Here is a 66392-nt window from a genome sequence, read left to right as displayed (position 1 = left end):
TTATCAAATGTCAGTGTTCAAATTTCCCAGGTTGTCTTATAAATGTCTTTCCAGTTAGTTTGTTCAAATCAGGAGCCAAACAAGAGCCACGCATTGTGTTTTGTTTATATATCTCTTAAGTCTTTTTTTTTTAATCTATAGGTTTTCCCTCCCCTTTTTTTTTTCCTTGCATTTTATTCGCTGAAGAAACTAGGTTATTGTCCTGTAGTTGCCCACAGTCTGGAGTTTGCTTGCTTAACATGTTCCTCAGTGTGCTGTATTTACTGAAAATGTGTGGTTAGTTTCCAGAAGCTTGATCAGAGTGGAGGGTTTTTTTCTCACAATATCTTAGAAATATCAATGTAGCAATATTGCAACATGTTCTGACCAAAACCTAAATGTAGTCTCTGAACTTTTCTAAAATGTATTCTATGGGAATTCCCTGGCTGTCCAGTGGTTAGGACTCCATGCTTTCACTGACGAGGGCCCGGGTTCAATCCCTGGTCAGGGAACTAAGATCCCCACTAGCCATGTGGCCAAAAAAATAAAATAAAATGTATTCTTCAATAACAGGGCTTCTCCAGCTAGCTCTGAGGTTTTGAAAATGTTAATAGTGAGGTCCCTAGTTTAACTTCCCTATCCTGCTGCACACAGGACTATGAAACAGGACAAACCCTGCAGCTACCTTCAGTGTTCTCCTATGTAGCCCTGGGCTGAATTCTCCCTCCTCCAGCTTGGAAAGAGAGGTAAGCATGTAAACTCAGCTACAACCCTTAAGTTCAACTTCCATTCCTGGAAGAGGCAGCATGGTGTAGCTAAAGGGCATGAACTTTGAAATCGATAAGTCTGGATTTGAACTCTGATTTACCATTTACTAGCTGTGGAATCTTGGGCAAATCACTTAACTTCTCTGCAACCCAGTTTCTAAAAAAATGAAGTTACCACCTTTCATTAACAAAGTTATTTTGATGATTAAAGATAATGCTTATAAACTGTTAAGGGTGTAAGATACATACGGCTGTCATTCAATAAATAAGGGCTACTATTAGTGCTCTAATTGTTAGTGCTCTAATTATTAGTGCAATGGAAGGATTTCTGAACATATGGTCAAAGACTTTGGTACCACATCTGGTTCTGACACACCAGCTGCTTCAATTTAGGCAAGTTACTTAGCCTCTCTCTTCCTCCACCTGTATCCAGCCCAACTCATTCCCTCCATAAACAAATGAGTTTGTGGCCCCTGGTTACATCAGTAATATGTTACTGTTCCTAAAGTATCAATATTTGCAAATGACATTTTATATGTACTAAAGTAAGATCAAAGTTTTCCTGGAATAATATTACTCCCAGCCACTTAGATTTCAATACACTTTTTAAAAAAAGGACTTGAGAGGTGTGGCCAAGATGGAAGAGTAGGAAGATCCTGGGCTCACCTCCTCCCACAGGCACACCAAGATTACAACTGTTTACAGAGCGGCGATCTATGAGAATCACTTGAAGACCAGCAGGAAAGATTTTCTACCACTAAAGACATAAAGGAGAAACCATAATGAGACAGATAGGAGGGGCAGAGACACAGTATAGGTGAGACCCACACCCCCAGGTAGGCAACCCACAAATGGGAGGATAATCACAATTGCTGAGTTTCTCCCCAAAGAGTGAGGGGTCCAAGCCCCACATCAGACTACCCAGCCTGCATTGGGAAGAGAAGCCCCCAGAATGTCTTGCTTTGGAGACCAGTGGGGCTTGAGTATGGGAGAGCCAGAGACCTGTAGGAAACAGAGACTCCACTCTTAAAGGGCACATGAAAAACCTCACACACTCCAACTCCCAGCACAGAGGTGTTAATTTGAAAGGTGCCTGGGTCAGAACCATCTACTGATCTTGGAGGACCTCCAGAGAGGTAGGGGGCAACTGAGGCTCCCCTAGGAATAGAGATACTGGTGGCAGCCATTTGGGGAACTCATTCTACTATGAGGACACTGGTGCTGCAAGGCTGTCATTCAGATTTGAGGAGAGATAAAGAGCTTTACAGACAAGCAAAAGCTGAAAGAGTTCAGCACTACTAAACCAGATTTACAAGAAATGTTAAAGGGACCTCTATAAGTGGAAAAGAAAAGGGTACTACTAGAAATATCAACATTACAAAAGCAAAAGTCTCATTGGTAAAGGCAAACACAGTAAAGGCAGTAGATCAACCAACTATAAAGCAAGTAGGAAGGTTAAAGGCAAAAGAAGTAAATCATCTATATCCACAATAAGTAGTTAAAGAATACACAAAACAAAAAGATGTAAAATGTGATCTCAAAAACATTAAACATGGGGGGGAGGTGTAAAAACATACAGCTATTAGAATATATACAGATAACATTTTATCCAAAAGCGGCAGAATACACATTCCTTTCAAGTCAACATGCAACATTCTGCTCGGTAGATCATGTGCTAGGCCACAAAACAAGGCTCAATAAATTTAAGGAGAATAAAGTTATATGAAGCATTTTTTCCAGCCACAATGTTAGGGGACTAGAAATCAACTACAAGAGAAAAACAGCAAAAGACACAAACACCTGGAGGCTAGACAATATGCTACTAAACAACCAGTGGGTCACTGAAGAAATCAAAGAGACAAATGAAAATGGAAACACAACAATCCAAAATCTATGGGACTCAGCAAAAACAGTTCTAAGAGGGAAGCTTATAGGGATAAAAGACTGTCTCAAGAAACAAGAAAAATCTCAAAACAACAATCCAACCTTACACCTAAGGGAACTAGAGAAAGAAGAACAAACAAACTCAAAGTTAGTAAAAGGAAAGAAATAATAAAGATCAGAGCAGAAATAAATGAAATAGAGACTAAAAAACAATAGGAAAGATCAGTGAAACTAAGAGTTGGTTCTCTGAAAAGATAAATAAAATTGATAAACCAGACTCATAAAAAAAAAGACCCAAATAAATAAAATAAAAAATGAAAGAGGAAGAGTTACAACCAACCCCACAGAAATAAAAAGACTCATAAAAAAGATTACTGTGAATAATTATATGCCAATAAAATAGAATACCTAAAAGAAATGAATAAATTCTTAGAAACATATAATCTCCCAAGACTGAATCAGGAAGAAATAGAAAATATGAACAGGCCGATTACCACTTATGAAATTGAATTGGTAATTTTAAAAACTCCCAAAAAACAAAAGTCAAGGATCAGATGGCTTCATGGGTGAATTCTACAAAACATTTAAAGAAGAGTTAACATCTATCCTTCTCAAACTATTACAAAAAATTAAAAAGGAAGAAATGCTTTCAAACTCATTCTGTGAGGCCAGCACCAGCCTGATACCAAAACGAGACAAAGACACCACAAAAAAAGAAAATCAAAGGCCAGTATCACTGATAAACATAGATGAAGAAATTCTCAACAAAATATTAGCAAACCGAATTTAACAGTAAATTAAAAGGCTCCTATACCATAATCAAGTGGGATTTATCCCAGGGATGCAAGAAGGGTTCAATATCCACAAATTAATGAACATGATAACAGCACATTAACAAATTCAAGAATAAATATCATATGATCATCTCAATAGATGCAGAAAAAGCTTTTGATAAAATTCAACATCCGTTTATGATAAAAACTCTCCAGAAAGTGGGTTTGGAGGGAACATACTTCAACATAATAAAGGCCATATATGACAGACCTACAGCCAATATACCCAGCAGTGAAAAGCTGAAAGCATTTCCTCTAAGGTCAGGAACAAGACCAGGATGCCCATTCTTGCCACTTTTATTCACATAGTATTGGAAGTCCTAGCCACAGCAATCAGACAAAAAAATAAAAGGAATCTGAATTGGAAAGGAAGTAAAACTGTCACTGTTTGCAGACGACATGACACTATATATAGAAAATCCTAAAGACACCACCAAAAAAGTATTAGAACTAATAAGTGAAATCAGTAAAATTGCGTGATACAAAATTAAACACAGAAATCTGTTGCATTTCTACACACCAACAATAAACTATCAGAAAGAGAAATTAAGAAACCAACCCCATTTACAATTGAATCAAAAAAAAAAAAACAAACAAAAACCTAGGATCTAACCAAGGTGAAAGACCTGTACTTGGAAAACTGTAAGACATTGATGAAAGAAACTGAAGATGACACAAACAAATGGAAAAATATACTGTGCTCATGGATTGGAAAAATTAATATTGTTAAAACAAGCATACTACCCTAAGCAATCTGCAGATTTAATGCAATCCCTATCAAAATACCAAAGGCAAAAAAAAAAAAAAAAAAAAAAATACCAAAGGCATTTTTCACAGGATTGGAACAAATAATTCAAAAATTTGTATAGAAACACAAAAGGCCCTGCATAGCCAAAAGAATCTGGAGGATTAATGAAACCCAGAAGAGACACACAAAATTGCGTATCAGATGCTTCTTCTTCCAGAAAAATAGATTTCATCTCATTTGACTTTTTTAAGTCTGTAGATATTTGCTTTTGCTGGGCTTCATTTTTCTGCTGCCTGTGATATTTCAAAATACCAACTTGCCTGCAGCAGATTCCAACTTCAACTGAGACTGACTTGGACAATAATTTCCCATGTGTTCCCCTCCATCATGTTATATTAATTTATATTAGCTTTGGCAACATCGTTTGTTGTTCTTTTATTTATTCTATTCGCTTCCCTCTGAGCATATTTCCCAAGTAAAAGAGGAAAATGAGTGGCACCAGGAAAAACAGGAGCAATGGTTATCACATAGTCTTAATCCCAAATCAGGTGAGCCTTGCACCTCACCCCCTACCAATTGCTGATAAAGAAGTAACACAGGTTTTGATGAGGCACAAATAGGAACAGCAGAGGTAACTTATTAACTGATCCTGAAAAAGAAAAGGTTTGGAAACTCTTCAATCACACACATTCAATTCAAATCAACAAACAATACTACCATGTTCCCAACTCTCAACGAGGAACTGGTAATATAAAGGTGAAAAATATGGTCCCCACCCTGAACGAATGGACTATATAAATGGTGGAAGACAGGCCTGTGATGATGATGATGCTACCAGAAATGAAAGAATTAACTATTCCAGGAACTCAGAGTAAGGAGAGAGTCGTTCTGAATTTAAGGATAAATAAGTAACATTTGAGATAGGCCTTAAGGGATTAGTTAGAATTTTCTGAAGTAGAAAATGTAGGAAAGAGCATCCCAAGATGTATGGATGAGCTTGAATAATATCAAGAAGGTAAGAAAGTAAATGGCTGAGACACATTATAGCTCTAAGGAAGGGCTGGAGTTGCTCATGGGCTACTTCAGGTCCACAGCCAGGGTTCTGCAAGCCATGGCTCGTGTTAGACGTCTGGGAAACAAAAATTTTGACCACGCAACATAGCAACAGCTTATGACCCCACCATGAAGAGGATTATAATTGCCAAGCAGAACAAGAATATTATCATCAAACCTAGCTCTTACACGTATTCCTTTGTGTCAAATTCATTAATTTGCATCAAATTCATTAAATTAGCTGGCAGGCACTCTGCTGAGTATTAGAAACACAGAGCTGACTCCACTGCATTCTCTGTCCTTGACGAGCCTAATAACTGGAGAATTCATTTATGTATGTACTAGGTCTCCTAAAAACCTTGTATTGGTTTATTGACAGCAAAGAAAGAAAAATGATTTTTTATTTTTAAATACTCTTTTATTGTTACAAAAGCAGTCCATGAGCATTTTAGAATGTAGAACCAGCAGAAACAAAACATCTCTGTCACCACCCAGGGATCACCACTGTAACCCTAACCACATCTTCATATACATACTATGTATTAACACATTTTATTTACAAAAATGTTTTCATATTGTTTACAGACATATCCTGTCTTATAACCTTTATTTTTTAGCCAATACTTTCCACTTTTCCATGACAGTAAATGCTTTTCTTTTCAAACACTCAGTATTCATATTTTCCCAATTGAGCCCAGAATGTCCTTTACAGCTAATATCTCCAAATCAGCCCCCAACTCAAGACCTTTCATTTCATCTCCTGGTTATGTCCTTCATATCTCTTTTAACCCAGTACAGACCCCCTTTTTTTTTTTTTTTTTTTGCGGTACGCGGGCCTCTCACTGTTTTGGCCTCTCCCGTTGCGGAGCACAGGCTCCGGACGCGCATGCTCAGCGGCCATGGCTCACTGGCCCAGCCGCTCCGCGGCATGTGGGATCTTCCCGGACCGGGGCACGAACCCGTGTCCCCTGCATCAGCAGGCGGACTCTCAACCACTGCACCACCAGGGAAGCCCAGACCCTTTCTTATTATTCTGACTTGATGAAAAGAACTGGCCAGCTGTTCTAAAGAACAGCCCGTTTCTTTTATTTTTGTCTGGTTGTTTCCTTATGAAGTCATTTTACTTGTTCTTCTCTCCTTTGTATTCCTGTAAACTGGAAGATCTAAATAAAGGTATGAGAAGAGCAAGTTAAACATTTTGGTCTGGCATACTTCATGGGTGATAATAGTTACTTCACGTTGCTTCACATCAGAATACACATGTTCTGATATCTGGTTGATCCACCGTTAGTGATGGCCAAATTGACCCCTGGGCAATAACTGGGAATTTTGGAGGGAAGGGACCAAAGGAGCAACCGAGTAGGAAAAGTGTGAATACAACTTGGCTACCTAAAGGAAGTGGAATGGGGAACCCAGCAGCAGGCGGTGCAACGCCAAGGTCATCCAACTGTGTTTCCCACTAGGGCATCGCTCAGGTTGTGATAGACTGATCTTGTTCTCACAATTAGGGAAACAAAAAGAACTTTGGTGGGTCCTCCATAACTCTTTAGGATATTTTCCTTTATAAAACTGAGCTAAGCGGAGCGGACACGGTACTCCGACCACGGAGAGCCACTACCACAATCTTCTGCGCAACCTGGGGACAAGACCTAGAGGTTCAGAAACCCAGAGATTAGGGAGCTCGCTGTGTTTGCATCCGCCCCTATTCTTTTCAGCAGGAGCCCCTTCCCGGCCTCTGGCCACCAGGGGGAGCTACAGTCAAGCGACCGTTCTTTCGGGAGAGCGGGAACGCGTCTAGATGAATCTTGTCAAGCCCAGGGACCCGTAGTAAGGTGTAGCGACTGGATGAACCTTATTTCTGCTTTCTCGCGAGCACGAATAGGCCTCTCCCCGCCCTCCACTCCAGCCCTGCCTCCCGGGCTCAGACCCCTCCCGGTGGCTCGCGCCAGGTGGCGCTGTCTGCGGCGTCGCAGCGGCCCTGGCTGCCGCGGCGACGATCTCCCAGCGGGCAGTGCGGCCCGGCTCTCCTGAGGCTGCGAGTGCCACGTCCCAAGTGCTACGCGGAGGAGCGGAGAGGGCGGTGCGCGGGGGGGGCGGGGAGCAGCGCGGAGCCCGGCCTGGCCGCCTTGATCGCCCGCCGCCATGGGCTCCTCGCAGAGCGTCGAGATCCCAGGCGGGGGCACGGAAGGCTACCACGTCCTGCGGGTAAGGGCTTCGACGGCGGCCCGGGGGCGGCGGGCTGGAGGCGGGGCCCGGCCGCAGGGAGGCGGAGGCTCCGACGGGCTTCTTCCCGGGGCAGTCAGGCCTCTCCCGAAGGAGAGGCGACCGCGGGCGCTGCTTTGGCCGAGGCCGGCTCAGGAGGCCGCTCACAACCCGCCTCCCCGGAGCGCCCCGGGCCCGGGTCCGCCGCTCCGGGAGGACGGGCTGGGACCAGAGGAGGCAGCCGGCGACTTGGCCAGGAGCGGCCCAGGCGAGAGGGCAACCTTGACTCCTTTCCTCTTCACGGCCTTCTCTGCCCCCACCCCTTCATTCTTAGCTCCCAAAGTTAGGGAAGGCTCAGGCGCAGTCTGCAAAAGAGGTGATGGTGAAGGTAGCATTTGAGTTTTCCGAGAAAAGGAAGCCTGGAACCCGCAAACTAGAGGCGGTGGATGCGACGGCAGGTGTTGATTCTCCTCCGCGCTGTCCGGGTGTCCGAAAAGGCCAATTAAGCAAACAAAACGAAATGGCCTAGAAGTAGGTTTGACGGACTTAAATCTACTTGATTTTGACTGTGGTTTTTTCTCTCCTGTGTCGCTCCTGACCTTCCCAACCCTCCTCTTCCACATTTCCTGGCGGTGGGAACTTCCGTTCTCTTTTTTCTAAGGCTGCTCAGGGTGTGGTGGAGATTAAGGTTTAGATCCACAGTGTAAAAGAGGTAATGGAGAGGAACGTTTTTTTTTAAAAAAAAAAAAAACCCAGGTAAATAAAGGAAAGCAACTTCGGTCACCAGGATGCAGACAAACATAGTATCTCGAAAGGCGTTAGCTAAGCCCCAGTTATGAACAGCCTGGGTTGTACGGAGCGTGTGGTCCTTTCCTCAAGGAACTGGGAGCCTTTAAAAGAGGCAGTGTTGGTTGTGTGTTGTGACACCTGCGTTGAGTGATAACGTGATGGACTGTCAACAGAGTGGCCCCAATCTGTAGCACCATTTCAGGACATAATATAGTGTAAATAGATAGCTCCTCACAGGCAAGAGCATTTTCACTGAAAGTGGGAAAGTGCACTTCCTGGTGTTAGTCATCTTCTTCCTTAGGTCCCATGTTTTAGGTGAGACAGCATTCTTAGGGCCGTTATCAATCACCTTTCTGATCTTCAGGATTATCACGTCTAATTGTCTCTCCACTCTGCTAAAAATCCCTCTTGAAGCCATACGCTTGGTGGGAAAGGATGGTTTTCCCAGAAAATAAAGGGAATCTATAAATAAACCATAATACCTTCCTGTTCTGTTTAGCTAAACCAACCCCCAAGTGCCACTGATAGGGGAAATGGAAGGAGAATTGTCAGATCCCAGATGTGAAGTTAAAGTTAGTGGCGGTACTTTCTCTATTCTCTGGTTTGATTCTGAGTTCTCTGCTTTGCAGTATGTTATCCAGTATTACTAGCTGATTCTCACAGTTGCTGATTGTGGCCATGAATCCTTGGGGATTCGTGATATTTTTATAATTACGCGCTAGGTAAAGCACAGTATTAATGAGTGTTAAAAGTCTGTAAGAAAGGTGTACGTATCAAAAGGATTCCAGTTCAGTGACTTCTGTTGACTTTTGTTAATGACTACGTTCGTCGTTAAACAAGTTGAAGTGTATTTCTTTACATAGGTGCACCTCCGAAAATCAGCACTCATACATATTCAGTAGTGCAGATGCTGTTATTCTATAAATATGATTTTTAGAAGCACTAGGGGCAACCTTAGTTTCCAGTCTGCATCTGGAGCATAAATGTTGCAAAAGATGAAATAATTCTTTTTTCATTTGAATTTTATTAGAGGGAACTTTAAAATAGTAATGATCATCTAGTTTAGGAGAATTTTTAAAAATGTTTCTGAGTTCCTAACCCACTCTGCCCTGATTCTGTAATTGGTTTCTTTATCTTTGTTTTTAGAGGGGAAAAGTACTCTGTTAAATCTCAACATATAAAAATTTTCTTTTCATTTGTTATTGCCTAAATTATGGTTGTATATTTCATCTCTGGATTACTGAGCTTGTAAACCAGAGTAAATATGGCAGGATAATCATGTAATAAAATCACCCATGTTTAACAAGTTCTAGAATGATTTAATTAGAAGTTAGTTTTCTTTAACAATTCCCTGGCCATTTCCTTGCTAGTGATAAAAACTTGTATGATTGTGTTTTGAAATACCAATTTATAGTGACACCCATATACACTGCTGTTCTATTACTGTTATTTTTAAATTGTATTCCTACAATTCAGAGATTGACCTTTATGTTTCCTCTGTTATTTTTTCATATCCATTATTAGATTCTGCTTTAAAAAATATTTAGGGGACAACCTTGAAATGTTTCCAGATTTTCTGCTATGAACAGTGTACTTACCTTTTTATCTATTATGTATTAATGCACATTTTCATTTTGTGATCATATTATATACCCAACTCCCCATACTCACCCTAGAAGTAACCAACATAGTTTATGTATCATAGTTTATGTGTCCTTTCAAAAATGTTTTATGAGTGTAAAAGAATCCACCCCCCCCAACCTTTCACTGTTTCTTTTTGTTTCCTTTTGTAACTGTTAGAATAACATGCTACATATGGTTAAACACCCTGGTGTCTTTTTTGGCAAAGTGTCTTGTCTATCTTTCCATAGCAGCGCAGAGAGATTTGCCTCTTGCCTTCACCTAGCTCCATAGTAAGTCTTTTATACCATAGTTTGGTTAAGTACCACCTCCTGGTGTTAGACATTTAGTTTTTCTAGTCTTTTGCTGTTACAAATACGTATCTACAACCTTAAATCCTACCTTTCGTTTTCACTTGAAATGTATTTTCCCATATTATTGAATTGTAATGTCTTTATATAAACATTGGTCTTCATTTTAGTAAATTACTACATTGTTTTCTGATTATCGGCACGTGTTCATTAGAGAGCATTTGGATAAGTTCAGAAAGTATAACAAAAAACCTAAATTACCTGTAATCCTGCCATCTAAAGGTAAATACTGTTGAAGTATTTTTCCTCGTCTTTTTTTTCCCTGTGCCTACCATTGCCCTTTAGCCATGTTTCACAAAGATTTTGAGTAATATGATATAATCAAGTACAGTATGGCCAAAAGTTATCATAGGATGTTGGCTTTACAACCTAAATATCCAACAAATGAGGAATTGTTAAATAAATCAAGGCCTAACTACAGATTGGAATTCTGTGCATTCAGTGAAAATTATGTTTCAAAACACTCTGTGGTCACAGGTATGCCTCTGTGTGTGTGCATGTACATTTGAGTGCCTAGGGAAATAAAATGGAAAGGTAATAAGCCAGGATATTAAAATGATTATTGGTGGATGGTGACATTTTTATTCCTTTTAAATTTTAATAATTACGCCAAATTTTCACAGTGACTATGAAATATTTGTATATTTACAAAAAATATAGTTATAAAAATTATTTTTTGAAAGTGGATTCCTAGTGAAAGATTTTAAAATTTGTTCAGAAGCTTTCTTTTGAAAATATCATTATAGGGAATTCCCTGGCCGTCCAGTGATTGGGATTCCTTGCTTCCTCTGCAGGGGGCACAGGTTGGATCCATGGTTGGGGAACTAGGATTCCACAAGCCGCAGGGCATGGCCAAAAAAAAAAAAAAAGAAAAGAAAAAGAACGTTGCATTTCTGATTCCCTTATGCATTGGGTCCGGTTCCGCATTCACCATGCATACCACTTTTATTCCCATTCTCTAATCCTAACATAAGGCAGGAGAAATGTTAGCCAGGACTTCTCAGTTTTGTTAGAAGTTACTACAGTTGCAGTATGTTGAATACAGAATTCTTGTCTAGATTTTCTATTAATTATCAAGTAAACCCAACAAGACCATTTTCAAAATTACGTTTTTGGAGTTGCCTCATGGATGCCCATTATAAGATGTTTCTAAATTAAAATATTCAAATTAATTCCACTCCACACTTAATATTCTTTGAAATGGAGGATATCTGAGGACATTCTGGAACCAGTGTTCACACCAGTATGGGGATATGAAAAATGTCATGTTCACTGTTCCTTATAATTTCCTCTGAGAGAGATTTTGAGATGATGGATGTTTTGAAGGAAAGGCCATTGAGATGAATTGTGTCTCCAGTGTAATAACAGGTTTTTATCTTCTGAGCCATTTGCTGCAGACTGGGCAGCATTAGGTACTCTCCTTAGAGGAGAAAGTGAGAGTAAGTGGAATTATTTCTATAGAAAACAGAATACCTAGACCGTATCTACTATTATATAGATGTGCTCTTTTTCTTTTTTTTTAAGAGTTGCCTATACTTTTTAAAAAAATTAATTGATTAATTAGTTAATTTTATTTTTGGCTGTTTTTGGGTCTTTGCTGCTGCGCACAGGCTTTCTCTAGTTGCGGTGAGTGGGGACTACTCTTCGTTGCGGTGTGTGGGCTTCTCATTGCGGTGCTTCTCTTGTTGTGGAGCACAGGCTCTAAGCATGCGGGCTTCAGTAGTTGTGGCACGTGGGCTCAGTAGTTGTGGCTCACGGGCTCTAGAGCACAGGCTCAGTAGTTGTGGCGCACGGGCTTAGTTGCTCTGCGGCATGTGGGATCTTCCCAGACTAGGGCTCGAACCCATGTCCCGTGCATTGGCAGGTGGATTCTTAACCACTGTGCCACCAGGGAAGTCCCTAGATGTGCTCTTTTTTTAATGGAACCTAAGTAATCTACATGAAATCCTGCAAGATTTCAACTGGGTACTTGTTCTGAGAAAGTGAAATCCCATTATTTGATAGTCATAATTTTTTTTTATTCTAACCCAGTGTTTCTCTAACTTTTTAAACTCATGCCCCCATTTGAAAAACATAAAAATCTCACTATTATCCCTTATCTTCTCACTTATTCTGAAACAGTGGGTATAAAAAGAAAACAGTTGGGTTATTTGATGTTTTCCAAATATAAAGTTATAATTGAAAAAGCTTTATAAACACGATTTGAAGATTCTAACCTGCTCCCAAAATTGATCTCTTCTAATAAAAGGCTGTGAAATTGTTTAATACACATTCTTTGATATTGCTTTCAAATGTAGGAATCAGAATACTTCATTTTATTATGAAAGAATGTTTTATTAATGCCATGAAATACAATGTTTGTGAACCTTAGGACACTTTTAGGAATTGTCAGTATAATTAGACATAAACTTTAACTGATATTAATAAGCCTTGAACAAATTAGTAGTGTCATGTTGTTTGTATACCCTTATATATTTTTGTGATGAAGTGTGCTTTGATGTATGGATCTTCAGGATCCTCATTTGGGGAGACCTGCTCTTGGTGGGTAATTATGGTTTCTGTCTCTGGTCAGTAAGTAGTAGAGTGCACAGAACTGGCTTCAGTGCCTTTCTGGGTCAGATACTGACAGGGCTTTTTAATAATTCCCCTGAAATTTTCAGAAGAATTGAACTTAGAATAACCACTAATATCAGTACATTCATTTAATATTCTACCAAAAGGATTATATTGATTGATTTACTAATAAAAAAGCAGTTAACAATCTAAACTAGAAAATATCCATAAAGATTTGATATGTGCTTTAGAATCTGACTGTAGATTGCCTTGGGAGTTGTGATTATCAAGTAAGATGACTTCTTTCCAAACAACATATGCAAAAACAAAGTAGTTACTTTGAGAGACTGTATAGGTCCTCTTGGCATCGCGTATCAATTTACTACAGCATGAAGAGACTAGTGCTGGGGTTTTTTGGGTTTTGCTTGTGTGTTTGTTTTTTTAAGCATCAGTGAGGGATCATGTAAGCACATTATCCGCAGTAAGGAACCTTGTCATCTTGTGGACATGCGTACATTGAGAGACTATCATAGTAGACCACTGGAGACCACCCTTGTGAATCACTAGATTCTAGTGTCACTCCATCACTTCATTGTCTTCCCTTGGGCAAACCTTTGAACTTCTTTGAGCTTCATTCTTTTTATCTGAAAAGTGGGGATAAGAGTAGTGCCTCCTCCACCTTTTGTTTTTGATTTTGTTTTTTTACTAAAAACCACATTAGATAGTATACATGAAAATATTTTGGAAAAAAATTGAGCACATTAAATTTCTTTATTAAAAAATGCTATCTACTTCATTGGTTATTCTGAGGATTAAATGGCATATTCCATGTAAAGCACTTAACATAGCATCTGGAATATGATAAAAACTCAATAAATGTTAGCTGTTACCTTTATTATTAGCATTTACGTTATTGTGTCACCTGTTGAGAACAACTATTATAGTGCCAGTACTGCTTAAAATATACTTCTTGTAAACATTTTAATTAATATTTCCATTTAATTAGTCATTCAGCAGCTACTTTTTGTCCATGTACCTAACCCTGTACGTCACTGCTGTTTAAGTTTTGGATCAAATCTGACCCATTAATTTTATAAATGTCCCTGTTAATTTTTAAAGATCCTCATTTTTGAGGAAATTTTACATCTGTATTTTAAAAGATAGGTGAGTGCCAGTGTCCTTTTCATTGCTTTGCCACAGTGTTACTAAACACCTGAACTAAAATGACCTACAGTCTGTATAATTAAAAATGATCTTGTTGGGTTTGATCTACACTGTAAAATCTATAGATAGCTTAACAACAGACTTCTTTCATGGTGAGTCATTCAATCTTAGAGACTATCTAGTCAGCCTCCTCACTTTACAGCTAAGGAAAAGGAGCACAGAAAGATTATTGCCTGAGATCACACAGCAAGTTTTCTTTCCATAAGAAACAAATACCCGAGTTGGTATTTGAAGAGTATAAAATAAGATGGCATGTTGCCAGAGTTTTAGTTTCTTTTGAAGCAGACCAGTTTCTTTCAGCATCATTTTTCTAACATGCAGATCTTTTCTAGGAAGCTATGATGTAGTGATGGGTTTTTATTTCATTTAATTAGCATTAGAATTTTATTTCAAATTTCTTCATATGTCACAAGTTACAGCATTGGGTCAGAATCAGGAGAACATGCTCTTTGATTTATTTTGATAAAACATGTGAAGAGAATGTTTTAACAGGTGAGCCTTGAACTCCTCCAGTCTAGCTTGGGGCTGTTACAGATAGTGCTGCTGTGAATGTTACATTGTGTATGCCTTTGGAGAACATATGTATTCCCATTCCTACTGGGTATACTAAATAGTGGAATATTTGCAAAGATGTGTGTATTTTAGTATGGATATTGCCAAATAGCTTACTAACGTACATTCCCACTAGCAGCAATTAAGGTTTCTGATTGTTCCATATCCTCATAACACTTAGTATTTTCCCTTTTTCATCTTGGCCATTCTGATAGGTGTGTAGTGGTATCCCATTGTGGTTTTAATTTGCATTTCCTGATGACTGTTGAAGTCGACCACATTTTCATATTTATTGACCACTTCAGCATCCTCTTTTGTTTAGTGTCTGCTACAATCTTTTCTCCATTTCGTTAAGTTGTCTGTCTTCTTTTTTAAACAGCTTTATTGAAATGTAATTTACATACCATTAAATTCAGTCTTTTAAAGTTTACAGTTCATTGGTTGTTTAGTATATTCACCGAGTTGTGCAGCCATCATCAGTATCTAATTCCAGGACCTTTTTGTCACCCTAGAAATAAACTCCCTACCCATTAGCAGTTGCTCCCTTTTCCTCCTTCTCCCAGCCCCTGGTCACCACTAATCTACTTTCTATGGATTTGCCTATTCTGGACATTTCATATAAATGGAATCATACAATATATGGTCTTTGTGACTGGCTTCTTTCACTTAGTGTAATGTTTTCAAGGTTCACTCATGTTGTAGCATATATCAATACTTAATTCCTTTTTATTGCCAAATAATATTCCATTCTGTAAGTGTACCACATTTTGTTTATCCATTCATCAGTTGAAGGACATTTCCACTTTCCAGCAGCTATGAAATTTGTGTATAAGTTTTTACATGGACATGTTTTCATTTCTTCTGGTTATATACCTAGGAGTGGAATTGCTAGGTCATACAGTAACTCTCTGTTTGACATTGTGAGGATCTGCAAAACTGTTTTCCACAGAGGCTGCACCATTTTAGTATGAGGGTTCCAGTTTCTCCACATCCTTGCCAATGCTTGTTGTTGTCTTTTTTACTTTAGCAGGTTTTGTGAATGTGAAGTGGTATCTCATTGTGGTTTCACTCTCCTTAATGATTTGCAGTAATTCTGAATTTGTTCTGAATACAGTTCCTTTGTTGGATATTATGTTGTATCATTTCACTCTCTTAATTGTGTCTTGATGAGCAGAAGTTCATAGTTTTAGTAAAGTTTATCAGTTTTTTAAAAATTTATGGTTAGCTTTTTGTGTTCAGTTTAAGAAGTCTTGGGACTTCCTGGCGGTCCCGTGGTTAAGGCTCTTCCAGTGCAGGAGGCACGGATTTGATCCCTGGTCAGGGAACTAAGATCCCATCCCGCATGCCATGCAGCGTGGCCAAAAACAAAGAAAAGTGTTCATACTTGATGATCTCAAAGATAGTCTATGTTTTTCTCTAAAAGCTTTATTGTTTTACATTTGACCTTTAGATCTGACGTCCATATAGAATTGATTTTTGAGAGACAACATTTTTTAAAATGATTTATCTCCTCTTCCTAGCTGACTGACGTTCTATGTCTTTTTCTCTTTTTTTGTTTAAGAGGTGAGAGATAATTAATACATGGTTAGAAAAATAATGTAGTGTCCAGGAATTAATTGGTTATAAAGATTTGCCCTCAGGTGGTGATTGTGGAGTTAGGAAGAGGAGTTTAAGATTTGTAGGACTCCTATCATATGTCAGAGACTTCACTAGGCATTTTGTGAACTTAAATTCATTCAATCTATACAATATTCTTGTAAAGTAGCTGGCATTTTCTCTTCCTTGCAGATGAGAAGATTGAGGCCCAGGAAGATAAACTTTCCCAAGCTCAAAAAACTAATAAGTAGGCAAACCATGACTCAAAATCAAGTCAGTTTGGCTCTAAAATTCTATTATCTTTTCACTGTACATTTTTTTTTTTTTTGCGATACACGGGCCTCTCACTGCTGTGGCCTCTCCCGTTGCGGAGCACAGGCTCTGGACGCGCAGGCTCAATGGCCATGGCTCACGGGCCCAGCCGCTCTGCGGCATGTGGGATCTTCCCAGACCGTGGCACGAACCCGTGTCCCCTGCATCGGCAGGCAGACTCTCAACCACTGCGCCACCAGGGAAGCCCCATGTAAAATCTTAATTATTAAACTTTCAAAGTTAATCTATTCATCTTAAATTGCTGTGATATTTGGCCCAATAATAAATAGCCCATGGAGCCGGGTATATATGTTTTTTCTTTTCTTTTTTTCTTTTTTTAAATTAAGACGGTTTGAAGGAAACACGAATCAACAATCATGAGACCTCATAGGGGACAAAGTATTGAAGTGGTAATCTGATGCTTGAGAGATTAGGTGCCTAAGAGATTCTTGTCAGTGGGTAGTACTGCCAGAGGAACTTACCTTTGTGGATGTTTAATTTGTGGTGTAGTAGAATTTATTTTCCATGCTATGAAATATAGGAAATTTTCTTTAAATGAATTAGGGTCAAAGAGAGCATTTTCTAGGGCTCCCTCTGCTGGCTTCCTAGTAGTAATTAAGATACCTAGATGCCAGAATTGTGCTGGTACTAATGATGTAAATAAATTTAGGAAAGAAATTAATTTCAGGGTCCATTAGAAACAGAGATATCGATGTTTCTAGCAAATGAAAATAGAGAAAGGATTATTTACATTTATTTATTTATTTATTTTAGAATCCAAATTTAGCTATTAAATCTTTTTAGAGTTATGGGGAAGAACAATTCTAATGGTATTGGAAACTTTCCATTTCAAACAAATAGTGGTAAAACTTGATACTTGGAGGGTGGCATGATAAGAATCAGTGTGTGGGATCTCCTTTCTTGGTTGGTGGTGATATTACAAAAGTATTGCCTTTAGCCCTTTTTAACTAAAAGGTAAAGTGTTGGCAGCCTCAGTGGAGAAGTCTGAAATTGATCAATGGACTAGTTGGTTTCTAGATAAAATGATCATTTGGAAACATTTCCAGTCAGAGAATTAGATGATTAGATGTGGACCCCATTAAATGAGAAGTTCCCTTCTGAGGGGGCTCCTAGGGTCTGTGCTAATTATTCTCTTTTCACACCTCAGGCATTTCGAACCTAATTGATAGGAACCTAATAGGCAGGCATCTTACACCTAGAGTATTATGACTTTTTTTGCCAGCTAGCTGTGACTTGATGTCTCTTTTCTTCTCATAATAGCTCCAGGCAGCCACCATTTTCCTTTCAGAGTTGCCATTTGAGGAGAAATCTATCTGCCATTTTGGAATATAAAATAGCCTCCATTTAAGAAAACTGAGTATAAAGAAAATAAACAGTATATACTGATTATTTTTATTAGAGAGCCAACACCTTTAAATAATAAGTCCCTTTGATATTTAACTCATTTAATTTACAAAAATGATTTAATCCCACATTTGCAGGAAATTTTACATAAAACAAGGTCAAACAGTTTTAGCAAGTTAAACATTGAGCCATCTTTATAATGGACAACTAACTATTCCTTACTGTGACAAATGAAGAAAACCTAGTTTTACTTCTTCAGAGGCAATGATAGTATAATTTGGCTTTAAATGAATAAAAGGTAACATTAATACAAATAGTAATGAATGTATCATTAATCCAAGATCAAGTCTCATTAATCCAAGAAGTCCAGTATAAGAGGGATATATTCTGGGAACAATTTGGGTTCCATTTTGAAAGCATTAAAATGATTTGTTACTGTGTGAATAACTACAGATTGATGTATGGATGGATGTGGATCTGTTACTTGCATTAGCCTCAGAATTGACTATTAGAACTGTTTAGACTATTATATAAGTTCAGCCTACAAATATCAATGCAAACTCTTTTCATGGGATAGTTTTGACAGTATTTAGTAACATCAAGCAGAATAAAAATTCCTTAAAACGTTATGAAAATATTTTAGAGGAAATGCAAAATGTTCTGTATTAACTTTTTGCTCTTTTGTCATATTACTACCATAACTAGCTACCAATATTTATATTACTGCAAATTTAGGAAATTTAATAGTTTATTTTAATCCGTTTCAAATTGGGGATGCTAAACATTTGAGTTGTTGAGAAACTAGGTAATCTTAATCTTCCATGTAAAATCCTCTGTAAGTCTAGCTCCATTCTTTCCTTCCAGCCTTCTTACTGGACTAATAGTTATATACTTTTGAGTTTCACCTCTACCACTACCCAGCTGTAAGACCATAGGCAAGTCATAAGATGGTTTCTTCACCTGTAAAATAAAAGAATTGCACAAAATCCATGGTTTTAACACTTTATTTGGATTGAGGAGAAACCCTTTGAGAATCTGAGGAAAGCCATGGATCGTTACACCCTGAAAACTGCTGATTCATACAAAATGTTGCATATAATTTATTTCTATCCCATACCACCCTGTTGGCTCTAGGTATACCATATTATGATCCTCATTTTTCAGGCTCCCCCTGGGTTTTTACTCATATTATGTCTTTAACTTTCAAATGTTTTTTCTCATCCCCTTATCCATCTGCACCTTTGAAAGTTCTACCCCCCCCCCTTTTTTTTTTTTTTTTTGTTTGTGTTTTTGCGGTACGCGGGCCTCTCACTGCTGTGGCCTCTCCCATTGCGGAGCACAGGCTCCGGACACGCAGGCTCAGTGGCCATGGCTCTCGGGCCCAGCCACTCCGCGGCATGTGGGATCTTCCCGGACCGTGGCACGAACCCGTGTGCCCTGCAACGGCAGGCGGACTCTCAACCACTGTGCCACCAGGGAAGCCCTCTACCCCCTTTTAAAGCACAATTCAAATGTCATTTTTTTTCTGTGAGACTTCTTCAGTCAGATTTAATCTTCCCCTTAGAACTTTGTACCTCCATTATAACCATTAACATCTTTGGGCTTGTATTACAGCTATTAGAGGTCTGTGTCCTCCATCTCTCCTTCTTCTTGCCTGTTCTTCAACAGATTATAAATGTCTTGATAACAGTGGCTATGTTCCTACATTAGTTTTGTAATTGAATAGTGCCTTGCTAGTAGTAGTCATGTAATAAGTAGAATAAATTAATTTGAATTTGCCACTCAGTTGTAATGATTAACTGTCTGCTATGCCATGCGCTAAATGCTGGGAGGATTGTCCCCCACCCCCCAAAAAGCAGAAAGTGGTGTGAAATAGAACCATAGAGGAAAAACCTCATGTACGAGATGAATTTAAAGAATGAGTAGAATTTAGGGAGCTGCAGGGACATTATCTGGGAGATAAAGAGAAATAAGAGAACTAGTGGGTACCTGTATCAATGAAATTAATCTATTTTTACTGAAAAGTGATGGGTATTAAAATTTAGCTTTTGATTCATAATTAAGCTTTGCATTTTTCATTTTTGGCATTTTTGTTTTTACAGGTACAAGAAAATTCCCCAGGACATAGAGCTGGACTGGAGCCCTTCTTTGACTTTATTGTTTCTATTAATGGTTCGAGATTAGTAAGTTCAGCTTTTTATAGTTACGCCTATGGTATTTTGTAATCTTTTGAAAATGGAATTTTTCAGATTATCTGGGATGGATATTTATTCATTGATTACAAACATTATTTAGAGTATGATACCAATAAAATAACCCTGTGTTAGTAAACATGAGACTGTCAAATATAGAATACTATACCTCACACTCCAGTGATAATCTTAGGAGAAGAAAATCACTGGAGACTTTTACTTTATATGTTAAGTATTTAATTTTTCTAAGCAGAAAGATGTGGTTTTGTTGCTCTTTTGCTTTTTCAAAGATGTCAGACTTTTGTAGGTTATTGGCAAATGGATTAGTAAAGACTCATTCTCAAGTAACTTGTCAGTTTTCTTGTTGCTCAATTCCCTGATATATCAATAGAAATAATGTTACAAAACTATACAGAGATGTGTTCCAGAAGTGCACAATTAAAACCACTTTCTATGGGCTTCCCTGGTGGCGCAGTGGTTGAGAGTCCGCCTGCCGATGCAGGGGACATGGGTTCGTGCCCTGGTCCGGGAAGATCCCACATGCCGCGGAGCGGCTGGGCCCGTGAGCCATGGCCGCTGAGCCTGCGTGTCTGGAGCCTGTGCTCCACAGCGGGAGAGGCCACAACAGTGAGAGGCCCGCGTACCGCAAAAACAACAACAACAACAAAAACCCACTTTTTATAAGTTGCTTTCAGTTTACATGTAGTAAAGTCCAATAGGAAGGAAACTATAATTTCAGTAAAGGAAATTCTTATGACAATGGCTGCTTCGTTGGTTTATTTTTTCACAACAGTCTTAAGTTTTTGTTCATTACTACCAACATCACCTACGTAATGGCCTTTATTCATTTATTTAATGAAATATTTAACATACTGTTTCCGTTTTCTTTTCCTGCCAGTTTGTAGTAAATAAAGTGTATATGTAGGAGTAGAGTCTAAAGTTAAACTTCAACTCTAGCAGATGTTTTAGATTTTTAAAATCAAAGTCATACCAACTCTGTTAGTAATATGTCTTCTTGTGGAGTATTTTGGTTTTTTATCATTGAAGCCCTGGATCATTTCAAATAATGTTGGCTTGCAAATTCTGTAATTCCATAGTCAGCTATGGAGTTGTTCTTAATGTTATTTGAACACAAGTTCATGTGCCTGACGCACAGTGGGGCCAGACAGTACCGAAATGTCAGAGTCTGGAGCAGAGAAAGGTTTATTGCAGGCCCAAGCAAGGAGAATGGGTGGCTCATGTTCAGAAAAACCTGAACTCCCCGAAGGGTTTCAACAAAGCATTTTTAAAGGCAAGGGGAGGGGAGGGGTGTCCCACGGTATGTGATCAGCTCATGCACAATTCTCTGGTTAATGGTGATCAATCCTTAGCCACCAGTAGGTCTGGAGGCTACCTGTTATGATCTTCAGGTAGTTAATTTCTTCCTTTTGGTGGTGGTTTTTAGTATTTGAAAAACTCAGGAAATATGCATGAGATACTATTATGTGGGTACTTCAGAGAGGTACTACAGCAGAGGATAGGGGGAAAGGCCTGTCCCAGGAAGGCCCCATAGGGTCCTGCTCTGTTACACTAACATAAGTTCTTAATTTCTTGACATTCTTTTACTTTGAGGAGTATTTGAATGTTAATGAAACCTCCACCTATTGAATGTTTTATTTATGTTAATAATATTATTCCAATAGGGCCATGGGATGCTTAAGGTAAGATAATTAACATTAGATTTTTACTGTTAAGTAAATGTTTTTTATTAAGAAAAATTTCTATGTGTTTACAGAATAAAGACAATGATACTCTTAAGGATCTACTGAAAGCAAATGTTGAAAAGCCTGTAAAAATGCTTATCTACAGTAGTAAAACACTGGAGCTGCGAGAGACCTCAGTCACACCAAGTAACATGTGGGGTGGCCAGGGCTTGTTGGGAGTGAGCATTCGTTTCTGCAGCTTTGATGGGGCAAATGAAAACGTTTGGCATGTGTTGGTAGGTATCAACTGTGAATTGTTACTTGCAGTTTAAGAAACAGTATAGAAAGGTGTTTTAATAGTGGTTTTCTCCAATTTGGTGAGATTGTAGGGGTATTATTAGGCTATATTTAGTTTCTGAAAATCAGAATTGATTGCTTTTAAAATATGGATTAGTGAAAAAGAAAAACAACTTGAGGAAGAGAAGCAAATATGATGCCTAAGAACTATTTTTCTTTTTTCTTTTTTTTTTTTTTGCGGTATGCGGGCCTCTCACTGTTGTAGCCTCTCCCGTTGTGGAACAGAGGCTCCAGATGCGCAGGCTCAGCGGCCATGGCTCACAGGCCCAGCCGCTCCACGGCATGTGGGATCTTCCCAGACCGGGACATGAACCCATGTCCCCTGCATCCGCAGGCAGACTCTCAACCACTGCGCCACCAGGGAAGCCCAAGAACTATTTTTTAATGATTTATCCATTAGAAGAAGGTATTTTAAAGCAAATAGCTACAGGAACTTCCCTGGTGGTCCAGTGGTTAAGACTCCACATTCCCAATGCAGGGGGCCCGGGTTCGATCCCTGGTCAGGGAGCTAGATCCCACGTGCCGCAACTAAAGATCCCGCATGCCGCAACGAAAATCCCAAGTGCTGCAACTAAGACCTGGCGCAGCCAAATAAATAAATAAATATTAAAAAATAAAATAAAGCAAATAGCTACAGAAATGTTTTAAATATTTGTTAAATATTGTGGGTTGTTTAATGCTTGGGAGATTAAATATATATATATCCTATAGTTTCTGATCTGACATCTCTAACAAGAGAAATATGGGGGGGTTAAATTACTGTAATTAAGGACTGAACTATACAATTTGGAAGATTATTTTATATGCAGTAATTTGATGGGGGGTTGTTTTTGTGTCATCCTAGGAAGTGGAATCAAATTCTCCTGCAGCACTGGCAGGTCTTAGACCTCATAGTGATTATATCATTGGAGCAGATATGGTCATGAATGAGGTAATTTGTTTGTTTATTAATACTAACAATTATTTAACATTTTCTCATTAATGGTTAAATTCAGAAGTATATTTGCACACTTCACATTTAAAGTTGAAATTTAGGTCTTTGCTGATCAAGATAGCTTACGCTCCAGGGTGTTAAACAGAAATCTGGGAGGTGTCTTACTAGGTACAGCTGTGAGGAAAAACATACACTCTGGCAATTGCACAGATTTTGTGTATGGTATATATTAGAAATCTCTTGTACCTCAAGATTAAATCGAATCCTTGTCTTGATTATTGATTTCCTTTTCTCTTCTCCTTTCTAAGGTAACAAAATTGGCTTAGCTGTATTAGTTGGATCCTTTTCCTTGTCTGTTAGCTAGTGGAAGTATATATTGCTAAATCACAAATGAGAGAAAAAATAAGGTACCCAGAGAACCAGGTCTTAATAATGGATAGTAAGCAGAATATGTAGAATTTGGGTATAGAAGACTTTTACTAAAATTGCTGACTAGGTCTTACAGAACTGGACATGAGGCCTTGCATTGTGTAGATAGGTAATATATTGAATTAAACCTCGTTTGGAATATTGGTTTTAAGAAATGATTTTTATGTCCAGCAGCAGGGCCCAGAATCTGGTTTTTGTGTATGTCGTTTTTTTTCATTCTTGTTGTTTTAGGTGTGTTTTTTGTTTGTTTGTTTTAGGTTTTTGTTGTTTTAGGTATTAGTCAGGTTCGAGACCTACTATTCTAAAGTTCAGTAACAAAAACATTTTTCTCCTGTAATGCTTTTGCAGTCTGAAGATCTGTTCAGCCTTATTGAAACACATGAAGCAAAACCATTGAAACTTTATGTGTATAATACAGACACTGATAACTGTCGAGAAGTGATTATTACACCAAATTCTGCATGGGGTGGAGAAGGCAGGTAAGGTCATTTTTTAGACTAAGTTATGACTACTTAAATTTACCAGTCAGATGTGTTGTAAACATTGTTTTTATTTTGAAACAAGTTATTGGTTTATTGTAAGACTTCTCTTGAGAAAAGGGAAGAGCTGACCTAGAATATTGAATCCAATAATTCATATTTTTAAAGCACATATTTATTGAGCATGGTACACATACCCAGTCCTTTTCTTTCTGATCTAACAAACTTTTTTGTTTTGTTATTTTATTAAAATAGTTTTCAGTTTTATTTTATTTTCCCAAAATTCCCTCCTCAGCAGTGGGACAATACAGTATAACTTTCTCTAGCTGCTGGGGAAATTTCTTAGCACTTTGTGGAAACTGTTACCTTTTAGAAATGGACAGGCTGATTTTAACCAAAAGTTAGACAAAATTGCAACAACAATAAAAAGCAATTTAGAAAGAGGATCAAGCCAAGCAGAAAAGCAAACTTTATAAAATCAGTTTTCTGGGACTGTTCATCAAGTCAGTTCCCTAATTTCAAAAGGCCAGACCAAAGCAAAGCATGCTGACTTAACATGGTATCTTTAGGTCTTCTGTCTACTGTTTAAATTGAAATTTTTCATTGTTTTGAAAGTTCTAAGAACCTTTTTTAATTTGAGGAAATTGTTGAGTGTAAACCAGAATTATAGGAAAGCCTAGAGTTTGGAAACTTCTACCAGTGTTTTATAAAAGTTCCAGCACTTGCTGGGAAAAGGATGACTTAGCTGATGCAGACGGAGAAAGCCTGTTTGCTCACAGTACCTTTACCCACACTACCTGAGGTTCTACAGCTAAATGTATATTGCCACCAGAATGCTAACTTGTTGCAATTTGAGAAAATGAGATAGAAAATGTGGCCTGTCTGGGGGCCATACTTGACCAAGTTATCGTTGTCCTTTGTCCAGGTTTGTAAACACACAGAAAGATGATCTTCTTAAGGTATTCAAAGTTGATTTCATTTCAGAGGGACTGACTCATATAAACTAAATTTGCAAAGAAGCTTCTGTCATCATTAGGCAAATTTTCAGTTTACAATAGAAAAATACCCCCTCTCCAGTTAGAATAATACTTAGATCCTATTACTACCACAAGATTGCTTGGTGAGCATGAAATCAAAGTCTTAAGGAAGAGATTCTAGATGGTGAAGTTCAGCAGCAAAGAACATTACTAGTTCATTAATTTTTAATTACGCTGACTAAATACTGCTACATTCTTGTTCTTGGAGCCCTTCTTCTCTAGACTTTAGCAGTTATTCCTTTTCTATGGAAGACATTTTTCCTATTGACGTGGTTTAGTACCACTGATCAGCCGTTGCTTTAGACAGGCCCATACAGACCACTTTCCTGAGTCCACCCCCATTTGGCATATGTGTGCCTCTGGTTTTCATTCCTTCCTCAGAGGCTGACCACATTACTTTCATTACAGCACATTTTTCTTAGCTTCATTCTTGGGCTGTCTTTAAATTTATGGAGATCTCCCTCTTGCCTCAAGTGCCTCCTCTACCACCACTTAGTTCTTTTGATTAATAAGCACCTTGTTTTTAAATGTAGCTACCTCTGAAAGGCTTGTATTTGATCAGTATAAATTATTTAATCTTTCTTTCTTCCTCTAAATCTATCTGAGATCCAGTTCAGTAAAATTTGCAGCTTGATGGTATAGGGAGGAAAAGTGAGAGAAGAGGGAACAAGTAATTTTTTAATATGAAGCATTGTTATGAAATCACATTTGGATAAGGAAGAGCCAAAGTTGGCCACTGCCTGCTCTCCCCGCTTTTGGTGGTAGTAGTACCCATGGAAATAACAGATGCCCTGGCAGGAGAGAGGCACAGTGATACCTGTGCACGTCCTACTCAGAAAGTGCAAGTAGTTTGGAAAATAAAGGCAGTTGTGATGGAAACATAAGTTGGAACCTGATTGTGAAAAGCCTTAAATACCGTGGTCAGGAATTTGGATATACTTCGGGCAGTGTTAGTTCTATAATATTGTAACAGTGAGGGTTCTTTGGTTCCAAGTAGTAGAAACCAGCTGCAGCAGACATGAATTTATAGCTACGGAGTCACTCATATAATCAAAGACTCACAATGGGAAAGGACAGGACTCAGACACCCTTAGGGATTTAGAAAGGAAGAACTAATTGGCAATTTCATCACTTTCTACTGAAGGGATAAAGCCATTTTGGTTTTTTCTGTCGCTTCCAAGATTTGCAGCCCTGGGCAAGAGAGGTAAATTGGCCTGGCTCTGGTCATGAGCCACTCCTTGTTTTGGGCAGGACAGGCCCCTTGATTGACAGTCCCACCCGTGCTGCACAGAACGGCAGAGGAGTAGTTCTCCAAAGGGAAGAAGGAAAAGGGAATGTTGGGAAGACAACAGACTCTGGAAAGAAGACAACAGACTACGGGAAGATCACTCTAGAAAGTGATTGTATCTTATTAAAAAAATACCTCTGGTGTCATTGGGAGGATGAATTAGAAGGAATCTGGATTAATTTGGATTGATATGTGTCAGGTTCTGAAATAGACCTATAGGTTGTGTAAATGACATCAACATGCAAAAGTGCTTGGAGCTCTTCAGTGGAAAGGCTATATGTCATTCATTGAGCAAATAATTATTTAGTGTCTGCCATGTGCCAGGAACTGTTAAGGCAGTAAACATAACAAGGTCTCTGCCTTCAAGGACCTTACCATTTTATTGGGGGAGACAAAATAAACAAATAAATAGGCAATGTGTTGCATGGTGATAAATACTTGAAGAAAAATAAAGGAGAGTACGGTTAGTGTCTGTGGTGGGAAGAAGGGTGCTATTTAATAAAGGGTTGTCAGAAGAGACTTCTGATAAGATGACAGTATTTAAAAGAATGGAGATTTGTTTTTCTGTTTCAAAACCTCAAAAATGCAAGCTGTGATGATAACTTTAAGAAAAAAATATCTTCATAGCCTAGGATGTGGCATTGGATATGGTTATTTGCATCGAATACCTACACGCCCATTTGAAGAAGGAAAGAAAATTTCTCTTCCAGGACAGATGACTGGTACACCTATTACTCCTCTTAAAGATGGATTTATGGAGGTAAGATAACTTTACTGCCTGATTATACCATAACTTTCCACCCAGATGAATAGATGTGTGGGGTGGTAGCATTTATTTGAGACTGGGCAGATGATGAGTTAAATATTGACATGTTGGATTTGAAGTTCCTGTAGGATATCCAAATGAATATTTTCTGGTTCTAGATTTCAGGAAAGAGGGCGAGGCTAGAGATACAGATTTGGGAATCAGCAGAGAGAGGGTAATTTAATCCAATGATCAAAATGAATAAAAATCATCAAGGGACTGGGCCTGGGTGGGTCAGAGGACCGAGGCCAGAATCTTGAACATCCCTAGTGTTTAAATGGATGGGCAGAGAAAGGGCATTCAGCAAAGGAAGCTCAGGAGAAGGCCAAAGGGAGAGAACAGAGCTTCAGGAAAGGGGGCATAGGCAACTATGTGAGGTACTGCAGAGAAGTCAGGTGAGAGAAGGAGTGAAAAAACATGTCCTGGGCTAGAGCAACTTAAGGCTTGATGGGATGCAGATACCAACTTACAAGAGATAGAGGGTGAGTGGTGAGTGATAAGGTGATGATAACTGCTGCTTCCTATTTCAAGAAACTTGACTGGGAAAGCAAAGAGCACTAGGGGTGTGGGAAGTATTACAGGATCAAAGTGAGGCTTTTTAAGGAATAAGAGGTATTTCTGCAGGCTTATAGGCTTTTAAAATGTTTCCTGTGCAGGCCTTACAGGACAGTTAACTCTTATGCATGACTAAATAAAAACCAAACATTCAAAAAGAAAATGCTGCAGTTGTAAAGAAAGGGCTGCTGCCACTGTCATTTTATGGTGCATGGTTGGGCCATCCCCAATTCTAGAGGAAGTGAAGGGGAGCTATGGGGAAGTGTAACCTCTCCTCACCCCCATCCACCATTGGCTCATAACCAGAACCAGTGTTGTTGTATGTTCAGACTCCTGCTATCATATCTGCTGCCCCAATCAGTGCTCTCTGCCCCAGATGAGGCGCTATGGGCAGTCTGAGAAGACCAGAGGGTGAAATGGCAGCTAGGGAGAAGGGCCAGAATACAAGTTATGTTGGAATGTGCCAGAGGGCACTGGAGCTGGCATAAGTTGGAGGATTCAGAGGTGAAATCACCCATCCACCCATCTGTAAAGTCCATATAGATTCATTCCCACCCCCACCCCATGCTCCCAGAAGGTAGAGATCTGGCTGCCACATTCATTCATTGATGAGGACTCATGAGGTTAGACATCTTAAGAAATTTTTAAGGAATCTATCATGGTATTAAGACTTCAGCTGACTTCTTCCATGAGCAGTGAAAATTAAAAACACAAAACTGGCTGAGAATTCAAAGAAGAAGAAAGCAGTGGTGCTTTAAGGGTTGAGTATAATCTTTTTTGGCTGGCTAGGAAGGAGGAGAGAGAATCTCCTCCTGGTGTCGAAGTGGCTATAACAGTGTGTATGATGGGCTAGATGCCATGTGTTAAAAGACTGGAAGTGACAGGAGGGGGAGATGTTTACAGTGCGTGGTCCTTGGCACGTATGAAAATTAGGAAGGAGTGTCTGAAAGCCAAAGTGCCAGGTGAAAACTTTTGACAGTTAATACATGATCGAAAAAGGTATCTGTAGGACCGGTGAGAGCCAATATTTATATTTTCTTTTAAGTAAATCTGAGTAATTTTCCTTTTTTCTTTCTTTTTTTTGGAAGGTCCAGCTGTCCTCAGTTAATCCCCCGTCTTTGTCATCACCAGGAACTACAGAAATTGAACAGAGTCTGTCTGGACTTTCTATTAGCTCAACTCCACCAGCTGTCAGTAATGTTCTCAGTACAGGTGTGCAGAAAAATAGATTCTGTTTGCAGTCTACTTTGTTTTACACGATACTGTTTTCTGTCCCAAGCTGTAGAATTTTAAAAGTTGATGCCAGTGTACTTTGAAAACTGTAAACGTGCTCTGCATTGACAGGCCCTGTCTGAAAGCTGGTACTGAATCATCACAGGCATTTGAACCTCTTTTCAGACAATTTTAGATCTTGGGCTTATCTTGTTGTAGAGTCAGGATTCTACCTTTAATTTCTATTTAATAGCCCTATTTACTCAACAAATGTTTGCATATCCCCTAAGTAGTAGACACTGGGGATACAAAAGTGAGCAGTTTACCATTCCTTTCCTAGGGACTCAGTCTTGCTCAGGGGACATACGCCTATCTCCTCTTTTTCTGTACTCCTTGTTCTACCTAATATACTCCTTTTTTGTTTGTTTTGGTTTTTTTCAACAGCTTTCTGGAGATGTGATTCACATAGCATTGAATTTACCCATTTGAAATATACAATTTAGTGGGTTTTGCAACCATCACCTCAATCAGTTTAGAACATTTCATTACCCGCCAAAAACACCCTGTACCCCGTCACTCCCTGTTTTCCCCCAATCCCACAGGCCTAGGCAATTACTAATCTACTTTCTCTTTCTAATCTAGACATTTCATATAATATGTGTGGTCTTCTGTGACCTTCCTCTCTGGCTTCTTTCCCTTAGAATAGTGTTATCCAGGTTCATTCATGTCATAGCATATATTAATATTTCATCTTTTTTATGGCTAAATAATGTTCCATTGCATGGATATGCCACATTTTGTTTATCCATTCATCGGTTGAGGGACATTTGGATTGTTTCTACTTTTTGGCTATTATGAATAATGCTGCTATGAACATTTGTGTACAAGTTTTTGCATGGACATATGTTTTCATTTTTCTTGGTTATATACCCAGAAATTAGAATTGCTTGGTCACATGATACAGTTCTTAACTTGGTATGTTGATAGAGTTTATTTTTCCCTTTCCTTTATTTATTTATTTATTTATTTATTTATTTATTTATTTATTTTTAACATCTTTATTGGAGTATAATTGCTTTACAAGTGGTGTGTTAGTTTCTGTTTTATAACAAAGTGAATCAGCTATACATATACATACATCCCCGTATCTCCCCCGTCTTGCGTCTCCCTCCCACCCTCCCTATCCCACTCCTCTAGGTGGTCACAAAGCACCGAGCTGATCTCCCTGTGCTATGCGGCTGCTTCCCACTAGCTGTCTGTTTTACATTTGGTAGTGTATATATGTCCATGCCACTCTCTCACTTTGCCCCGTGTCCTCAAGTCCATTCTCTACATCTGCATCTTTATTCCTGTCCTGCCCCCAGATTCTTCAGAACCATTTTTTTTATTCCATCTATATGTGTTAGCATACAGTATTTGTTTTTCTCTTTCTGACTTATTTCACTCTGTATGACAGATTCTAAGTCCATCCACCTCACTACAAATAACTCAATTTCATTTCTTTTTATGGCTGAGTAATATTCCATTGTATATATGTGCCACATCTTCTTTATCCATTCATCTGTCAGTGGACACTTAGGTTGCTTCCATGTCCTGGCTATTGTAAATAGTGCTGCAATGCACATTGTGGTACATGACTCTTTCTGAATTATCCTTTCCTTTTTTTAAATCTCCTGTTTCCTGGTTTTCTTTCTTTATACCAAGAGTATATTATATACTCAACTAATATTGAGTAAGTGGATGAAATACTGTGACATGGTTTAGTTTTATTTCATTAATAGCCTTTTATTCTTGAGCTCTTTTTTTAATATTTATATCCCAAATTTGATCATATTCTACTTTGTTCTCGAATGGATTTAAAACAGCCCATCAAGATGCAGTCAACAGTATGATCCCTGGAGCTTGTCCCCTAGGTTCAAATCTCAGATCTTTTCAGAGTCTTTGTTTTATTTCCCAAAGATACGTATGAAATTTAAATTTTTTATTTTTTACAATTAAAAACTTGAAACATATTCAAAATTAGATGACCATTAATAAAGATTCATTTGCGTAACAAGTAGAACAACCAGCCCCCACCGCCCAGCGTCGCCAGTTATCAGTATGATAACGTACCTCCCTACCCCCTGCTCTTTGCTGGGTTTTTTTCCCAGCTTTATTGAGGTATAATTTGCATACCATAAAATTAACTCACTGCAAGTATAGAATTCATGATTTTTAGTAAATTTATGGAGTTGTGCAATCATCACCACAGTCCAGTTTTAGAGTATTTCTTGGATGACATTAAATATTAATGTCATCAGTATCAAGTCATGGATACATTTGGAAGAGATTCTAAAGTTTATTTCATTCAAGCAGTGTTTGAGTTCTTTTTATGATATTAAGATTTTTTTCTTATATCCCATCAGATGTAAGAAATGGTTTTTTAGTTTATTCCTGGATAGACTTCCCAAGACAGCAATCCAATCTGTGTCTGATAACTCTCACCTGGCTTTACAGTGAGTGTTCCAGTGCAAAGTGTTCTGGCTTTAGGAGATAGCTGACATCTCTCTTCAAGTTCCAGTTTCTTTTGAGAGGCATTTTAAATCTTCCCTAATTACATTACAGTTATACTTATATTGTCATATATGCACATGCACTGAGATCCCTGGTCTTATTACACTGTAGAGAAATGGTTTCTTGAGTATTAAAAGACAGAGACATAAATAAAGCAGAAATTGCTCAAAGGAGACTGAAAGAAATCAGCATTTTCACTTTGAGTAAATAAATTTAAAAACACTCAGATGTTCTAGCATTATAACATGTGAGAACCCACTTTTTGTTAGGCATTTATTTTTCTGTCTTTGCTTTAATTATATTGCTGCAAAGTAGCCCAAACAGTAACTGTAGAAACATTAAAGTATGTGCTTTAAAAAAACACCTCTGTGGATTTGAAAATTTTGGATTAAGAAATTTTCAGAAAATGAATATATCATTTTGAAATGACATTAATCGATGTGATCCTCTCACACTTCCTGTCTCCCTTTCTTTTTCTGCCCCTTATCAGAATGTAAATTTCCAGAAGGTAGTGATTTCTATTTTCTTTATGCTGTAAAGTTCCTCAGTGCCTAGAACAATGTCTGACATATAGTAGGTGCCCCCCCACCCAAACTTTAAAGACTGAACACACCAACCAACCGTCCAGCCCTTTTGAGAATCTGATAAAACAAAGAACCCTCTCCTATTTTTTCATGGCTCCAATTTCTGCAAAAAAGTAAACACATGACTAACTAAATTTTAAAAGCTATCTGAAAATGGTTGCTTCATACTTTCAGGCACAATTCATTCTTGCTACCGTATTTAAGCAGATCTCTGTAAGACAAAATCTAGAATCCATGTGCAGTATTACTATTGTTTGGACATCAGCGAAACCTCCCACATGAGTAGGTGGTAAATATTAATAGGTAATCTTCATTAGGTGGTATCGTAAGAGTTACTTGAATGTAAAGAACATGACCACTTCAAGCTAACAGCAGTAAAAGTGGGAATGTACTAGACTTCAGAGGAGTGTCACAGAACCTAAGGTCAAAAGGAAATGAAGATTCAGGAAACCAGGTCATTCTCCCCATCTCTGGAGGTCCACATGCTCTTCTGTCTCTTTCAGGCCATCTACATCATTCTCTTTCACAAACCAGAATTCACTGTTTCATGGGGCATATAGCCCCCCAGCAGCCCCAGGTGTACGTGGCCTTTGAGGTCAGGAGCCCAATAGAGACTGATTAGGATCCTTGTATCCCATTTCCAAATTTCCAAAACAGTTTTCTAATCCAGCCCTGCTTAGGTCAGGAGTAAAACTCTTACCCGGTTTTACTTAGCTGCGGAGGGCTTGCAGAGCCCCCCGCCCTCTTGGCTCACGGTCTGCTAACAGCCATTGCGAAGGGCCAAGGGCAGAGCAGGTGGATGAGCTGTGGCAGTGATGCAGCTAGAGACCAACTGACTAAAGTCACACTGAGTGAAGACCTGACCATGGCAGGAGGGAAGGGACGGAAGACTGTCCGAGATAGTCTGCTCACTCCTTATCAACTGAAATTTTTAAAAGGTTGTGCATTTATTTTAGGTGTACCAACAGTACCATTATTGCCACCACAAGTAAACCAGTCCCTCACTTCTGTGCCGCCAATGAACCCAGCTACTACATTACCAGGTAAGTAGCAGGAGACATATATGTAATAACAATAGCTTTACTGATATTTTGCATCTTAGAAAACAATGAAAAAAATTTCTACCTATGCAGTGACTATTTATGTCTTTTACTCTCATTCTGTCTCTGCTGTAACTTTGTGTTAAGTGAGACCAAGTGGCAATGAACTGCTGTCACCAGCTAGTCAGCTGCTGAGCCTTGGGCTCCTTAACCCCAACCAACCATCCTCCCTGCCCCCAGTGCAGCCTGAGGCAGGAATAAGGAGTATATAGACTGTCCGTCCTTCAGCACAGGGCTTTCTGGTTGTTGTTTAGTGAATAAGACATTGTGTCCTGGAGGAGAGCACTCCTTACTTGAGTCTTCAGTAGCTCTAATGTTAGGTTAGATTTTTGTTTATTTCACTTACTGTTCCCAGTGAAGACCAAGTCCCTTTATCCAGCAGATAACGATCAGATATTATTTCAGTGATCAAATATATACTTGCATTGTGAGAGCCTTTAATTGTATGGCTAAAGATGTCATTACACAGACATATTAAGCCATTAACCAAATGTGTGCACACAGCAAGTGTGGTAAAATGTTAACATTTGAGAAGTTAGAGTGAAAGATATACATGGGGATTCTTCATATAAATTAGCAACTGTAAGTCTGAAATTAAAAAGGAAAAAGAAAAAAAAAAGCCTGAGAGACTGTAAACCTCAACCATCAAAGAAAATCAGTTCCGTGTTTGCTGAGATAAATCAGCCCCTTCTCCAAGACATAGGCCAGCATCATTCTTGCTTTTGGGTTCAGAAGTGTGTGTTTGTTTTAACCCTTACCCACTTAGCCTTCTAATCACTTAGGTATAGAAGGATGCTTCACTTGGGAGAGATTTTGTTATTGTTACTGTTGTTATGATATAAAACTGCCACACGGTAAGTGGACTTCTGGTATTCTCACTTTGAAGTGGGTAGTATTTTTTTCAATATGCAAGGATTGGATGGTTTATCTTTTGTTCTCTGCCTTCTTTTCAGGTCTGATGCCTTTACCAGCAGGACTACCAAACCTCCCTGCCCTCCCCAATCTCAACCTCCCTGCCCCGCACGTCGTGCCAGGTGTCAGCTTACCGGAACTCATGAACCCGGGTATGTTGCCCATCTTGCCTTCCTAGGACTCTGTCTAATAAAAAGCTTTATCCAGGAAAGGCAGTCCTCTATTTCAGTCTTTTCCTGGCAAGGGCAGATCAGTTTAACAAATTTCAGCTGCTTCAAATAAAAATCAATCTTTTTTATTTAATAAGCTTGAAAAAGAAGAGGAGGAGGAATGTCTTTGTGCTGCTCCCCTGCCTGGCTGCCTCTCCTCCCCCTTTCTCCTCTCCTGCACCTGACAGCTCAAGCACCACAAAGGCCAGCTGTAGAAATAAAGAGCAGTGGCGTGGCCTTGCTGGGCTGAGTTGGATGGGAGGTGTGCGCAGTTCACTCAGTGGGGGCAGATGAACTCCCTGTGATTCTCCTCATGTTTTGGGCAGCTGCCACCCGCGGAGTAGTGACACCTGTTTTGTGTGGCTGAGGCTAGCTGGGCTTGCTACTTGATAAATATTCTTCGTTATTAACAAATTTTTTATAACAAAAACTGTGAGAGATTTTAGCTACAAATAGTTAAGTTCACAGATATTCAGAGTGTTTACACTCGTATTCTGTGCACTGATGAAAGTGAAGCAGCAGAATGTCCCCACAAGTCTGCTCTTCTGGTTAATGATTGCCCAGATTATCTTTAGCTTTGAGATGGCCACAAGTCAGGTCTGACTTTTAATTGCTAATCTCAGGAATTTGGCCCATCAGTGATGTCAACGAGTGATCTTATTATACAGTGGCATTGTCACATTTCTAACGGCCCCTGTTGTAACACTCATCATCTACATGTATTCGTTACCCATCCTCATTAACCCATTTGCTTTTCAGTGCAATGGGTTAAAAAACAAATGAAGTCAATAAGTTCAAACTAATGTTTACTGTCTCAGTGCTCCCTTTGTCTTTTCTTTTGTGCCCTGTATTCTTGGCTTCTGGCTCTGCCCTTTCCCCAGATTGACAGACTCTAAGAGTATTAAGGGTTTCACCAGTCCCCAGGTTGCCCCAAACCTGTTTTACAGCCTGCTTTTCCTTTGTTTCTTAAAGAAGTAATACTCTTTCCCTTCATCTGCATTTTAAAATCATTACAGTAAACCCGCCAAGTGTACTATAAATAGTTATACTATAAATATAGTTATAAAGGCTGAGTACTTCTGGTGAGGCTAATGCCAGGGGCTACACAGCAGGCCCTTCCCTTGCGAAACCTTCACAGGAGGTTTGGCCCCTGTGTCTCCTCTTCCTCTTGTCTGTCCAGAGGGCAGCTTAAATCCACCTGCAACTTGCCCCCGAGAGTGGAGTCCTCCTGCTGGGCACTCGGTGTAGCTGCATCGCAGGCTGGGTGGGCTCCTGTCCATCCTGGCTGGGAGAATCATTTCCTCCCTGAGCTCTGGGCTGAGTCACATGAGGGAACCTTTCCTCCTGGCCAGCTGGTCCTGCAGTGAATATTTAACTCTGTCCTGGCCTCCAACTGAGGATAATCAGAAGTTGTGATTTGTATTGTCTGTCCTCAGCTTCTGTTTCCTTAACGAAATGCAAATTAATAGTCGTGTGATGCTGACTGCTGCTCTTCTAGTGCTGGGAGGATGTGTGATCTATGCCGTTTTTGTCCTAGGTTTGCCACCTCTTCCTTCCCTGCCTCCCCAAAACTTACCTGGCATTGCACCTCTCCCCATGCCATCCGAGTTCCTCCCGTCATTTCCTTTGGTTCCAGAGGTCTCTTCCACGGCAGCCTCCACAGAGCTGCTGTCCTCTCTCCCACCCACCGGCAGCCCACCCTCCGACCCTGTCCCGACCACTGCAAGGGCAGATGCTGCGTCCATGCTCACCGTGGGTGTGACGCCCCCCACTCCCAAGGCCCCGGCCGCTGTTGAGGACAGAGTCGGCGAATCCATCCCAGCCAGCAAGAAGCCTGTCTCTGCGGTTACGGATGCAGATGCCTCTGAGTCACCTTAGCTTTGGACCGGCCTTCGGAATTGGCGTGGTGCGCTTATTTCACCACAGGAGTGTGTCTGGAAACGCAAACTACCGTTAATTTCATACTAGTTTGTACCGTATCTGTAAGCATCTTGTAAATAATTCTGAGGGGAAAACTAAGCAAGAGGACATGGGTTTGTATCCTGCCAAGTGGGGGTGGGGCTCATGGGCCGGGGAGGGAAATGTCAGGAAGTGCTTGTATTTTAAAACAACCAAAAAGAATTGTAAGGGTGGCTTGCTGCCAGGTTTCCACTGCCATTCTTGAGGGCGTGCGTCCTTGGGAAAGGTGGCGACAGGGTGTCCACTAGGCTCCCTGTCCTCCTGCTGCCCCTTCTGTAAGAAAATGAAATACTTCACGCCTAATACCCACATGCGGCATTTCTTGTATTTTGTAAATCATTTGCGAGAATGCAGACCACCTCAGTAAACCGTGAAAGGAAAAGATACTTTACTTTTTGGTCTCTGTGAGTCACATCTCTATTAAGGTTTACACGAAAATTCCAATGAAAGATGTTGTTAAAGTTACACTATGTGCACTATTAATTGAACATCTTTTTATTCAGCCTATACACAGGTCTTTGTTTTGAGCTCTCAAAAGTACTCAGACAACATTTTGTAACTGCTGCCGTTGTTATACGTCCACCAAAAAATGGCATTTAAAAAGAAATAAAGATGATGTTCCACAGTTTTAAACCAGAAGGTGGCACTTTGTAGCTACTTATAATATTATAGCTATACTGGGAAGCATAGATACAGCAATAAATTACAGTAGTTTTGCTTTTCTTCTTGTGGTACATTTAAATTACAACTCCTGATTGCCATGGTGCATTCGTTCCTCTCCAGTGCATCACACTGCGTTCATGTAATTTTTCATGTCTGATGTTTGCTGTCTCCTGAATTTTCTAAGAGATGGTAAGTTATGTGGAATTGATTTATTGAATGAAATTAAATGCATATTATATCTCTTTTTTAAATAAGATGAAAGATTGATCGGTTATTGACTTGGCACTAGCATGAACGTTGCCAGGGGAGCAGCGCGTGGAACTGGTCTGTGATCACTAGCTGGGAACTACAGTTATCAGCGCCCACCCAGTGCCAGCCAGTTTTTAGGATAGGTCCATTTCTGGAGCCAGGTTCATACTTAAAGCTAAATGATAAAAGAAGGCTCCACCTCTAATCATAGCTCCTTCTGTTTGCATTATAAATATTTCTAGAATATTTCTCGCAGTTAACAATCCTGTTTTTTGAAATGGAGCTTATAACAGGTAAGGAAAATATTCACAAGCATACTTAAATGTTACAACTTTTTACTTTCCAGGATAGGAAAAGCTGAGCAAGTTGTTATTACTTTCTAAAAGATGTTCATATTTTTTTTAAATGTTAAGGAGATACTTCATGGAAAGCAAGTAAGTAATTTTTAAGCTTTAAAGACAGTTTCTTTAACAGTAGTTTTTCCAGTGCAGTGATTCTTAACTCTTGTGAGGTCACAGTTCGCATCTGAGGATGACAGCAGCCCTGATATCTTCCCAGTAAAATGTCTATAAGCATATAAAAAATACTAAGCTCTGGGGAGAGAGAGGGATTCTTAGTACTCACTTGGAAGATGGGCACACACTTGGCCTAGATTGGCTCATTGGATCTTGCTGAGGTGGAAAACACTTTAGATATTCTCTGCTTCCTTCAGAAAAACCAGTTTCGGTGTTTATAGACAGTAGCATATCCTTTACCAGTGGCCAGAAACACGGATGTAAAAGATAGTGTCCCTACCAGTGGACCACTCACTGTGGCCTTGTAGAGGGGACAGCTCGGGTGGTCAGTGCTCAGGGCACTCGAGGATAGCGCTCTAACCATGGAGATGTGCCCCGCAGTGAGGATGGCAGTCAGAATTAGCTTCGAACCCCTGGGTCACTCAGTGTGCCTACGTTCACGTGAGAGGCACAAGGCAGTGACAGGGAGGGCGCTGGTCTGAATAGGCCCAGTTATCAGAACAATTCTCAAAATAACAGTGGTTTAAACAAGCAAGTTTATTTTCTCTCCCGTGTTCAGAGTTGGAGGTGGTCTGGCTGAGGCAGGACCAGCCCTTGGCAATGTCAGAGACCACAGCTCCTGCCTTGTAGTTCTGCCTGGTGTGGTTTCCATTGCCAAAGTCGTCACATGGGCCCAGATGGCAGCCAGAGGCCCCGCCATGCCCTCCTCGTTCCAGCCAGAAGAGAAGGGCCAGCCCTCCTCTTTGGGGGACATTTCAGAGAAGTTTCACGCAGCACCTTGGCTTACATTCTTCTGGCCAGTGTGAAGTTATATGGCCACTTCTAGCTGAACGGGAGGCTGAGGAATGAAGCCTACGCTGTCATGTACTGAGGAGGAAGAAGAGTGACTAGTGAGGCACCGTTAGCAGCCCCCGCCGAGCCCTCACGTGGCCCCCGCACAGCACCTCCGTTTGCCCAAGATTCGGTGGAGCCAGAGGAGGCAGCTTGGCCAGGGTGCTGGGGTGGGAGCAGGGAGATTTCTGAGAGATGACATTTGACATGAAGAATTATTTAGGCAAAGGAGGGGCAGAGACCATTTGAGGGCAGAGGAATGGTGAGGAGTAGAGCGCACAGGGCCAGATCTTGAGTGCCAGGCTGGGGAGTTGGGACTTTGTCTTAAAAACAGGAGTCACTGGAGGATTTCCGTGCGGACAAGCTCATCTGCATTTGAGGAAGTCTGTCTAGCAGTGGAAGCTGGAGGGGCAGTCAGCCCTGAAAAGAGCGGAAAGGAGGGAGGAGTTTCAGAGCAGACGGAGGAGACTCGGGAGGCTGCTGTCACCTGAAGGCCACTTTGCTAGCTGATACTCTGTGAGGATGCTTTTGTCTTTACACTTTGTGTTCCTGTTTTATGCTTAGTCCCATACTAAACGTGCTTACGTTAGAACAGCTGGCGTTAGCTCAATTCCTGAAAATTGAAAAAGAAAGTGAGTTGAAAAAGACCTTCCCCGTTTGTGAGGCAGCAACTAATGTTCAGGAATGGCTCGGCCGGGGCCTGTGGGTGACGGCCTCCCCTTTAATTATCTGACCACCCAGCAAGGGGGGTCAAATTAGAACCACTTCTATGAGAATATGGATTCCTGGGTTCCTGAGTTCTGGAAAGCTTTTCAGAGAATGAGAGACACTAAACACATTTGTCTCCTTCATTATACCTGCCCCTCCCCAGGTCCAGTTAGCAGAGGCCCTGCACCACCTCCTGGGTGATAATTGAGACAGGCTGGTCTATAACTTGAAGTAATAAGGCAACAGAAAGTCCATTGTCTGCTGACACTTTCACCACTTAGCAAAGTGCACACGTTAGAGAAGGGATCCTTTTATCAATGATACTGTTTGTAGTAGATCTAGGAAGAACAGTTTCCAGTCTTGCTAACCAACACGTTCCTTTGTCAGCTTCTTACATGTGAGCCAATTTGATTAACTACAAGAATGGGGAAATAACACCAGAACCACAGGCCAGCGGAAGGGCAGGTGAAACCACTCCCAGGCTGGCATCACTTTGGGAGCTGGAGAGGGACAGAGACAGAGAGAATGCACTGTTCACAGGGATGCGGCCAGTGGCAGAGGCACCCAGAAGCTCCAGGGCTGGGGACAGAGTTCACTGTTAAAGAGCAGCTGAGGACTGACCAGTGCAGGGAGAGCAGCCTCTCCAGGGGGTTACACGAGCACCATGCCCTCTGGTCACTCTTCGCCAGTTCAAACAAAATGGGGAAACACACTCCACCTGCTGGTGGACGTGGGCTCAGGGACTTTGTGTTATTAGAGTTAAGGTTGCACCATATTTCCTGGCACTAGATAGAAACAGGCCTCGACTCGTGGGGTAGATACTGAAGGGAGGAGCTGAGCCAACCCTGTGCAAAGCGCTTTGTAGGACAGTCTACCCAGTGAACAAGAGGTAGCTTCCTCCAGACTCGTTCCTTTGAGCCACGCTGTATATTTTTAAATGTGAATTAATTGCCAACATTTTAAAATCAGAAAATTTCACATAAATCCAGATTTCTGGTTTCTCTTACCCCACATCTGGCAACACTAGTTCCTCAGCCCCACAAGGAAATAAACGCCCCCTTGAGCCTACACCCGCCAGTTTGCCACCTGGCCCACTGGTTTCTTCCACCTGCCCAGGCCACAGGCGTCTGAAGTTTTATCCTGGTAGGGATGAGTGGGAAGCCTGGGCTTCAAAAAGTTGGAGGGTCCAGAGCCTAGGGGATCCAGGATCAGAAAATAAGATCTTTCATGGACATGATTTTGGATCCATGAATCATGGTGAAATTGGTGCTAAGGTTGACAAAATTTGAAGCAGTCCCTTAAACTATAAACCTGGGGGAGAAATGGGTGTCTGGACAATGACAGGAATTTGGGTCTCCCCAGCCTCTTCTGGAAGCCAAGTCTGGGACCAAAAACCCATTAGTTATTTACCTTAACAACCAAATCTCTTGAAATATATCATCAGTTCTCTCTTTTTTTTTTTTTTTTCGGTACGCGGGCCTCTCACTTTTGTGGCCTCTCCCATTGCGGAGCACAGGCTCCGGACACGCAGGCTCAGCGGCCATGGCTCACAGGCACAGCCGCTCCGCGGCATGTGGGATCTTCCGGACTGGGGCACGAACCGGTGTACCCTGCATCGGCAGGCGGACTCTCAACCACTGCGCCACTAGGGAAGCCCCATCAGTTCTCTTTTTTAGGGACCAAGGAGTAGGTAATGAGAGGTCCTGCCTGAATTCCCGAGTGGCTTCCTTGCCCTGTGCTCTATGGCCTCGAATCCTGGTGAGAGGCAAGCCGCTTACAATTGCCCAGCTCTGGCCAGGCTGGCCCAGTTTGAGACTGGAACTAGTAAGTCTGCCTGAGGTTGGGGGAGGTGAGGAAAACATCGCCAAGGAACACTCTCATTAGGGTGCCTGGGGTGGGGTTATGGGAACTTCTCATACACTTGTACATCAACAGAATTTTTAAAGACATATTTGAATTACTTTTCAGTCAACAAAAACAATAGGGTTATTTTCACGTAGGAGAGAAATGGGAGACTTACAGAGCCAGGACTGCCTAGCCTGGAGGGGAGGTGCTGGCCTTCGGCAGCAGCATGTAAAAGCTTGCCACTAAGAAATCCCTAGCACTGGCCCTAGATTAGAATTATTATTATGTCTATTAAGGCAGACATCTGCCTTAATAGACCTGCACTGTAATGATCTGTGATATTGTGTTTGTAAATCAGTTTGGCCAGAAATGTCCCTGTGTGGTTCAGATAGCTCTGCTGAGCACAGAGACATGATGGCAAGAGTTCACATTGTCTCTAGGAATTGTTCTGGCATTTAGATCTCCGGAAATGATGCCAGCTGTCAGGTATATGAAGTATTCACAGTTCTAACACTGTTTCATTTGAGAGCAGCAGCTGAAAAACCTGTGTGCTTTGGGGCGATGGGGAACATAAATGTGAGAGCAAACGCCATCTGTCTTGTTAGGGAACTGAATAAAAGCAAGAAGAAGCAGGTTCCTATTGCCTGAGTCGGGGGGCTCAGAGCTCATTGTGATTTTAATAAAGCATTTACCCTCCTTCGTCTCTCCCAAGTTTTTGTTTTTCTTTTTCTGGTATGACCAGAAATAAAAAGGGTATGAAACGTCAGAGACAGTGAAATCTATTTTTCCAAATTCAGATCTCTACTAGGCAAATGCTATCACATGAGGTGAGAACCCCATCCACTGGGGACTTGCAGGAAGGGACAGGTGAGGGGTGACTATGGCCATGGAAGGAGGCAGAAGACAGAGAGAAAGAAGAGGGGCCCCTGGGCAGGCACAGGTTCTAGACTTGATCCCATGGACTGGTGTTGCCCGTTGTCCATGGAGGAAATTTTTGTTTTCTAATTTTATTACCTATATATTTATTTTAACATATTGAAAAAATAGAGCTGCTTCATAAGATGAGGCTAAAGTAGCTTCCTTTATAAATAAACTTTAGTGAGAAAGGAATCAATTTAAAGAGAAGCACTGAGTTGACAACAGGTTCCAAGCGGCGAGTTGGGCACGTTTTTCTACTAATTCTCCCGGGCATCCCAGCAGGTGGTACTGCTCTCCATTTACCAGAGAAGAAACCTCCAGTTCACACAGCGGGAAACTTTGGGGTAGGAGCTGACTCCTGGTAGGTCTGTCTGCTCCCAAGCCTCAGTTCTGTCCCCACACACCGGGTTGGTCGCAGGGCCCAACACTGACTTCTGCCCAGGGACTTCTGTTGTCTCCAAGGCCACGTGGAACGGGAGCCCGGCCCGCAGTGCGCGCCTCGGCCACCAGGTGGCGCCGCAAGCCCGGAAAAGCCGCGCCCCGTCCGAGGCCGCGGGGTCTCCGGGCCGGCCTCGCAGGGCCCCTGGGCGGGGCTGGGGCGTCGCGGGAGCGGCCCCAAGGGTGTAGGCGCTTTTTTGTTCTTTGGAAAAGGGCTCGGGGACTTAGTCCCGTACTTCCCTTCCACCGCAGACGAGTTCAGCTGCGTGGGGTTGCAGAAAAGCACGGGTGCATTCACCAAAAGGAGTCCTCTTTCAACATAATTTTAGAGTAAATAGATCAACCTGAGGATCGTTAAGATAAAAATGAAAAGCCCTACGGGTGTCTGTGAACCCCTCAGATACTTCAAGAAAAACGTCAGAAGTCTGAGGACCCGGTGGGGGAGGCGCAGGGTCTTGCTCCCCACCATTCCCAGCCCCCATCCTCCCTCACCCTCGGCCCCCAGCCCCAGGCTCCCCACTGAGGTTACGGCCTGTGATGGGTGCACCTCCCACCGCCCACCAACCCTCTGAAGGCAGAAGGGCTCGAGGCCCCGCTCATCCTCCGCGCGGCTCCGCGGGGCACACACTCCCGACTCACAGGCCGGGGCGCACCTACTGGGGCAGCTGGGTTTGGGCCCAGGTGATCTGAATCCACAGGCTTCCCCCCGCCCCCCCCCCCACGCTGCTGATAATGAGCAATTTAGTATCCACTGTGCTAAGTGTAAGGCACGAGGAGCCCGGGAGCGGGATGATTTCCACGGGAGGAGGTCTGAGGACGCTTCCGGCGGAGGTGACGTCAGGGCTTTGCAAGACGGAGAGAGGCTTTCAGGCAAAGTAGAACCGCATGGTCCGCAGAGGCAACAGCGTCCGCAGTGACACGAAGGTACGTGGCACACAGTGTGTTCTGGAACCGCACATTGCTCTGGGTGGCTGGAAAGCGAAGGGCGACCTCTGGAGTAGCAGCAGTTGCAGCTGGGGGTTGGAGGGGAGCCTTGGGTGCCAGGGAGCTCAGACTGTACCTTAATGGGGAGTTGATAGAAGATTTTTTGTTTTGTTTTTGCAAGGGAGTAAAGAGTTTGCCCTTTACAAAGATCAGAGGTTTGAAAATCTTCCCTTTTAGCAAGACTTTTCTTTTTTTTTCGTACGCGGGCCTCTCACTGTTGTGGCCTCTCCCGTTGCGGAGCACAGGCTCCGGATGCGCAGGCTCAGCGGCCATGGCTCACGGGCCTAGCCGCTCCGCAGCATGTGGGATCTTTCCAGACTGGGACACGAACCCGTATCCCCTGCATCGGCAGGCGGATGCTCAACCACTGCGCCACTAGGGAAGCCCTTAGCAAGCCTTTTTTAAATGAAGTAGGTGGAACATAGACTTAAAAACCAAAAATTAAGGTGGAACTGCTGGCAGCTTCCCTCTAAGTAGGAGGGGAAAGCGTGGGAGGCATCCCTGAGGAACTGGCCTCAGTCACACCAGAGCTGCCCTGCGGGGGGAAGAACTCATTCCCATCCCCAGCGCCCTGCTCTCCGTGTGGCTGGGGAGCCCCTTCACTTTCTCCTGGTCTGTAGAGATCTGGGAAGAGCCAGAAACCCAGTGGGGTGAGGCCTCTTCCTCTTCTGCAGCCCCTCTCCAGGCAAGGCAACCCTTTACACCTGGGTGCAGAAAAGCAACCGATGGACCCGTGCTTTTTCAGCCCTGCGTGATTAAAAAAAATTACCGATGTACATGGCTCAGGGAGAGAGCTTGGGAGGCCTTGGAGATCTTCTCCCTCAATTTCTCATGTTACAGATGAAGAGAGTGAAATCCAGAGAGGTAAAATGACTCTCCTTCGGGCTCACAACTATAGGGCTGGTCGAGCTGGGGCTGGTACCCAGGTGGAAATAGGAACCATTCATTTGTTTTTTCAGCCTGGCTGCAACCTGTGCGGTGGGGGGATGGGATGGGTGGGTAGCTCCCAGCCTCGTGGGGAACACGCAGATACGGAGGCAGCTGGAGAGCTAGGGTAGAGGTAAGCTCGAGGTCCTGTGCCCGCGCCTAGGGGATGGTCTTAGCGCACGCCAGAGCTAACAGTACCCTCATTTTTATCAGAATTTAAAATGCCAGTGATTTTGTCAACAGTGAGACAGTGCAGTCATCAGGATTCTTAGCTGAGATAAGAACCCCATTTGAAGCAGCCTAGTCAGTCGTGGCCATTTAACCGCGGGCTCCTGGAGGAGCTTCAGCAGCTGAAAGGGAGCCACGCGTCTGGGCTGCAGCTCTCTCTGGGCAGGCATCTTTCTGCCCCTGCAGACTGGTGGACAAGTGCATGCGGAGGGGATGACTCAGGTTGGAAAGTGCTGCAATGTGACATTTGAGGAGGGGAGGCCGCCCCTAGGGTTGCACCTTCTGTTGCCACGCGTTGGTGGCAGGGACAGTGTCCGGTTTAACCGTCTCTGCAACACCTAGCACATCGCTGGCTCACAGCAGGCACCTGACTTCTGCTGAATGAGCGGCCATCAGGATGTGTCCTCATCTAGCTTGGAGTCTAGCCATGGGACCCAGATGAGAGCAAGTCCGTGCGGTGAAGGTTAGAGTAGGACCGGCAGAGAGGGCGCCCACCCCACCTGAACTTCCCCAGGCCCGGGACCCTCAACAGGAATGTGAGGGTGGAGCGGCACACCTTCCTGGAGGAAGTACAGAATGCGGCGGGGGGAGACCACAATCGTCCCTCCGCCAAGGGGCGACAGTTATCAGTGGGGAGGAGAGGGGGGTCTGGTGGTGTTCTGTGCACGTGACCTAGGGTGCCAATAGGGTGAGGGCTGCGCACAACTGTCTAACACCCAGGTCACAGGCTCTGTATTCTCTCATTCCCCATCTAATTGGGGTGGGGGAGGGGCATGGGTTTGTTTGTTTTTGTTTTAGGATTGGGGGCTTAGCTCTTTGCTTAAGAGGAAACAGTAAGTTGTGGGAAGGAATTGAATCTAGAGAGAGTCTGATGGGATTCTCGCTCTCAAAAGATGATATTCAGAGATTTATTCTTTTACTTATAATAGGTTGGGAGAATTCATAGAACTTTGTTTGTTTATTTATTTATTTATTTATGGCTGCATTGGGTCTTCGTTGCTGCGCGCCGGCTTCCTCTAGTTGCCGCGAGCGGGGGCTACTCTTGGTTGCAGTGTGCGGGCTTCTCATTGCGATGGCTTCTCGTTGCAGAGCATGGGCTCTAGGCACGTGGGCTTCAATAGTTGTGGCACACGGGCTCAGTCATTGCGGCTCACGGGCTCTAGAGCGCAGGCTCAGTAGTTGTGGCCCAGGGCTTAGTTCGTCCACGCCATGTGGGATCTTCCCGGACCGGGGCTTGAATCCATGTCCCCTGCATTGGCAGGCGGATTCTTAACCGCTGCGCCACCAGGGAAGTCCCCATAAAACTTCTTAACTGAGAAAAAATTAAAACCTCGAAATATCTGAAACACGTGAGATACTAGCAGCTCTTTGTTATCTTAAGAGAATGGAGTGGTGTCTGGAGAGAACTGCATTATATAAAATATTGGCAAAAGTATCAATAACATAATCTTGGGGGGATTTAAGTTCATACATGTAATAAAAATGACTCAAATTATTAGAGTACCTTTTTGGAGAATTACCAAGGAAAGATTTTTAGCTTAAGTGATTTCCAGTTTTTCACAGCTAACATTTGTCCAAAAGTTTCTCTTTTGAAGAGTCAAGGGGAATGGATAGCGTTAAAGTATATCTATGAGCTGCTTCAGATTAGAATTCCCTAAATACCCGGAGTATTGCCAGCTGTTATTGCCAGTATTCTCAGTTTTCAGCCCAGGGTATGCTTTGGCACTTTTGATAGTTTGGGGGGTGTGACTATGTCATGTTATTTCATTTCTGAAGTGAGGAGTTGTTACAGTGAAATGATCTTAGTTATTTTATGCTAGAGTACCACAGACGTTCGACTTTTCTATGTACCTCTTTTTATTTTTTTCAGTAGCACTTATCACATTATTGTCTTACCGCAATATAATTTCACTTTTTTGTGTGTGATTCTCTAACGGTTGTCTGTTTCCTCTATTGGATTCTATGTTCCAGAAGGACACTTTTCTGCTTTCTTCTGTATCATCAGACTCCAGAGTGTCTGACATAGAATACATGCTCTGTAAATTCTTGTTGGATGAATTGGAAGGATCTTTGAGGAATGTCAGATTAGGCTAGATGAGAACCCATTTTACAGCACCCCTGAGTGCATTATTTTCTAAATGCTCAAAGAGCATTTGTAAAGGATGGGATTCTCATTTAGCAGTTTATATCATTTAAAAGATATAAGCTGCTAAATCCCTCCCATTTTGAAAATCCTTCCTTGATTTACTTGAATTTATTCATAACTGAAACCACTTAGATATGTTGACTTGTCTGATTTTCCAAGCAACTTTTTTTCCTTGAAGAAAATAATATATGACACTTTACCTTTATTTGAAGATGAAAAGATTGGGGTGAAATAATATTTCTTGAGATATAATTGACATATAACAATATATTAGTTACAAATGTACAATATAATGATTCCATATTTGTACATATTGCAAAGTGATCACCACTATGTCTCGTTAACATCTGACAGCATACAGCATTAGAAATTTTTTTTCTTGTGATGAGAACTTTTAAGATGTACTCTCAGCAACTTTCAAATATACAATAGTATTAAGTATAGTCATCATGCTGTATGTCACATTCCCTTGACTTATTTATTTTATAACTGGAATATGTACCTTTTGACCCCCTTCACACATTTCATTCACCCCTTACCCATCAACCACCAATCCTCTATCTATGAATATGTTATTTTGGTCATTTGTTTAGATTCCACACATAAACGAGGTCATATGGTATTTGTCTTTCCCTGTCCGACTTATTTCACTTCCTATAATTCCCTCAAGGTCCATCCATTTTGTTGCAAATGGCAAGATTTTATTCTTTTTAATGGCTGCATAATATTCCATTATATCTATATTTATCCCATTTTCTTTATCGTTTCATTCTATCAGTGGACACTTAGGTTGCTTCCATGTCTTGGATATTGTAAATAATGCCTCAGTAAACATGGAGGTGCAAATATCTTCAAGTTAGTGCTTTCATTTTCTTCAGATAAATATCCAGAAGCAGAATTGCTGGATCATAATGGTAGAATAATTTTTAAAATATTTATCTATTTCTTTATTTATTTGGCTGCATCAGGTCTTCCTTGCAGCACGCAGGATGTTTAGTTGCAGCATTTGAACTCTTAGTTGTGGCATGAATGTGGGATCTAGTTACAAAACCAGGGATGGAACCTGGGGCCCCTGCATTGGGAACATGGAGTCTTAGCCACTGGACCACCAGGGAAGTCCTAGAATAATTTTTAACTTTTGGAGGAACCTCCATACTGTTTTCCATAATGGCTGCACCAATTTACAATCCCACCAACAGTGCATGAGGGTTCCCTTTTCTCTGCATCTCAGCAACACATTTATTGTCTTTTTGATAATAGCCACTCTACAGGTATGAGGTGATATTACAGTTTTGATTTGCATTTCCCTGATGATTAGTGATGTTGAGCACCTTTTCATGTACCTGTTGGCCATCTGAATGTCTTCCTTGGAGAAAAGTCTACTCAGATCTTTTGTCCATTTTTTTAAACTGGATTGTTTAGTTTTTTGCTATTGAGTTTTATGAGTTCTTTATATATTTTGGATATTAACCCCTTATCATATATATGACATTTGCAAATATTTTTCCCACTTGGTAGGTTTTTTCATTTTGTTCATGGTTTCCTTTGCTGTGCAGAAGCTTTTTTTTTTTTTTGCTCTATGCGGGCCTCTCACTGTTGTGGCCTCTCCCGTTGCGGAGCACAGGCTCAGCGGCCACGGCTCATGGGCCTAGCCACTCCGCGGCATGTAGGATCTTCCCGGACCAGAGCACGAACGCATGTCCCCTGCATCGGCAGGCAGACTCTCAACCACTGCACCACCAGGGAAGCCCCAGAAGCTTTTTTATTTGATGTAGTCCCACTTGTTTACTTTTGCTTTTGTTGCCTTTGCTTTTGTTGTCAAATACAAAAATGTCCTCACCAAGACCTATGTCAAGGAGCTTACCACCTGTTCTTCTAGGAGTTTTATGATTTTAAGCCTTAAGTTCAAGACTGTCATCCATTTTGAGTTACTTTTTGTGTATGAGATAAGATAGTGGTCCAGTTTCATTCTCGTGTATGTGGCTGTCTAGTTTTTTCAACACCACTTATTGAAGAGACCGCCCTTTCCCCATTGTATATTCTTGGCTCCTTGTCATAAATTAATTGACCATATATGCATGGGTTTATTTCTGGGCTCTCTAGTCTATTCCATTGATCTATATTTGTGTTTGTTTTGATTACTATAACTTTGAAATGTAGTTTGAAGTCACAGAGTATGAGGACTTAAACTTTGTTCTTCTTTCTCAAGATGGCTTTTGCTGTTTGGGTCTTTTGTGTTTCCGTATGAATTTTAGGATTTTTTGCTCTATTTTTGTGAAAAAAATGCCATCGGAATTTTGATAGGGATTGCATTGAATCTGTGGCTTGTTTTGACTAGTATGGACATTTTAGCACTATTCTTCCAATCCATGAACATGGAATATCTTTCCATTTATTTGTGCCTTCTTCAGTTTCTTTCATCAGTGTCTTATAGTTTTCAGTGTACATGTCTTTCATCTCTCTGCTTAAAGTTATTCCTAGGTATTTTATTCTTTCTGATGCAATTGTAAATTGGATTGTTTTCTTAATTTCTCTTTGTGATAGTTATTACTGAATAGAAACACAGTAGATTTTTGTGTATTGTTTCAGAATCCTGAAAGTTTATTTAATTTGTGATTAGTTTTAACAGTTTTGTGTGTGTGTGGAGACTTTGGGGTTTCTATATATCATGTCATCTGCAAATAGTGGCATTTTTACTGCTTCCTTGTGAATTTAGATGCCTTTTATTTATTTTTCTTGCCTAAATGCTCTGGCTAGGCTTTCCAATATTATATTGAATAAAAGTTGTGAGAGTGGGCGTCCTTCTCTTGTTCCTGATTTTGGAGGAAGAGCTTTCAGGTTTTCACTGTTGAGTATGATGTTAGCTGTGAGCTTGTCATATATGGCCTTTATTATGTTGAAATATGTTCCTTCAAGGCCACTTTGTTGAGATTTTTTGAATCATAAATGGAAATTAAATTTTTGTCAAATGTTTTTTCTCTATTGAGATCATAAGATTTTTAAATTTAATTTTTATTTTATATTATAGTTGATTTGAAATAGTGTGTTAGTTTCAGGTGTATGGCAAAGTAATTCAGTTATATATATCCATATATCCATTCTTTTTCAGATTCTTTTCCCATATAGATTATTACAGAATATTGAGTAGAGTTCCTTATGCTATATAGTAGGTCCTTATTGATTATCTATTTTATATAGAGTAGTGTGTATATGTTAATCCCAAACTCCTGATTTACCCCTCCCCTTTCCTTTCCCCTTTGGTAACCATAAGTTTGTTTTTGAAGTCTGTGAGTCTGTTTCTGTTTTGTAACTAAGTTCGTTTGTATCTTTTTTAGATTACACATATAAGTGATATCATATGATATTTGTCTTTCTCTGTCTGACTTACTTCACTTAGTATGATAATCTCAAGGTCCATCCACGTTGCTGCAAATGATATTATTTCATCATTTTTAATGGATGAGTAATATTCCATTGTATATATGCACCACATCTTTCTTATCCATTCTGCTGTCAAGGGACATTTAGGTTGCTTCCACGTCTTGGCTATTGTAAATAGTGCTGCAATGAACATTGGGATGTATGTATCTTTTTGAATTATGGTTTTCTCCAAACATATGCTCAGGAGTGGGATTGCTGGATCATATGGTAGTTCTGTATTTAGTTTTTTTTGTTTGTTTGTTTGTTTTGTGGTACGCGGGCCTCTCACTGTTGTGGCCTCTCCCGTTGTGGAGCACAGGCTCCGGATGCACAGGCTCAGCAGCCATGGCGCACAGGCTCAGCGGCCATGTCTCACGGGCCCAGCTGCTCCACGGCATGTGGGATCTTCCCGGACCGGGGCACGAACCCGTGTCCCCTGCATCGGCAGGTGGACTCTCAACCACTGCGCCACCAGGGAAGCCCCTGTATTTAGTTTTTAAAGGAACCTCCAAACTGTTCTCCGTAATGGTTGTACCAATTTGCATTCCCACCAAAAGTGTAGGAGGATCCCCTTTTCTCCACACCTTCTCCAGCATTTATTGTTTGTAGATTTTTTAACGATGGCCATTCTCACCAGTGTGAGGTGATAACTTCATTGTAGTTTTGATTTGCATTTCTGTAGTAATTAGCGATGTTGAGCATCTTTTCATTTGCTTGTTAGCCATCCATACGTATTCTTTGGAGAAATGTCTATATAGATCTTCTGCCCATTTTTTTATTGGGTTTTTTAAAAAATTTATTTATTTTTTGGCTGTGTTAGGACTTCATTGTTGCGTGTGGGCTTTGTCTAGTTGCAGCGAGTGGGAGCTACTCTTCGTTGCAGTGCGCAGGCTTCTCATTGTGGTGGCTCCTCTTGTTGCAGAGCACAGGCTGTAGGCGCACGGGCTTCAGTAGTTGTGGCATGGGGGCTCACTAGTTGTGGCTCGCAGGCTCTAGAGTGCAGGCTCAGTAGTTGTGGCGCATGTGGTTAGTTGCTGCGTGGCATGTGGGATCTTCCCAGACCAGGGCTTGAACCCGTGTCTCCCTGCATTGGCAGGCAGATTCTTAACCACTGCACCATCAGGGAAGCCCAGGTTGTTTGCTTTCTTGATAGTGAGCTGCATCAACTGTTTATATATTTTGGAGATTAATCCCTTGTCAGTCACTTCATTTGCCAATATTTTCTCCTATTCTGTGGGTTGTCTTTTTGTTTATGGTTTCCTGTGTTGTGCAAAAGCTTTTTTTTTTTTTTTTTTTGCGGTACACGGGCCTCTCACTGTTGTGGCCTCACAGGCTCAGGGCCATGGCTCACGGGCCCAGCCGCTCCGCGGCATGTGGGATCCTCCCGGACCGGGGCACGAACCCGTGTCTCCTGCATCGGCAGGCGGACTCTCAACCACTGCGCCACCAGGGAAGCCCTGCAAAAGCTTTTAAGTTTAATTATGTCCCATTTGTGTGTTTTTGTTTTTCTCTTCATTACTCTAGGAGGTGGATCCAAAAAGATATTGCTGCGATTTATGTCAAAGAGTGTTCTGCCTGTGTTTTTCTCTAAGAGTTTTATAGTACCCAGTCTTATATTTAGGTCTTTAATGCATTTTGAGTTTATTTTGGGGTATGGTGTTAGAGAATGTTCTAGTTTCATTCTTGTACATGTAGCTGTCCAGTATTCCGAGCATCACTTATTGAAGAGACTATCTTTTCTCTGCTGTATATTCTTGCCTCCTTTGTTGTAGATTAACTGACCATAGGTGTGTGGGTTTATTTCTGGTCTTTCTATCCTGTTCCATTGATCTATATTTCTGTTTTTGTGCCAGTACCATACTGTTTTGACTACTGTAGAGTTGTGGCATAGTCTGAAGTCAGGGAGCCTGATTCCTCCAGCTCTGTTTTTCTTTCTCAAGATTGCTTTGGCTATTTGGGGTCTTTTGTGTTTCCATACAAATTTTAAAATTTGTTGTTCTACTTCTGTGAAAAATGCCATTGGTAGTTTAATAGAGATTGCATTGAATATGTAGATTGCCTTGGGTAATATAGTCATTTTGACAAGATTGATTCTTTCAATCTAAGAACATGATATATCTTTCCAGCTGTTTGTGTCATCTTCAAATTCTTTCATCAGCGTCTTATAGTTTTCATAGTACAAGTCTTTTGCCTCCTTAGATAGGTTTATTCCTAGGTATTTTATTCTTTTTGATTCAATGGTAAATGGATTGTTTGCCTAATTTCTCTTTCTGATCTTTCATTGTTAGTGTATAGAAATGTAACTGATTTCAATGTATTAATTTTATATCCTGCAACCTCATCAAATTCATGATGAGCTCTAGTAGTTTTCTGGTAGCATCTTTAGGATTTTCTATATATAGTATCATGTTATCTGCAAACAGTGACAGTTTTACTTCTTTTCCAGTTTGGATTCCTTTTATTTCTTTTTCTTTGACTGCTGTGGCTAGGACTTCCAAGACTATGTTGAATAAAAGTGATGAGAGTGGACATCCTTGTCTTGTTCCTGATCTTGGAGGAAATGCTTTCAGCTTTTCATCATTGAGTGTGATGTTAGCTATGGCTTTGTCATATATGGCCTTTATTATGTTGAGGTAGTTTCTCTCTATTCCCACTTTCTGGAGAGTTTTTATCATAAATGGTGTTAAATCTCATCAAAAGCTTTTTCTACATCTACTGAGATGATCATATAGTTTTTATTCTTCAATTTGTTTTGTTTTTGTTTTCGGCCGTGCCACCACACAGCTTGCAGGATTTTAGTTCCCTATCCAGGGATTGAACCCAGCTCATGGCAGTGAAAGCCCAGAATCCTGACCACTAGGCCACCAGGGAACTCCCCTCTTCAATTTGTTAATGTGGGCTGTCACACTGATTGACTTGCAGATATTGAAACATCCTTGCATCCCTGGGATAAACCCCACTTGATCATGGTGTATGATCCTTTTAATGTGCTGTTGGATTCAGTTTGCTAGTAGTTTGTTGAGGATTTTTGCATCTTTGTTCATCAGTGATATTGGTCTGTAATTTTCTTTTTTTGTGATATTTTTGCCTGGTTTTGGTATCAGCGTGATGGTGGCCTCGTAGAATGAGTTTGGGAGTGTTCCATCCTCTGCAATTTTTTTTGGAAGACTTTGAGAAGGATAGGTGTTATTTCTTCTCTAAATGTTTGCTAGAATTCAGCTGTGAAGCTATCTGGTCCTGGACTTTTGTTTGTTGGAAGATTTTTAATCAGTTTCAATGTCATTGCTTGTGATTGGTCTGCTCATATTTTCTATTTCTTCCTGGTTCAGTCTTGGAAGGTTGTACTTTTCTAAGAATTTGTCCATTTCTACCAGGTTGTCCATTTTAGTGGCATAGAGTTGCTTGTAGTAGTCGCTCATGATCCTCTGTATTTCTGTGATGTCAATTGTTACTTCTCCTTTTTCATTTCTAATTTTATTGATTTGAGTCCTCTTCCTCTTTTTCTTGATGAGTCTGGCTAAAGGTTTATCAATTTTGTTTATCTTCTCAAAGAACCAGCTTTTAGTTTTATTGATCTTTGCTACTGTTTTCTTTGTTTCTATTTCATTTATTTCTGCTCTGATCTTTATGATTTCTTTCCTTCTACTAACTTGGGGGTTCTTTTTTTTGTTCTTTCTCTAGTAAGGTTAGATTGTTTATTTGAGATTTTTCTTATTTCTTGAGGTAGGATTGTATTGCTATAAACTTCCCTTTTAGAATTGCTTTTGCTGCATCCTATAGGTTTTGGGTCATCTTGTTTTCATTGTATTTGTTTCTAGGTATTTTTTGATTTCCTCTTTGATTTCTTCAGTGATCTCTTGGTTATTTAGTAGCCTATTGTTTAGCTTCCATGTGTTTGTATTTTTTACAGTTTTTTTTTTCCTGTAATTGATTTCTAATCTCATAGCATTGTGGTCGGAAAAGATGCTTGATATGATTTTAATTTTCTTAAATTTACCAAGGCTTTATTTGTGACCCAAGATGTGATCTATCCTGGAGAATGTTTTGTGAGCATTTGAGAAGAAACTGTATTCTGCCGCTTTCATGAGGAGTGTCCTATAAATATTAATTAAATCTATTTGGTCTGTTGTGCCATTTAAAGCTTGTGTTTCCTTATTTATTTTTTGTCTGGATAATCTGTCCATTGGTGTAAGTGGGGTGTTAAAGTCCCCCACTATTATTTTTTTTAATATTAAGACATAGCTTCATCTCTCCATTTCATTATTCATTTATTTTTGGCTGCGTTGGGTCTTCATTGCTGCACGTGGGCTTTCTCTAGTTGCGGCTAGCGGGAGCCACTCCTCATTGCAGTGTGTGGGCTTCTCACTGTGGTGGCTTCTCGTGTAGTGGAACACAGGCTCTAGGCGCACGGGCTTCAGCAGTTGTGGCACGTGGGCTCAGTAGTTGTGGTTTGTGGGCTCTAGAGTGCAGGCTCAGCAGCTGTAGTGCATGGGCTTAGTTGCTCCGTGGCATGTAGGATCCTCCCAGACCAGGGCTTGAACCTGTGTCCCCTGCATTGGCAGGCGGACCCCCAACCACTGTGCCACCAGGGAATTCCCCCCACTATTATTGTGCTACTGTCTGTTTCCCCTTTTATGTTAGCATTTGCCTTACGTATTAAGGTTCTCCTGTGTTGGATTCATAAGTATTTACGATTGTTATATCTTCTTGCATTGATCCCTTGATCATTATGTAATGTCCTTCCTTGTCTCTTATAATAGTCTTTATCTTAAAGTCTATCTTGTCTGATATGGCTGTTACTACTCCAGCTTTCTTCTGATTTCCATTTGCACGGAATTTCTTTTTCCATCCCCTCACTTTCAGTCTTTCTGTGTCCCTAGATCTGAAGTGGGTCTCTTGTAGACAATATATATATGGGTCTTGTTTTTCTATCCATTCAGCCAGTCTATGTCTTTTGGTTGAAGCCTTTAATCCATTTACATTTAAGGTAATTATATATGTTCTTATTGCCTTCTTGTTAGTTGTTTTGGATTTGTTTTTGTAGGTCTGTTTTCTTCCCTTCCTCTTTTGTTCTCTTGTGATTTGATGACTACATTTAGTGTTGTGTTTGGATTGCTTTTTCTTTTTTGCATGTCTATCTATTGTAGATTTTTGGTTTGTGGTTACTATGAGGTTTTGTTATAGCAGTCTGTATATATACAAGTTTGTTTTAAGTTGCTGGTCTCTTAATTTCAAATGCATTTCCAGTATCCTGCATTTGTACTCTCCTCTTCTCACGATTGCTGGCTTTAATAACATATTTGTTTGTGGAAGAGTCCTACCTTTACTGTATGTTTGCCTTTACTGGTGAGCTTTCCCATTCATAATTTTCTTGTTTCTAGTTGTATCTGTTTCTTTTCCATCTAGAGAAGTTCCTATAGCATTTGTTGTGAAACTGGTTTGGTGGTGCTGAATTCTTTTAGCTTTTGCTTGTCTGTAAAGCTTTTTATTTCTCCATTGAATCTGAATGAGAGCCTTGGTGGTAGAGTGTTCTTGATTTTAGGTTTTTGCCTTTCATCACTTTACATATATCATGCCACTCCCTTCTAGCCTGCAGTGTTTCTGCTGAAAAATCAGCAGATAACCTTATGCCCTTGTATGTTATTTGTTGCTTTTCCCTTGTTGCTTTTAATATTTTCTCTGTCTTTAATTTTTGTCAGCTTGATTATTATGTGTCTCAGTGTGTTCCTCCTTGGGTTTATCCTGCATGGACTTTCTGCACTTCCTGGACTCAAGTGAATGTTTCCTTTCTCATGTTAGGGATGTTTTGGGCTATTATCTCTTCAAATAATTTCTCAGGCCTTTTCTCTTCTCCTTCTGGGACTCCTATAATATGAATGTTGGTGCATTTAATGTAGTCCCAGCGGTCTCTTAGACTGTCCTCATTTCTTTTCATCCTTTTTTCTTTATTCTGTTCCCTGGCAGTGATTTCCACCAGTCTTTCTTCCAGCTTACTTATTCGTTCTGTCCCATTTATTCTGCTATTGATTCATTCTAGTGTATTTTTCATTTCAGTTATTGTATTGTTTATTTCTGTTTGTTCCTTAAAACTTCTAGTTCTTTATTAAACATTTCTTGGATTCTCTAGGTCTGTGCCTCCATTCTTTTTTGACGATCTTGGATCATCTTTACTGTCATTACTCTGAATTCTTTTTCAGGTAGATTGCCTGTCTCCACTTCACTTAGTTGTTCTTCTGGGGTTTTATCTTGTTCCTTCATCTGGAACATATATCGTTCTGTTTAACTTTCTGTGTTTGTGGTCTCCATTCCTCAGCCTGCAGGACTGTAATTCTTCTTGGTTCTGGTGTCTGCCCCCAGGTGTGTGAGGTTGGTCTAGGGGCTTGTGTAGGCCTCCTGGTAGAAGGGACTGGTGCCTGCCCACTGGTGGCTAAAGCTGGTCTTATCCCTCTGGTGGGCAGGGCCATGTCAAGGAGTGTGTTTATAGGTGGATTTTGGCTCAGGGTGACTTTAGGCAGCCTGTCTGCTGATGGGCATTGGCTGTGTTCCCACCCTGGGACGCTGAGGCATCCCAGCACTGGAGCCTGCAGGCTGTTGGGTAGGGTCGGGTGTTGGTGCCAAAATGGCAACCTCCGGGAGAGCTTATGCTGATGGGTATTCCCTGGGGTGTCTGCTAGTGTCCTTGTCCCTACAGTGAGCCACAGCCAGCCCCTGCCTCCCCGGGAGACCCTCCACACCTCTCAGGGAGGTGTGGCCCCAGCGCCTATGGAGTGACTGCTTTGCCCTGGGTCCCAGTGCACATAAAAACTTGTGTGCACTCTCCAGGAGTGGAGTATCTGTTTCCCCCAGTCTTGTGGAGCTCTGGAACTCAAGCCCCACTGGCCTTCAAAACCAGCTCTGGGGGCTCCTCCTCCCAATGCCAGACCCGCCAGGCTGGGGAGCCTGATATGGGGCTTAGAACTCATTCCTATGGGAGATCCTCTGCAATATAATTACTTTCCAGTTTGTGGGTTGCCCACCTGGCAGGTGTGGAATTGGATTAGATCACGACAGCACCCCTCCTATCACCTTGTTGTGGCTTCCTCTTTGTCTTTGGGTGTAGAATGTCTTTTTTTTTTTTTTTGGTAGATTCAAGTCTTTTTTTGTTGATGGTTCTTTAGCAGTTAGTTGTGATTCTGGTGTTTTTGTGAGAGGAGGTGAGCTCAAGTACTTCTACTCTGCCATCTTGTCTCCAGCTCCTGAATCACTGCAGAAATATTCTGGAAATGAAGCATGCTAATCTCCTAAGCCCATTTAGAAATACCTTTGATCATAAGATTTTTATCCATTTTGTTAATGCAGCATATGATATTGAATTGCAGATGATTTACTCCTTCCATTCCTGGAGTAAATCCCACTTATTCAGTCATGGTGCATGATTTTTTTTAATGCATTGTTGAATTAGGTTGGCTAATATTTTGTTGAGGATTTTCACATTTATGTACATTAGGGATATTTCCTTGTAATTATCTTTTCTGGTGTCATCCTTGTCTGGTTTTGGTGTCAGGGTAATGTTAGCCTTGTAAAATGAGTTTGGAAGTGTTCTCTCCTTTTCTGTCTTTTTTTTTTGGATGAGTTTAAGAAGAATTGGTGTGTATTGTTTAATGTTTGGTAGAATTCAGCAGTAAAGCCATCTGTTCCTGGACTTTTGTTTGTTGGGAGGTTTTTTTGTTTGTTTTTTTGTTTTGTTTTTTTTGGCGGTACGCGGGCCTCTCACTGCTGTGGCCTCTCCCGCTGCAGAGCACAGGCTCCAGATGCACAGGCTCAGCGGCCATGGCTCACGGGCCCAGCCCCTCCGTGGCATGTGGGATCCTCCCGGACCGGGGCACGAACACGTGTCCCCTGAATCGGCAGGCGGACTCTCAACCACTGCGCCGCCAGGGAAGCCCACGTTGGGAGGTTTTTGATTACCGATTCAATCTCCTTATTAGTAATTGGTGTGTTCAGATTTTCTGTTTCTTCATAATTCAGTCTTGGTAGGTTGTATGTTACTAGGAATTTATCCTTTTCTCTAGGTTGTCAAATTTGTTGATGTATAATTATTCATAGCAGTCTCTATGATCCTTTGTATTTCTTTGGTATCAGTTGTAACATCTTTTTCATTTCTGATTTTGAGTCCTCTTTTTTGTTGGTTAGTCTAGCTGAAGTTTTGTCAATTTTTGTTTATCTTTTCAAAGAACCAGCTTAGTTTTATGTTTTCTATTGTTTTTTTAAGCCCCTGTTTTATTTCTGCTGATTTCATAATTTCCTTTCTTCTAACTTTGGGTTTTGTTTGTTCTTCTTTTGCTTGAAGTGTAAAGTAAGATTGTGATTTGAAATTTTTCTTGTTTCTTAAGATAGGCATTTATCACTATGAACCTCTCTTAGAACAGCTTTTGATGCATCTCTTAAGTTTTGCTATGTTGCATTTCCATTTTCGTTTGTCTCAAGGTATTCTAAAATTTGAGTTATTCTTTGACTTGCTGGTTGTTCAGTAGTATGTTGTTTAATCTCCACATACTTGTGAATTTTCCAGTTTTCTTCTTGTAATTGATTTCTAGTTTCAAGCCATTGTGGATGGAAAAGATTTTTGATATGATTTCAATCTTACATTTATTAAGACTTGTTTTGTGGCCTAACATATGATCTATCCTGGAGAATGTTGCATGTGCAACTTGAGAAGAATGTGTATTTAGCTGCTTTTGGATAGAATGTTCTATATACAGTTGACTCTTGTCAACATGGGTTTGAGTTGTGTGGGGGCTCTTATACATAGATTTTTTTTTTCAATAAATATACGAAAATATATGTGTAGAACATTGTGCACAAGACTTGTATTGAAGTGGATAGTCTATCCTTACATAGACATAAGGTGAGTGATATTTAATATGAAACTAATAATGTGTTAGTTTTCTTACTGTTTTATAATTTTGCTTTCAAAGAATTATATTACCATACAGTATGCCTCTCTCTCGTAATTAGAGAAAACTGAGTATCAACCTATCTTCACAGATAAATTTTTTTTTAAATGTGTAACAGTGTTTCCAATACTATATTATGAGTACGACTGATACTTTGTGCCATAAAATTTTCAGTGATTCATTCATTAGTGTGTAGGCTAGGATACTGTGATGTATTCCTATGGATTACACAAGACTACCATAAAACGATCATATTACTGCTTCTTCATTATCAATGCATGAATTGTTATACCTGTAAATAAATATGAATTTTTTCATTTTTGATGTCTAGTGTTAATAATACACATATCTGCAGTGTTTTGTATAAGACAATATTTTACTGACAGATGATTCATCTTGTAAACAATGTAAACTTAACGGTATCAACAAGTACAGTACTGTAAATGTATTTTCTCTTCCTTATCATTTTCTTTTCTTTTCTCTAGCTTTATTTTAGGAATACAGTATATAATACATACAACATACAAAATGTGTTGATCGATTGTGTTATCAGCAAGGTTTCTGGCCAATACTAGGCTATTAGTTTTGGAGGAGTCAAAAGTTATACATGAATTTGACTGCATGGGGGGTTGCTGCCCCAACCCATGTTGTTCAAGTCTGTTAAGTCCATCTGGCCTACTGTGTCATTTAAGGCTGATGTTTCCTTATTTTCTGTCTGGATGATGTATCCATTCACGAAGGTGAATATTAAAGTCCCCCACTGTTATTGTATTACTATTTCTCCCTTTACATCTGTTAATATTTGCTTTATATACTTATATGCTTCTGTTAGGTGTAGAAATATTTGCAAATGTTATATCCTGTTTATGAATTGATCCCTTTATCATTATATAATGCCCTTCTTTATCTCTTATTACTTTCTTTGTCTCAAAGTCTATTTTGTCTGATACAAGTATAGCTATTCCAGCTTTTGGTTTCCATTTGCATGAATGTCTATTTTCATCCCTTCACTTTCAGTCTGTGTGTGTCCTTACATCTACATGGGTCTTGCCTTTTTATCTATTCAGCCACTCTTATCTTTTGATTGGAGAATATAGTCCATATACATTTAAAGTAATTATTGATAGGTATGTACTTATTGCCATTTTGTTAATTGTTTCCTGTTTTGTAGTTCCTTTGTTCCTTTCTTCTTGTTCTCTTCATTTATGCTTTTTCTGTAGTGGTGTGCTTAAATTCTTTCATCTTTTGTGTATCTACTGTAGATTTTTGCTTTGTGGTTACTATCAGGGAAAAAGTTTTTTACTAATAACTATGTGTGGATATATTCCATACCTCTGGGAAGGAAGCTCACAGGAATAAAATTCTAAAACATTCCTACTGATGAAGTCTAAATTGTCAAAAAGAAACATTAATTTTTTCATCAGTCCAGCAACCACCATGATGATATTTAATATTCATGGTGGCTTGAACAGAAACAATCTTGAGATCCAAATAGCATTTCTAAAGTGAAGAAAAAATAGTTCTGGAAACAGAGACCAGTTAGGTCTCCAACCCAAAATAGTCATGTGCCTTGGATGTGCAAGTCATTAGCTGTGTAAACTTCCAAAATAGCTGCATGTGCTGGAGTGAAGGGAGTCATTTATGGAGTCTACCTTACGTCACTGATGACAGGCAGGGCTCATACTAAGCAACTATGCACAGATATGAGTTAAAATACAGAAACATCTCCACATTGATTGATAAATGGCTGCTGCTTGGAGTCTCCCGAGTTCCTACCCCAACTGGTCCCATCCCTTCCTCAGAGTGTCCCACAATTACTCTTGACCCTCTCTTCTGCACTATGGCCAGCATTTGTTCTGACTGGTCAGAGCTCATGCCATATTAGTTGGAGGACCTTCTGAACCCACTTTTAGTGCTAGGTGCCTGAAAGGCAGGTACTATTTTTCTTTTCAGTCAATAGTCTTTATTAACATGCAAGTATCATGTGCCACAAGATATACAGCTTTTCCTAATCTTTCAGTTCTATTTCAATATTTTGAACTTCAGGTAACTTCTGGACCTAACATATAAAGTAACCTACTAAAATGGATCAAAGTTAAACTGTATTCTAGCTATCACCTTGACCTTTAAGATCACCACTTAGGTTTTTAATCAGCATTATTTGTCACCAAGTAGCAGAATTTTTTTTTTTTTTTTTGCGGTACGCGGGCCTCTCACTGTTGTGGCCTCTCCCGTTGCGGAGCTCAAGCTCCAGACGCACAGGCTCACCGGCCATGGCTCACAGGCCTAGCCTTTCCGTGGCATGTGGGATCCTCCCGGACGGGGACACGAAGCTGTGTCCCCTGCATCGGCAGGCAGACTCTCAACCACTGCGCCACCAGGGAAGCCCTGAATTTTTTTTTAATTTAATTAATTTATTTATTATTTATGGCCGTGTTGGGTCTTCGTTTCTGTGCGAGGGCTTTCTCTAGTTGCGGCAAGCGGGGGCCACTCTTCCATCACAGTGCAGGGACCTCTCACTATCGCGGCCTCTCTTTTTGCGGAGCACAGGTTCCAGATGCGCAGGCTCAGTAATTGTGGCTCACAGGCCCAGTTGCTCTGCGGCATGTGGGATCTTCCCAGACCAGGGCTCGAACCCATGTCCCCTGCATTGGCAGGCAGATTCTCAACCACTGCGCCACCAGAGAAGCCCCCAGAATATAATTCTTGTACTTGATAATTCTATACTAAAATATGTAACAGTATGTCTTAAGATGTTACTAAAATATATGCAATTAACATTTATATTTAATTGCTTTCAATAACAATGTTAGGTCTTCTAAGAGGAAAAATTACTTTTATCGATCTTGGTTGTTTATGGATTTTGCAGGTTCCAGAAAAACTGGTCCATACTGAACCAGTCTTAAAGAAGTAAGCTGAAGACTTAAATTTATAGACCCTATAATAACAGCTTTGTTTTACTACTAAGATAGAGACAATAATAACCCCAACTCTAGTGCTTCTTTTTCCACGACTAAGCAGAGACGCTCTATTATAGTTCTTCAAAATTTTTTTTGTCTTAGCGTAAAACTGAATGACCTGTTTTATAAGTTTGAGTTCAGAAGACCCAAATTATGGATGTCATGTCTAGTGGGACATACCTTAATAGAAGATAATTAATATACTATATCAAAGTGCATTATTAGATTTGTACTGCATCTCTCCACGTTTTTCATATTTTATAACATTTCAGTTGATTGGAGGAAGACTAGAATTGTCAGAAGTCTTGCTCTTAGGATCTAGATGAAGTTCACAGTGAGTCTTTTAAAACATTTAAATAATGAGAAGTGTAATCACAAGGGACTGTGTAAGAATGAATATTGCAAAGGAGACATTATAGTCAATGGATTGGCCAAAATGCAAAATGCACATGAAACTAAAGTCATGTAGTTTACTTGTTGACCATGTGGCTACAGTTCAAGAAGTCTCTGCTCCAAAAGCTGTACCTAGTAATCTTCCAAAACTGATTTTAAATAAAGTTCTTAAATTGTAGCAATAAACAAAAAGACAAGATACACTTAAACAATACTGCAGTTTATCAAAAGACACATAAGAAATTTCAACTCTCTTGTCTTTGACAGTTATAAAAATCAATATTTTGGCTAAGTTATAAATTTGTTTATAATGCAATTATATGCAGTTGCATAAGTCTAGTAATGCTAATGACAGCTATTAAGATCAGAATAGGTTTTTAAAACAACACTAAAAACATAAAAACATGTAGCCCCATTATTTACCTGTAGAACGTGTTGAATTTATGCCTAAATTTCAGCATTTACTATATCACCACTGTTCTAATTTAAAAAATCACATCCAAAGGATAAGGCAAAAACACCTATGAACTGGCATATTTATTTCTCAATTTGTAAAAACGTCCTTAATTCGTTGATGTAGCAAACAAATTTCAACTCTGATTGCTATGCAAAAGAACAGAAGGTAATCTGCTTTGCAACGAACTTTAAAGTTCAATTGCACACAGGCAACATGCTATATACGAAAAAACTACTAACTACAGGTATTAAATACTGAAAAAAGTTAACAGTTTATTATAATTTATTTTATTTAACAAATCTAGGAAGTTTGCAGCCATCAGCCGTTCCAGTGCAATTTCAGGTGCAATTGGAAATTCAGGAATCTCGATAGAACTGTTAGTGTAGCGAACCTTGTAGGTAAAATACATGCATACTTTTGATAGCACATGTGAAGGGATCTCGCTAAAATTGACTTCATTAGTTTCGTTCTCAGCAAACTGACCTGGGCCACTCAACATGCCTTTTTTGTCCTGATGTTAGCGCATGTTCTCTTTCTATAATAAATTCATGACCATCCAAAGATACCAATTTGACATACATGGCATCAGAGCAGAGCCCTCACAGCCACCATAGGTTTTCACTTCTCCATCCATTATGTTCTTGTGAAATTCTACTTTGCGTCCACAGGAACTTTAGTAGCTTCTCTTCAGCCCTGCAGCCACTGTACGGCGTCCCCGCGCACTGCCACAGTCCCTACACCGGCACCCCCCCACACACACCCACCCAGCTGCCTGCCCGCAAGTACTATTAATATATACACTTTACAGATGTGGAAGGCAAGCCGAGAGAGGTTAGTCAGTGACTTCTCTAAGGTCATCCAATTATTAAATAGCAAAGCCAGGTGCAAAGTCAAGTCAGACTTTAAAACCCAGACTTTCCCCACTTTTCACTCTTCTGAATACCTCCTTAAAAGGAAGTTATGAATTTGGTCATTAGCAGACATAAAGAGGTGAAATAGGATCGATATGAATGACATAAATCAACCATACTCATTCTTTAGATCAGGTAATTTTAGTATGTAACTTTGTCCTATCCTAGAAAAAAATCCTCATCTGACCATATCAATGGTATTTAAACCAAATATACCATATACTCCACCAAGAACAGTGGGGTGCTGGTCATGCACGTATACTGTTTAGCTTACGTATTTGGTTACGGGAACAGCCTAAGTTCTTCAGATGAAAATGGATCACATATTTATAGAAAAATTTAATTACAAACAGACTTTTAAAAATCAAAGTGAGAGTCACTTGATAAAGTCAGGATTACTCATTTGTGATCTTGGCACTGGAGCACCACACATGGGTAATTTCATTAGATTTATAAGACTTTCTCAAGTTTTTTGACTTAATAGAGTCAGTTTTCCAGATTTATTAGAGACCAACCAGTACCACTGCAGGGAGAGGAAGAATATACCTTCTATGCTCATGAAAGTGGGCTGAGGAGAAAGGTGAACTAACTGATCCCTGCAAGTTAAGCAGAACCTAATCTGATCGTTGACTTAAATTAAAAATGCAATGAAAAACAAGTGTGAGAAGAGGAAAAGGTCTGTGACCCACTCTCTGCCTTGCCTAGAATGAATCTGGACAGAAGCCCCTCTCTGACATGACTAACAGCCAGCCATCAAGGCACAGCTCAGATGGCACTCCTGATCTAACAGTTGAAGAATTCTTTATATTTGCTCTTTTATGGTGACAGTTACGTTTCTATCTGTTCATTTTTGTCATTTTGAAGAATCATTAACACAGTAAACAAGTTTTATAATAAAGAGGCAAGCGAAACGTTAGCATGGTTAAGAACCTGGCTCTAGGACTCCAAAAGCCGGGCTTTAGTTCTGATGTCATTTATTAGTTATGTGGTCTTACCAAGTTATTTCTTTTCTCAAACTGTTTCCCCCTCTGTGAAAAAACTGGGATAATACCACCTATCCTACCTCAAATGGTTGCTACTATCAAGGAAAACCCTAGGATGTACGGTAGAATTTCCTCTGATGAAATAGCCTACATGGTTAGGGTATGATCCTTTGGGTAATTACAGTTGAGACAGAGTTACTTTTTCTTGTTGCTGCACCCCACCACCTTCCCTTTTCAGGTAATCTAATCATCATTTGAAATGAATAAAGTATTGTAAAACTGTTTCTTAAAGGAAAATTTATCACAGGAAGCAAAGTAGACTGCATCTTGTATGTAGGATAAAAGCAATAGAACAATTTTTGAGTCTTAAAAAAGAATAGGGCTTCCCTGGTGGCGCAGTGGTTGGGAGTCCGCCTGCCGATGCAGGGGACACGGGTTCATGCCCCGGTCCGGGAGGATCCCACGTGCCGCGGAGCGGCTGGGCCCGTGAGCCATGGCCGGTGAGCCTGCGCGTCCGGAGCCTGTGCTCCGCAATGGGAGAGGCCATAGCAGTGAGAGGCCCGTGTACCGCAAAAAAAAAAAAAAAATAATAATAGCAGCTTTATATACGTGGTATTACAATGTGCTGGGTTTTATATATGTGAGCTCATTTACTCCTTGCAACCACTCTGTATGGTCACACTGTTATCTTCATTTTCAGATGAGGAACCTGAAACACAGGTAGGAAATGGCAGTCAACATTTAAGCCCAAAGAATCTGGTTCTAAGATATGAATTCTTAACCAGTATTATTGTTACTGCCTTTTTAAAAAGTCATAGGTATGTAGGTAACCTACATCTCTAGTATTTTAAATGGGTGAGGATTTCCAGGTGAAAACTATGCGTTTTGATCCTAATGAAAGATGACTCTTCTAAGTTCTCCTCTGGCTCTATGCAATCGTTTTGAAGTCAGTTTATATACATTTACTCAAATCTTTCCCATTCAAACATCCAAGAATTCCCAGGGAGAAAAATCCTCAAAAGAAGAAAAAAAAGGAGGGAGATGAAAGCAGGGGAAGGTAAATGGAGATGTGTATGTTGTAATTCAGATCACCAGATAAGTTATAGAAATTCTAAAACTGTTACAGAATTCCTGAAATCCAAGAACTAGAATTCTAACAATTTTATTTAAAAACTAGGTGCTAAAACACTTTTTGAAACAGATTAAGCTTGGGAGGAAAATGATCAGATAACATGTCAAAATTTAAAGTGGGATTAGAGTAAGACGTGCCAATGTGATTTTAAAGGACTAAGAGTAAGGCTGTCTTTTTCACACAAATCAAACGGTAATGTAAATTCTAAGAGTAAACTCACAATCTAATAGGACTGGACCGTCTGCACTACCACTGCAAAACACAGCTAATAACGTCTGATGGTAATCAGCATTATTGCATTTAATAAGCAGCGATCAACAGCAAAACAGAATACACTCTTTAAATTTGTTTCACTGAAATTCTACCATTTTGGTTTCATGTAATGAGGTATTTGTAGAAGTATCTGTTCACATTTTATGTACTATTTAAATTGAAAATTATTTTTAAGGAGCAGGGGATGGCAGCAAGTAAAAAATAGACTTGAAACTTTATTTCTGAAAAACAACCAAATATCTACCCAACTCCAGACTTAATAAATTAGGGTGGTTTCTACACTTACTTCCTCTCAACATGCATGCACTAAAGCTAATTCATACCAAACAAAGATTTCAAA

The 66392-nt window shown here is 40.5% G+C and overlaps 1 protein-coding gene and 1 pseudogene across 3 annotated transcripts; one reads left to right on the top strand and one right to left on the bottom strand.

Moving 5' to 3' along the window:
• The first annotated feature begins 7180 nt into the window (after window positions 1-7180).
• GORASP2 (golgi reassembly stacking protein 2) lies at window positions 7181-37054 on the top strand. 3 transcript variants are annotated; one of them, XM_027128518.1, is made up of 10 exons: window positions 7181-7469; window positions 19951-20031; window positions 21815-22018; window positions 22924-23010; window positions 23791-23921; window positions 26874-27006; window positions 28695-28818; window positions 32912-32998; window positions 34009-34119; window positions 35813-37054. In XM_027128518.1, the coding sequence occupies exons 1-10, from the start codon at window positions 7407-7409 to the stop codon at window positions 36052-36054; spliced, it is 1263 nt and encodes a 420-aa protein (XP_026984319.1). In that variant the 5' UTR covers window positions 7181-7406; the 3' UTR covers window positions 36055-37054. The 3 variants fall into 3 exon arrangements, with proteins under 3 accessions (XP_026984319.1, XP_026984309.1, XP_026984328.1); XM_027128508.1 differs by having other exon boundaries at window positions 7182-7469; window positions 35714-37054; XM_027128527.1 differs by lacking the exon at window positions 7181-7469 and adding an exon at window positions 7641-7997 and having other exon boundaries at window positions 35714-37054.
• Window positions 37055-62495: 25441 nt separating this feature from the next.
• LOC113631798 (elongin-C pseudogene) lies at window positions 62496-65108 on the bottom strand (annotated as a pseudogene).
• Between the last annotated feature and the right edge of the window lie 1284 nt (window positions 65109-66392).

The sequence above is a fragment of the Aethalodelphis obliquidens genome, unplaced genomic scaffold, assembly GCF_003676395.1.
Source record: "Aethalodelphis obliquidens isolate GAN/ISIS:26980383/991018 unplaced genomic scaffold, ASM367639v1 scaffold2, whole genome shotgun sequence".
Classification (NCBI taxonomy): Eukaryota; Metazoa; Chordata; class Mammalia; order Artiodactyla; family Delphinidae; genus Aethalodelphis; species Aethalodelphis obliquidens.
Note: the sequence above shows the minus strand (reverse complement) of the source record. Positions and strands in the feature narration are given on the sequence as shown.

Coding starts and splice junctions, on each gene's coding strand:
- GORASP2 (XM_027128508.1), top strand. CDS start 7,407: ATGGGCTCCTCGCAGAGCGTCGAGATCCCAGGCGGGGGCACGGAAGGC. Junction 23,011..23,790: donor CAGATATGGTCATGAATGAG/GTAATTTGTTTG, acceptor ATGCTTTTGCAG/TCTGAAGATCTGTTCAGCCT. Junction 32,999..34,008: donor CCCAGCTACTACATTACCAG/GTAAGTAGCAGG, acceptor CCTTCTTTTCAG/GTCTGATGCCTTTACCAGCA.